At 45.5% G+C, this 72,089-nt stretch overlaps 1 pseudogene; it reads right to left on the bottom strand.

The window, feature by feature from the left end:
* Positions 1 to 16,371: 16,371 nt before the first annotated feature.
* LOC118967229 (sorting nexin-29-like) lies at positions 16,372 to 58,147 on the bottom strand (annotated as a pseudogene).
* Between the last annotated feature and the right edge of the window lie 13,942 nt (positions 58,148 to 72,089).

Below are 72,089 nucleotides of genomic sequence, written 5' to 3'. Positions count from 1 at the left end.
GGCAGAGAAAGACAAGTACCAAATGATTTCACTCATCTGTGGAGTATAAGAGCAAAGCAAAAACTGAAGGAACAAAACAGCAGCAGACTCACAGAACCCAAGAACCCAAGAATGGACTAACAGTTACCAAAGGGAAAACGGTTGGGGAGTGGGGAGAAGGGGATTAAGGGGCATTACGATTAGCAGACATAGTGTAGGAGGGGCACGGGGCAGGCAGTATAGCACAAAGAAGACAAGCAGTGATCTGTAGGATCTTACTATGCTGATGGACAGTGACTGTAATGGGGTATGTAGGGGGGACTTGATAATAGGGGAGAATGTAGCAACCATAACATTGCTCATGTGAAACCTTCATAAAATTGTATATCAATGATATCTTAATAAAAAAAAGTGCTGATTCAAGAAATATTGGTTTAAGAAGAACGCAGAGCTGCAGAAGTAGCAGCTTAAAGATTCAGAAGTCTGCTCTCAGTCCTGGGAGGAACAGTGCTGGTCATGCGAAGAGGTGGGCTGGGGCCAGGTCTGTTTACCTTGGCACGTCCTGCACTCATCGTTTAATTTCAAAAAAGCCCAGGTCAACCCCTTAAGCAGCAACCCAGCGCCTCCACCAAGTGGCTGCACCTGCTTCCTGGACTGGGACAGGCATCTACCAGCTGCTCTCCTTGTCCACCAGTCATCTCCCCACCTGGAAGCCAGAGCGGCCCTTCTAAGACTTGGAAGATCAGACTGTGTCACTCGTCTGCCCAAAGTCTCTGCTTCTTTCCCTTCTCACTGGGAGTAAAAGCTAAAACCACTCCCACCTGCCCCACCCCTGACCTCTCCTGCTTAAGCCACACCCAGCACCCTCCAACCCCAAGGCCTTGGTGCTGACTGTCCCCTCTGCTGAGAACACTCCTCTCCTAACACACTCATGGCTCCCTTGCACACTGCTTCAGGCTTCCACCCAAAGTCCCCTCGTCAGATGGGCCTCTGCAGACAGCAGGTGCAGCAGCCCCTCTGCCACTGTCCATCTGTGCTCTTGTTCCACGTCATTCTACTTCAGAGGACAGAGCTCTGTGTTTCCTGCTACATCCCCAGAGCAGTGGTGTTCTCCTAAAGGAGATTTTGCCCCCCACAGAACACATGGCAATGGCTGGAGATGTTTCTGGTTGTCAAAACTGGGGTGGAGGGGGCTTCTGGCATCTAGTGGGCGGAGGCCAGGGGTGCTGCTAAACGTCCTATAGTACACAGGACAGCCCCCAACAGAGAATAAGCCAGCCCAAAGGTTGTGGTGCTGAGGCTGAGACACCCTGCCCAGAGCCCACCACAGTGCCTGGCACTGTAGGTCCTCAGTATTTGATGAATGAATGCCTGAATGAATAATGAACAGCCAGCATCAATAGAGCACCAGGCTTAGGAACCAGGCCATGAGTTCCCACACATTCCTGTCCAGCACACCCTGTGTGACACGCATGCCCCTTAAACACCGAGCCTCAGCTTCTACTCAGGAAGACAGGTAATCACAGGTCTGCCTCATGGAGCTGTCGTGGAGATCAGATGAGGGGAAGAACCATGACGGGCTCAGCACATGCCTGCCACGCACAGCACATGGCATTTGCATTTCCATTCACTCTGAGGAGATTGACTGTTCACACTGGTGGTCACTGGGCATCGTGCACCCCAGAGAGATCATTTGTGTCCAGGGTCCTCAGCTCAAAGGCTGGATCAGACAAGCCAGGCATGAGGGTATCTGTTTCATGGGGAGCAAACACAGGGCCCAGGCATGCCAGCACCCTGGAGACACAGGCTCACGTGGCATGCTGCTTCCTCCCCCAGGAAAGCCCTGCTGGCCAGCGAGCGCTCCGGGTCACAGGTGCGCAGCAGGGTAGTGTGAGCCTGGAAACAGGACACAGTGGCACCATCAGAACGGGCTTCCTTCTCAAGGCTGGCGGACTTGCCCTGCGCTGGGAGCCCAGGCCAGCAGGATGCTGCAGAAGGAACCCAGAGGCAAGGGAAAGCGGCCACAGAAAGGCCACATCCGCTTCTGTTCCTGGGGCCTCCTCCTGTCCACAGAGTTCTGAATTCTCAGCTAAGTAACTCAGAAAACTCAGCGGTACAGGGGCAAACAGAATGTTCTGTACATGCTTCATGTTTTTCAACTGGAAAACACCATTGGTGGCTCCCACCCCACCTCACTGTTAAAACAGGGCACCAAGCGCTGGACATCAAAACTTGAGACAACCGCCCACAGCAGCGGAAGGAACGCCGCAGCAGGGCCAGCAGGGAAGGAGCCCGAGCACCCGCTGGCGGCTCCAGGGCTGCTCCTCCGCCATCGGCAGGAAGAAAGGCTGCTTCCAGCTCCCAAATCGCAAATTCAAACAAAGAGTTTAATTCAAAAGCAAAAACTCATTTCTTCAAGAGGACGTGAAGGATTGTAAGGTTGGAATGTATACCAATAAATACAACCTCAAGAATGTTCATTAAGTTCCGGTAAAAGAGCACCAATGAGCTGCAGGTGCTGAAAGTGTCCATCTCTGCAGTTACCAGCTTGGGGCCGTTCATTCTGGCACATTCTACAGGCGTTTATCCTTCTGCACCGACAGTGCCCCAAGTCATCATCAGTGCGAGGGTGATGGAACTAAACAGCTCCCAAAGACACACCCCAGAACTAATGCTTTCTGGGATCCAGCACTTTGTTCATTTTTCTCTTAAGTTTCATTCCCTGAGCCATGCAGGACACAAGTGGTAAAAATAAAAATAAAGATAAACAAATAAAAACATGATTCCTGGAATATAGCCCACTGATTCCTTCTCTTATCTCCAGGTGTCCTGCCTTCAGCACTGGGGACGTCTTGGGCTGGATAATCCTCTGTTGGGGGGCTGTTCTGTGCACTGAGGAGGTTTAGCAGCAACCCTGGCCTCCCCCTCTGATAACAGTAGCCCCCACCCCAGCTGGGACAACCAAAACTATCTCCAGACAGTGCCAAGTGTCCCCTGGGGGTTGGAATTACCCCCCGTGGAGATGCACTGTCCTATCTGATCATCACTTCCATTCCTAAAGCCACCAGCCTCACAGGCAGAGTCTGTACACGAATCCCCTCTGCAGGGAAGATTAAGGAGGAAATGCCACATAGAGGGAACTTTAGGGGCCTCTGCAGTGGGCATGGTTTCAGTAAAACAGGAAGTCAGGTATACCTACTGCAGTTCAACAAGGAGGCCAACTCCTGCTTTTGGGATGATTAGCCATCACTGTCCCCTTTGAAGATGTTAATGATCAGAGCACCTACCAGTTATTGATCATTTAATAAGCTGAGCACTCTTTGAATATGTTTATCCCATTTTCCTTATCAAGTTGTAGTTTCCATGATGTATCTTCAGTATCTTTCACATATTACAATCCTTACAATCCTATCAGATGGGTAGTAGTGTTTGCCCCATTTTACAGACGAGAACACTGAGGCATGGGTAGGTTAAATAACTTGCCCAAGTTCCCACGGCTTCTCTATGGAGGGATGTGCATAAGATCACAGCTGGTCTCCCTGGCAGAGCCGAAGAGCAGCAGCAAGCACAGCAACACCACAGCCACCAGGGTTGCTGCAGATACTTGATGCAAGTATCACAAACTGAGCACCCAAGGGTTTCCTTTTTCTGAAAGCTGGAACCCTTTGAAGAGGAGTGATGAAAGCAAAGGACCTTCTCCCAGGAAATCCACATATGAGCACAAATACAATTTTGCACAGAATCGCAAGAGGCTTCTGAAGCTGTGAGTCAATGAATGAGCCTCTAAAAAAGCTCAGGCACAATTCACCTAGGCTCTGTGCTAAGCCCTTCAGATACACCATGAGAATCCTGCAGGCAGGTAATATTTCACCTCATTTCATGGACTGGGAAGCTGAGTTCAGAAAAGGTAAGTCACTTGCCCAAGGTCACAGACCGAACCCCAGTGTTCTTTCCACCCCAAAAGGCTGCCTCTCAACTCAATCCATGCATGGTCATCCACACCAGGGCACTCAAAAAATAAAGGATGCATAAAGTACAGACAGGATTTATACTTCTAATCTCCTAGCAGCGCTGATGAGAGAAACTTGGTGGTGACACTATAAGGGCTGCTGGCCACTAGTAAACCTGAAAGTGACATTTGCTTTTCACAAAGGAAGTCGATTCACCTTTACAAACTCCGTAAGACAGCATCTTTTCCTGGCAGCCCACAGGAGTCTGGGCGCTCACACAAATGCCATCCTGCCTCTTTCCAACCAGCCATGCTTCCTACATAGGCCAACACCTGGCCTAAGGTAGAAAAAGTTGTGGGCCAAATATCACGGTCAGGATGCTTATGGCTGCTAGCTCACCTAGCCAAAGGTCATTCAGGGTCAACTCCACAGCCCACACATTTGCAAAGAGCCAGTCAGCAAGGGGGAAACGAAGACACCTGCCTTTGACAGAACTCTGATGAGATCAACCAGGCAAGACACTAGAAACACCCAGACTTCCCCAACTTGGCTCTTTTCATTAATGTATTTTAACTGAAGGACAGTTGATATACAGTATTATATGTGTAGAGCATAGTGGTTCGACATTTACATATATTGCAAAATGCTCACCAGACAACTTAGCTCTTCAATGGTTGCCAAACAATGTGAGTATCATGACTCCTTTCTCGAAGCACAACGAACCCTTGAGGACAGCCGCCTTGCTTTACAGTGGGGGAAACCAAGGCACACAGAGGTCAGAGGACCCCCTCCATCAGAGCTGGAATCATGTCCTGCCGATGGGTTTCAGCCTAGGCAAGTTCACTATGGATTCAGTGTGACCAAAGAAATGACAGTAGAACGTTCTTGGGGTGAAAGGGTTTATACCCAACTTTATTTCCACGGCGGCAGGTCAATCACTAAAATCTCGCCCACTCAGAGCAAGTCTGCCTGCAGCAAGCCCGTCTCTGCCTCTGGGCCTCTCTGCCCGCACAGCCATCCTCTGGGCCTCTTGGCCCACACAGTCTCCCGCACAGCCATCCTCTGGGCCTCTGTCCTCGGCACTGTCACCACTGCAGCCTCTGCTCTCCTACAGCCATGCGACCATGTCACCCAGACCACTGAGCAGAGCTCTTTATATAGGGCCAATAGCAACATACTGCCCATGTGTGCAGTGAGCTAGCCAACCAGGGCCGGGTGAGAATCCTGGCTACAGGAACTTTCATTTTATCCACAAATCAGAACCAATTTTCCTAATGGCCCATCCAGTGCCCCATCTACCACCCCCAGCTGCCCCCTCCCTGATGGGTGGGGAGAGTGAGGGTCCACGCACTCGCAGTGCCACTCCTGGCACCAGGCTTACCCTGTGGGCCAAGCCAGACAGGCAATGCTCATTAACAGCTGTGCGCCAGCCCTTGGGAACCCGCTTTTAGGTCAGCCCTACAGAACACTTTTTTAATTTCTTGCATTTGTCAGAACTAGAAAAACTGTTAGTTCACTCATTCATTCCTTCATTCCTTCAACTAGGGTTTCTTAAGAAACGATTCTGTGGCAGGCGGGAGTTTAGGCACCGGGATGCGGCAGTGAGCAGGCAGGAAGAGTGCCTGTCCTCAAGGCGCTTACAGCCCAGGGCAGGTACAGAAGATAAACGCAGTCTATCCCGGCCATAGGGGCTTCACAGCCCTGAAGTCCACGGACGTGAGAGGTCCCGGTGGGTGACATGACAAGACTGAGGGGCAGGCCGTTTCAATGGGCCATCGGAAGAAAGTCCTCCAAAGGAGGGCATTTCAACAGACCTGAGTGCTTCCATCTGATGGTGGGGCATCCCAGACACTGGGGGTCTCCAAGGACCATGAGGAGGGGGAGTGGGAGGACGGCCTGACCCAGCACGTCAGAGCCCTTGGGCCTTCCACAGCCTCTCTGGAAGTTCTGTCAACTCTAAAGGCCAAGAGTCCCATTTTGCAAGGATGGTGGGAGGATTAAATGACAATATAGATAAAGCCGATTCACAGTAGCAAAATAAAGGAGGAGATACCCACATTATTCATCTTCTCCAGGCACACCTTGAAGGAAAATCCAGAATTGCCCTAGAAATAGGTACAAACTTTCAGGATGGATGTTATACTGAAGACTGGCAGTGGTCACCTGGAAAGAACCAGCACTAGGGTGGAGAGCTTGAGCCCCTGGAGCTACTGAATGGGCTCAGAACGGAACCACAAAGAGGGTCTCCAGAAATGACATCAGAGAGAGGTGGCCTCGGAGCGATGCCACGGCCTGACACCCAAACACATGAGGACACTGGACCTCTGCATGGATCCTCTCGCTGTCCTCGGCCTGGCCCTCAGCCTCCCTGGCATCGACCTGACCAGGAACCAAGCATGGCGATGCTAATACTCACCACCGTGGAAGCCCCTACACACCTGCTGTGACGCCTGGCTCGGTACCGCGTCTTGTACCTTCACCTGCTGGTAACTTCAGCCCTCAGAACAGCCCTGAGGACCCAGCCCCACGGAGTCTGCGGATGTGGGGGGGGGGGGGATGAAAAAGAACGAGAGAACCCCAGCGAGGAAGTAACAGAGCCGGGGCCGGAGCCCAGGACGGTGGCTCCAGGCCGCCCCTGTGAGTCTGCCTCGCTCTGCTGGGGCCAGTGGCACTCAGCACATCACTGGATCACGGGGGCAGCGCACTGTGCTCAGGGCACCAGCTGGACACTGTCGGCAGCCTGAGGGTGTGGACGCCACATCAGCTCAGACATCCCCACCCTCAGGGGCACAGGGAGGCCTTGGAGAATCTCTGACATGAGGAACGGCCGTCAGGGCAGGGGGACTGAAAAGCCCGCCCTGTCTTTGCAAGACGATGCGGGTAAGCCACATCCCTCCTGCTTAAGCCCCTCCGCGGGCTTCCCACCACTCTTAGGATAAAATCCAAATGGACTGCCTGCTCCAGCATCCGCCTGCCTGGCTGTCCCCTCTCCCCTCCACCCAGCCACACTGCCATGGCCACCAAGCCACCCTGTCCCCTCATCCCGCAGGCCTCCACACAGGATGTCACCTGATGCCTCCTGACAACCACCTTAGACTGGGCCCCCCAAACCCATGCTTCGCCCTGCCTGGCACTTGCTGAGACTCCCAGGGGCAAGTCCATGTGCCTGCTGATGCCCCTGCTGGGTCCTCTCCACTGGCCTGGCAACTCCTCAGGCAGGGTTCTGGCTTCTGGGTCACCAGTGTACAGGCCAGGGTCGGCACAGTGTCTCACGAGGTAAGCACGGGGCCCAAAGAGTTTTGAGTAGAAGAAAGGATCTGGCAAATAGTGAAAGAAAGAATGGGGGAGAAGAGAATAAAAAGAATGAAAGTGTACTTTTCTCTTCATAAAGAAAAGCACTCCCCCAAAATTTGCTGCAAGCGTAGATTGAATATTATGTGTTCTTATAAAGCACTCATCAATAAATAGTCTGGGAGGAAATTTTAGTGCTGGGTGTGTTCAATATGGATTGTGGTGGCAGCTTCATGGGGGTACTTAGCTCCAAACCCATCACGTCACACACATTAAATAGGTGCAGCTTTTTGTATGTCAACCAAACCTCAATCGAGTGTTTATTTTTTTAAAAAAAATAACAGAAGAGAACTCCCCAGAGAACTGTAAATGCCACCCCTCTCTCTTCCACTCTCATGGGTGACCACACACCACACAGCCACAGTTCCTGCCGTCTGAGAGCAGCATCCCTTACAAATGAGGGGGCTACAGAGGCTGACCACTGAAGTCCTTCCTAGGGTAGGACACGTGGGATAGGCTCCATGACTATCAAATAGCACAGGGCAGCACCCATGTCCTCCAAGCACACTGTGGGCCTCACAACGTGGTACCCCACAACATGGCATCACCCCCTGGCAACATGTAAACACTTTCCCTGATCAGTGACCGCAAACCCTGCCACCACTGCCCTGCTATGGCCCTTCTGTCCACACGTTCCTGGCTTACAAGCTTGACCTTCCTGGCTGAACTCAAAGGTGACACTGTTAAGTCTGCTGAGGAGGCTGAGCCAACGCCCTGCAGCCTAGGATGTCCACAGCAGACCCGCAGCTGGCACCTGCCCTTCCCAGTCACATGGCCTCAAGAGGCAAGCAAAGTAGAACCAGACAGGCCATGTTCACAGCAGCAAGGAGATGTGGGCCCTGCATCACTGGTACCCACCAGCTCCTCCCCCAAAGTCACATTTCAGCAGCAGGGAGGCCAGAGTCAAGTTGCCAGATGAGCCTGTAAAAGGCAAACCCCCTTCTTCCCAACCACATTAACACCAGGAAAAAGAGGAGAGAGGCCAGAGGTGGACATGGGGCCACAGCCCCAGGAGTTCGGCTGCATGGCCTTGAGTACTGCACTCAATGATTTTCCCATCTGTGCAATGGGCCATTGGTGCCTGCACCTTGCAGGTCAATGTAAAGCAGGGACGACTCCAGGGAGGAATCAAGCACAGTGCCTGTTGCCTTACCATTTAATGAGTACTAATCACTGTCATAATTATTGCTGACCACCAGGAGCCCCTCCTATGCCATCCCCATGAACCACACTTGTCTACCGGTCTTCAACCTTAGTTACTTTGCTTGACATTAAAGCTTGGTGATCACATGGATGGGAAGAGTCCCCACCAAAGGCAGACATACTGGTTATTCCAAAAGGCCTCACAGCTCTGGGCCTGGGTCGGCCTCCACCACAAAGGCCCACATCACTCCTCTTGCACCCCAACCCCCATCTGTATCTTCTTGGACCCCACACTGGGACCCAAAGGACTATTTAATCTAAAACTTTGTGGAAACATTGTTGCCACAAATTCAGTTTCAAAGAATTCCAATAGTTAAATGAAATTAGAAAATGAAACTGTATTCATTATAAAACTTCCTGTTTGGAGTAAACCAGCTTAAAGAGCAAATGATGACAAGGTGGACAGTTATTCTGTGCCAATTTCAAATCAGTCTGAGAAGGACTTCTAGGTATGTTTAAAGGCACAGGAGGTTAATAACATGGATTTCTTATGTCTCGTTTCACATCAGAAATATATGACTTTATTTTAATACAATTCCAGTATATTAGGCAAATTCTTTTTCTATTTACCCACTTATTACTTTATGCAGGTGTGAAAATGGTAATCTAGGGTGAAACTCCTAAAACCATCTATAATGAGAAACACATCCAAAGTTGTAATCATTGGGTGTTTTTAGTGGGGAGATGGCGGTGATGGAGAAAAGAACACACGTGGGCTAGTTCCTGGCCCATCCCCAGGTTAGGGGTAGTGGGGGACGGGAAGGCCGAGGGTCAGCACACGCCCACTCTGGCTGGCGTGGCTGAGAGGTCAGCAGTTCCAGTGCTCATGGCCCCACCGATCCTCAGTGTCTCAGTCTGTTCAGGCTGCTCAACAAAATACCACAGACTGGGTAGCCTATACACAGCAGAAATGTCTTGCTCACAGTTCTGGAGGCTGGGAGTCTAAGATCAAGGTGCCAGTGTGTTCAGGGGAGAGCCCTCTTCAAGGGCAGGTGTCTCACTGTGTCCTCACGTGGTGGGAGGGGCAAGAGAGCTCTCAAGGGCCTCATTTATAAGGTCACTAATCAAATTTATAGCCTCAAGGCTAAGTACCTCCCAAAGCCCCACCTGCTAATGCCACCACATTGGCATTAGGATTTCAACATATGAATTTTGGGAGGGGACACACACACCCAGACCATAGCTGTCAGACCAAAAGTGCCCCAGAAAATAACTAAACAAGTTTGGTATGCTCATCCTGAAGACCTAGTATCCTCACTCAGGAACTGCTTGCTTTATTAAAAAGATAGTAATAAGTTTTAGGCTCTCAAACCTGGATGCCTACCATTATTAGCACAATGCTGCATGCCCTGCTAATGTAGAAGCATGAGGAACTGTGAAGGCTTTGGAGTCAGAAAACCCAGGTCCATCACCAGCCTCGCCACTTACTCTACCTAGGCACCATACAGGCACATAGTAGGTGCTCCATAAATATTTATTGAATGATATCCTCTTTGAGAGACCTTAGACACATTACCTAACCCCACTAAACCTCTATTTTCTTAAACCAAAACAGAGAATAATATTACCTGTACTTCAGAAGTTACTGGGGGATTAAATAGAAAAAATGTAAATTTAAAAGCTTAGGCATAATACTTGGCACATAGTAAGCTCTGCAAAGCAAATTGTTACTTTTCCTTGGTTATATTTTTACCCAATGTTATTGCCAAAACTGGAGTGATATGTAAACACACTGACTACAGAAAAAGGGTGGAGGTGAGATGGGGGGGTTCTCCCAGCAATAAATCCAGTGCTACCCTCCTCAGACCTGCTGTTTCTAAACACACCAGTTGAGTTCCAGAAGTTTCATTTCAGGGCTTGTCAGGAACTAGTGGTAAGAGCCCACAGAGAAGAGCTAGAAAAGGCAGAGGCCCCCACCCCACCTGGCCGGGTGAGCTCAGTGGGGACAGTAGACTCAGCCGCCCCCAGGATTGTAGGTGGCAGAACAGAGGGGCACACGAAGTGGAGAACTCTTTTCCACCAGCTCTCACGACCAAGGAAATGAAAGGGCAGACAAGAGAGTCCGGGGGACTCCCATGAAGATGAGGGTGCTGTCAGCGCCCCTTTGGGCCTCCTCCCCAAGCCACACAGCCCCAGGAGCAGCAAAGAGCCACCGCACTGGTCCCATCCCGCCTGTGCGCACTCCCTCTGCCCATCAGGCAGAACACCCGAGAGAGGGCAAAAGAGCCCAGAACAGAGGCTATGGGCAAGCACCTCACGGGCCGGGACGGGGGCACGTCAAACAGCATGAAGCGGGCCCACACCCTCCATGGAGGGCACAGCCAGCCAGCCACAGGGCCATCTTCCAGCTCTTAACGTAGGAAAATGCATTCACTAACGCTGTGGCATGCAAAGAAGCTGTAGGGGGTCAGACTCCTGGCACACACCGACTCAGCACCGAAATGTCTGCTCCCAACAAGCCTGTAGGGATGGGCCCAACCTCGGCCCCGAGATCCTCAATGAGGAATGTTACCACAAAGGACCTGTAAACAGTAATCGTGGCCAATATTCTTAGAATGCACTCTTGGCAGGCCCAGCACTTCATTTGTTGTTCACAAAGAATGAAAAAACTCACTGCAGGAACAGAAAACAAGATAACAAAAAACCTTTCTGGTGCCCCCCTCACCCTCTACAAAAAAAAAAAATCTAGTAAATTGTAATAACCCAAGCGATGGGAGAGTACACAGTCATTCCACAGGAGGCCTGGGGAGATGAAGAAAAGGACAACTACGAAATACGGTTACTGGAGCAGAACACAAATAGGCATGTTGATAATAGCTAATATGTATCGACTCTTCACTCTGATCTGAATACTTTGCCAAGCACGTCACAGTTCATCTTCACACCCACCATACAAGATGGGGTTCATCACATCCGCACGCTCAGAGAAGGAAACAGGCCCACAGAGGCTTGAGGCCACTAGCTGGAACGGCTTCCAAGCGTGCCCTCCAGGCTGGGTGAGCAGACTGCCCCCCAAAGCAACAGGCATGATGCAGTGACGGCCACAGACAGCTCTGCACACCCAAACACAAATTACAAACCTACCTGCAGAGACAGAAGCATGGGTGTTTGGGCTGCTGGAAACTGTCTTTACTACTTCACTAAATAAATCCATTTTTCATCACAGGCTTTGTGTTTTCTCCAGCACCAAAGGGCCTTGTGGAAAGAGAGGGCAGTAACATGGGTCTGGCTGCACCACCTTCTCTTGGGCACTAGATAAGGACAAGCACATATGCCCAAAAGGCCAGAACAAATCCCTTTGCCATGTCAGAGACTCTCCCAGAGGGGAAAGCTGCTTGCCAGAGGACTTGTCAGTTACCCCGAATACCAGGGATTTAGTGCACCACTCTAGCTCAACTGCAATGCCAGGGCGGCCACCTGTACCAAGTGTGAAATGAGCCAGGAAGCTGCCAGGGAGCCCTGGGGAGCACAGACTCAGGAGTCTCTTGCCAGACTCTTTCGGGGTTTCTGAGGGTCGAGCATCTCCCTTGGGGTGCTTCACGTGCTGAGACGCAATTCTCAATCAGAAGCTGGGTAGGCGTTGGGACACCATGTCTGAGATGCCCCATGTTATGAACTGAAGCGTGTGTGTCCCCCAAGTTCATGTTGAAGCCCTGACCCCCACCCAATGTGACTACATTTGAAGACAGGGCCTTTAAGGAGGTAATTGAGGTTAAAGGAAGTCCTAAGGGTGGGACACTAATCCAATAGGACTGGTGCCCATTTAAGAACAGGGATGTGTGAGCAGAAAGACCGTCTGCAGCCCAGGAAGGAGGCCTCATCAGAAACCAGCCCTGTCAGCACCTTGACCTTGAACTTCCAGCCCCCACAATGGTGAGAACTAAGTGTCTGTTGCTTAAGTAACCCAGTCTGTGGTATTTTGTTACAGTGGCCCCAGCAAACAAATGCACCCTGGATACCCAGACAGACTTGCTCTTCTCATTTTTCTGTGATGATGCAGGAGATGGTACAGGATGAGGGGAGACACAAGTCAAAACTACCCTCCATTCAAAGCGTCTACGAATCCTGATCTCTCACCTAGAACACAAACAGGGTGGACCACAGTGCTGTCCCAAAGTCTCCCTGAAATTTACCGCCACCCCCACCCTGCACACAACCACCCCCCACAAACCACGTTACTGCAAAGCAGCCAGGTTCACCACGTGCACATAGCGACCCATTTCCTCAGAGGTTCCAGGCGTAAACTCTGGATATACCCCTGCTTGCCAAAGACACCAAGTCATAAAACTGGATTTACATTTTCTGGGAAAGTGTATGAGTACAGCCAAGAAAACCAGTGCAAATCCCTGCCATGAGCATCACTCGAGGGTGTTCAGAGGGATGTCCTTAGTGAAAATGCCCAAGCAGAGCCAGCACCTTCCCCAGTGTCAGGAAACAGCGGAGGGACACAGCCAGGTCATGATCCCTGCAGACCCCCAGGGCAGCTGACAAAGCAAACCACCTAAGATGGGGACCCCATGCTGGGGTGCAGGAAATCCGCATGGAAGTACAATGCTGGCTACCCACCAGAGGGGGAAACGAAGATACCCAAAGCGCACAAGGGTGCCCGTGGACGCAGGTGGGGCCTGCAAAGCATGGTATTCATGGCCACAGGCTCGGGGTCATTGTTTTTATCTCAAGCAAAATTTGCACCAGTGTTCTTAAGGGTCAATACACCTAAGAGCAAATCTCATCACCCTGCATGAAGGTGTGGCCCACACAGAGAGAAGGCACGGCAGAGGCCGAGGGGCAAGGCATCCAGCAGGGACTCGGGACCTCGTTCCTCATCGCCTCTCCAATCCTGTTTCCCCCAGGAAACACTGGGAGTGTATCGCCAGAACACCCTCGACCTTCCCAAGGCTTCTCACTTCCCACTCTCTCTTCTCTAACAAGGAAGCAGGTCTCAGTCAGAAGCTGTGATGGGCAGCAACATCCAGGCCGACTGAATAACACTGTTTCCTTGTCATTGTCTTCATCTCACAGTCACCTGCTATTCATGTCCACTGAAAGTAGCTGTCCATCTACAGTAACCATATAAAGTTCCCTTTCTGAAGAAAGGAATTCAGATTTTTTTAAGTGCACCATTTTTTAAAATTGTAGTAATAGTACAGTGATAGATAACTGAAATTTGAAAACCAGCACCCTCAGGGTTCTCAGCCCATGAGTCCCCCAAAGCAGGTGACCTATAAATATCCGCACAGCAGAATTCACAGCTGGGAAGCACCGTACTGGGCCACACACTCCCACTGTACAAAGTGAGGCCCGTCCTTCCCACCATGCCAGCCTCACAGTGCCCACTCGTTTCCTCATTCATCCTTGAATCACAGGACACTGGTTGTCTCCCAAACTCTACTCTTCCTTCCTTAGCAATGAAAACCCCAATTTTTAGGGGGTTGGGGGGTACACTGCCTCCTTAGCAGTCAGGGGGAGGCCTCAGGACTGGTATTGGCCATATAAGTGGGATGCTGTGTGCACCCTCTAGGAAGGGTCCTTACAGCGTTGAGGACTGAGGGCAGTCCCCAAATTCACCTCTTCTATGCCATGGATCAATTCTTCAGCCTGGTGAAGCCCAGGGGCCACTTCTTGGAAAAATATTTTAAAACACAGAAAATAAAACATATGAGATTACAAAGGGAACTGATTATACTGAAACAGAGTCATCAAAATGTAACAAACAAAAGTGACGTAGTAATATATGGGATTCTTTATCATCACATTAAAAAGCCACTCTATCTTCGAGTAGAAATGACTCTGAGATTCTTTTCATGTCATAGCTGTGACAGGCCCCCTGCTAACACCACTATGGTTTCTAGGGTTTGCTGTTACTTTTATAATTGAAGATAATGCTAAAGTTCAGTCAGAGGCTAGAGAAAAAAGTTATAATTTCTTTCTCAATGCAAATTCAGATCCCTGAATCCTACCTACGGAAATGGAGGAAATCTCTCCTCTTTCCCCCTCCCCCTTCCTGATACCTGGGATGAGAATGGGATGGCTGGAGCTGAAATAGGCACTTTGGACAATGAGGCAAGGTAGGAGGAGTCCTGGTCTCTGATGATCACAGAGCCACGTACCAGCCCCAGCCTGTCTACCTCTGAACAGAGAGATGAATTTCTATCTTGTTAGGCCACAGTAGGTTTATTCTTGCTTATATAAAGCCACTCAAACCTGATCTTAACTGCCGTATCTCTAATACTGTTCCTGAGTGGTGAGGTTGCAAACAGCTTGAACCTGATCCTTAGCAACCTTCAGTCATCTCTAAGAAACAAACCCTGACTTAGAAAAATGGTTCCTCCACCGCTATTAAGGAAACCCACATAGAACAGTTCTTCTGTAGACGACAGCCTTACAGGACACAAACCCCCAAAACCTTGAACCACCACAAGCTCCCCGTCTATCTCAAGGCCCACTCCACCTCTGCAGTGCAGGCATGGGCCCAAGCACCACACGTTAACCACAGCTCAGGAAGCTTAAAACCAAGCACCACACTTCAAGGTGATGACCAGATGTGCAGATATACGACTTCTCTCTGGCAAGTTCACAGTCATGTGGGAGCAAGTGCAAAGGCACCGGCATAATGTGCAGGCCCAAGAGTCCACCCCAGTGTTGACAAATATGGCTCAGAAAGTACTTATTAATTGTCATCGACTCTAGCACTGAGGAAGAAGTTAACAGGCTGCTCAGAGGGCTTCCTTGGTCTGGAGGACTGGCTTCCACACTGGGGAAAGGCAGGCAGAAGGAAGTTACACTCAGCAACTTAAAAATGCCACCTCACCATTCAAAAAGTTGCAGGTGCCAAGTTTACTCAGGTGCCCTGCTACACGGAACAGAGGCCACCCTTTGAAGTTACAAGTCAGTCCTCGCTATTTGCAGATCCCATATTTGCAAATTCACCTACTCAATAAGGTTTATTTGTAACCCAAGATCAAGACTCACAGCAATTCCCTGGTCATTCATGAACATATCCTGGGTGGCAAAAACCTGAGTCACCGAAGCTCATGCTCCCACCTGACATCAAACAAGATGAGTTCTGCCTGCTCTAATGATCACACAGGTAACGTGTCCTTTGGGTGGGCTACCTTAGTGCCATCCTGTGCTTTCTGTTAGTGATTCTGCTCTTGGGACATGGCCCCCAGCATAGTGTCAGGGTGCTGTCTGGTGCTCCTAAGCACAAGAAGACTGTGATATTCACTATGTGGAAAATGTGTATGTTAGGTAACCTTTACTCAAAGCCTAAGTTATAGTGCTGTGGGCCATGAGTTCAATGTCAGTGAATCAACAAAACGTGTTAAATAAGAAGTCTTTAAACAGGAATGGACAAAAACAAAGTTATGCGTTAATCAGTTGACCAAAAGTGTGACCAGATGTTCACAGGGACTAACCCTGTATTTCTCCTAAGGGCGATGATTCGGTCTTCACGGTGACTGCCGCAAACAATGAAGAATGACTGTATATTTACAAAGAAATTCCAACATGGAAAAATAATACTTCACATCTTTCATGAAAATAGTAGGGTCATAATATGGTTCATACACACACACACAACTAGGAAGAAAAGGGCCAGACCATCAATGAAACTGGGGGTTTGAGAATAATATTTCTTCATTTACTGTTGCATTTTTCCAAATGTTCTAAAGTAAACAGCAAAAAGGACTGCAAGGTAAACAGTGACTCCCATCCTGGGGGCTCATTAAAAATGCAAATGTGACATATCCCTGGGACACCAAATTAAAACCATAAAGAGAAAGGAGGAGAAATGTATCAGAGTAACAGGGATTGTGGTGGCATCAGGGAGACCTGAGTGTCCGTCTCAGCCCTGCCACCTAATACACAATGACTTGGGGCAACTCGGTTTCCCTTTCAGAAACTTTTATTTGAAAAAAGAAACAACCCACAGAGTGGTTGCTGCTGTATGCCAGACTAAGCACTTCACAAATATACGGTATCTAAGCAGCTTACATTGTACACAATATTAAAATTGTTCAATATTATCACATATTAAAATCAAGCAAATAATTATAGAGGAGATACCCAGATATGGCCCAAAAGTGTAAAAAGTAAAGTGGTAGGCAAGTCAAGTGTGACCAACACTGCTTCTCAAGCTCTGAGATCCTTGGCAACTTTGTACATTATGTGATATAAGACTACCCCAAACACGAACGGGAAGGAAAGCCTTGACTTTTAATCTCAGCAGGTGCCCCCCTATCCTTAAGAGAAAATAAAATGCAGAACAGTGAATAGAAGAATTCAATTCCGAAGGCAACTTGGTTTCTGAATACTAACATATACAGAGAGTCTGTCTCTGGGAGAACGTGGTCTTCCGGGTCTGTCTGTTCTCCAGGCTTCCAAGGGGGGCATCTGTGCACAGAGGAATCACAGAGAAAAAGTCAAGTTTCTGTTTTCATCTCATTTTTCTCCATGAGACAAGGACACAGAACAGACATTGGCTTATCTGCTAAAGCAGCTGATTTACAAATCTTTCCACATCTGCACACTGGGTTTTAATCTGCTGCCTATTGCATTTTTTCAGCCATAGTCACAGATTTGGCATCTGTGTCACTGAGAGGAGGGCCCATAATCCGACTTAACCTTTTTTTTTTTCTCGATCCACTTGAATTCATGCATGAAGTTCATATTTAGCACAAACCTCAGAGTCAGGAAATAGTAAATCAGCTGATAGACAAACTACTGCTGTAGTGGCTTGATATGGGCACAAGGGGGCAGGCATGTTCTAGCCGCTGACAGTCAGCTCACGTCCAAACTGAGGGACTGTGGCTTTCTAAAAGCCACTTGCCCTGCATTATGTGCCATTAAGTGAGAAAGGATTCATAAGTGAGAAAAGATTTGTGAGGCCATAAATAATCCACAGAAACAAACAGGCAAAAGGGCACTGAAGACTTCCATAAATGTATTAGCTGCTGTTCACATCTCTTTCCAGGAAAAAGTGCAACTTCATGCCCCCTTGGGCTGGACGGTGACATGAAGGCCAGTGTCCTCCGGAACACAGGCTCACTGGAGAAGCTTCTGACTCGCCGACACTACAGAATGAGGCCTGCACCGCGGACAGGGGACGCAGAGCCGGAGACTCGCCTCGTGGCCCTCAGCCCTCACAGCCTCCCCCTCACTCCTGTTTAACGCCTGGTTTCGTCCTGCTCAAGGCTCCCCAGCTCCTACAAGGCTGAACTGAGGGAACCCTAGGAGGAAAGGTTTCTCACCTTTTCTTCTGCCCGGCTGCCTCCATTAAGCTATTCCATCCACTCACTCCTGCCTCTTTTAAATAGTTCCAAAGGACTCTCCGGGGGTGGCAGATGACAGGCCAAGCAAGCCCTCCTCCTGGAGCTCCTCTCCTGGCCTCCTAACGTAGTCTTCGCTTCCGCCCCACCCTCTTTTTCTCTGATTCCAGTACGAAGGTCCCCGAGGCACAGCCCCCATGGCCTCTGCCCCCTTGGCAAACCCAGGGCTTGGCTCCAGTGCTCGCCTCTGTGCAGCTGATGCCACCCAAGCCCTCACCACAGCCGAGGGCCTCAGCCTCAATCCTACTCCCACATCTCTCTGGCAGAAAGCTCCCCTGGGGTACCCTCTGGGGCCTCCCAACTTACCATGACCTACAAAACCATTCCTGTCACCACTCCTGACTTGCGACCTCAGAAGAGTGCCCACACCACCCCGCTGGCCATCACAGAGCTACGTGGTATCCACGACCTCCCAGTTCCACCCAATTATCTCCCACCCTGGCTCACAAGCCATTTCCACGGCTACCCTAGTTGAAGGCTCAGTGCGTTCTTGGGGTCTAGTGCAGAGGTCCCCCCAGTTCCATCTCACCCTCTCTCATCTAACTCACACAAGGCTGCCTGATGCTGCTTCCTGAAGCGAAGACGGGATGCAACACACACAACGGAAACCCATGGCTGCATAAAGACCACCACTGTCAAGCACCACGGACACTACACCCACTTGGCCCAAGTAGGCTGCCCTTGATAATACACAACCATGGCCCAGGACAGCTGAAGCGGGCCTGAGGCACTGGGGCCACAGTGCAGTCGCAGAGACAGACTGCCTCACTCATCCTCAGGGCCCCCTCTGAGGTGGGTGCAACTGTTATCTTAACCTTACAGATGTGCAGTAGGGCCTCGTGGGTTCAAGTGACTTGTCCAAGACCACAGCGCCAATATGCAAGGGTTTGAACCCCTCTCTGCTCCATGGCAGAGCTGAGCCCTTATCATAGTTTCATTCAGCTGATCTGAGATATGTGCTTTTCTATCTACATGTCCCTGGAGTTCCCACCTCCACTCATTGGTGCACATTGTGTCTCCAACTGGACATCACTTTTCCAACTGCCAGATGTCCACTCCCTGCATGCCCCCAACCCTACCTATACCGCATCAATCCCCTCACCCACTCACCCACCCAGCAAAGGCTTCCTGAGCCACCACTGTGGGCCTGACACTGGCCAGGATCGGGGTCACACTGGAATCAAAACAGACATGGTCCTGTCTTCATGGACCTCCAAGACTAGCAGTGGGAAAAGGCATTAGCAAGTAATTATACAAATATACAATTACAAACTAAGGTCAGAGCAGTGGAAAACTGGAAATACACAAGGTTTATGACCAACAAGGCCTGGCCTGTCTGCAAGGAGCCAGAGAAGCCTCTGTGAGACAGCGACCCTAGGGCCACAACCTGAAGGATGGGCAGAGGGGGCAGATGCAGGAGAGGGGGCTGCAGACTCAGTTCCAGAAGCTGCATGCAGGCTAGTGTGGCCAGGGATACCAAGCAAAGGGAAATAAGAAGTGAGGCTGCGGGGTGGTCGGGAGCAGGGGTGGCCACAGTGAGCGTTCCGGGTTTTATCCCAAGTGGGGTGGAACAGTTTATGCAGGGTAATGATGCACTCTGATTCATGTTCTTATAAAACCACTCTGTTTGCTAAAAGAAGAAAGGACAGGGTAGCTGCAGGGTTGAAGCAGAGAGAACTATTGATGGATCTTCCCCTCCTTACATGCAAAACTCCAGGAGGGATACGCCTTTGGGTCCCCAGAGCTGGCATGGTGCTAGTGCATAACAGGATCGCCCAAGGATGGAGTAAAGAAAACTGTGCACCCCAGTGGCCCGTGAGCCCCATCAGTGGGGCAGGAACACAATGAACGCCCTGCAACCACCACCCAATCTAAGAGTCCAAACAGTAAAACTACCCTGGGGGAGCAATCAGCCACTTCAGAGGAGAGCAGGACTATAGCAGCAGCTCCTCCGCCTCAGCCAGCTGACAGACAGATGGGACCCTGGGAATCTGCAGAGACCCACCGCAGGATGAGGAGAAGCCCTGAATGGTAGACCCACCTGGAAGAGAAGGGGGTCAAGGTCACAGACGAACCAAAGCTGGCCTTCAGAAACTGTGTGTTTACTAACCCAACACTAAGCGCAGGCCCTTCCACCGAGAGGCAATCAGGAACCGTCACATGTGCAGTAGGTAGAAATGGGTGCTTGTTCACCTCCTCCTGTTATTCTCAGCTGAGAGAAACTCTGGGGGATCGCCCTCCCTTGCAGCTTCAAAAGGATGCTAGTAAACATGTGTGGCTTCATTGTGAGTAAATGCAGGCCCAGAGGAACTGATGTATCCCTTCCTCCAACCCGCCTGTCAGGTCTCGTGTGATGCTGGAATGGGGTCTCCCTTGTGTGAGGCCCCCGAGCCCTAAAAATACAGCTCTGAAGTACAGACCACTAAACTGCAGAGCCCCCTCCTCTGAGATTCAGACACCCCTTCTCTGCTGCTTTCTCCCTGCCAAGACCTAGCTACCCAAGCCGTCCATCCTTCCCCACCATGTGCTCCCCTCCCACTTTATCCTCCTCTCTCGGTCTTTCTCTAAAAACCCCCACAGACAGTGGTAGTAGAGGCACCAACGTCTTCCAAGATGACGGGAGCGCCTCCTAAGGGACGAGTCCTCTGTGTGCAAAGTCATCAGTAGAGACACGCTATGGCTCCCAGGCCAGGATGGGGGAGAACAGGCTAGTGCTGCTCAAGGAGGAGGGTGTCAGCCAAAGGGACCCTGGTCAGAAACGGAGTAAAAGAAAAGGCATCTGGGAGGGGAGTGCAGGCAGGGCCCAGGGCAGGCAGGCCAGCCCAGCACCACCTGGCACACGTGCCTCCCCTGGAGATGGAGCACCAGGCCAGAAGGGAATCAACCCAACATGCATTCCAATCAGGTAACGGATTCCCCCCACTCGGATTCCAGTGTCTTCATGTGGCCCTAGAACACTGTGCCTTCCCATCTGATGTTCCCACCCAGGCGGGTTTGCCCCTCAGGCAGACACAGGCTTCCAAAACACCTGGCAGCTTTGTCACTGTAGCAAATTAAAAAGCTGGCAGACCAGCTCACACACACCATCTCTGGTGCACACAACCGAGATAAGCTGGGACTGAGAGTCCCATCAACAGTGACAAGATAGGGCCTCTGGGTCTGCGAGGCTGACAGCCAGATGGGACCCTGGGACTCTGCCGGGGGCGCCTTCCTGCTATGATTCTGGAGGCCTGCCAGAAGCCACTTTCCCTGGTGGCAGTGGAGAGCCCAGCGAGGGAGAGAGAGTGCTGGGTTCTGTAAGGCTAACCCCAATGTGAACCACAAATAGCCATGTCCCAGGAGCAGGCAGCCAGCAGACCCCAGGGTCTACTAGTTTGGAAGAATCCAGTTAAGAAATGAAGGAACCACTTGAAACAGAACAGCCCAACAAAAAGCCCCCTAGGTCAGGGGGTGACACAAGGTAATCAGCTGGAAGCCGTGAATAAACTCTGGGAACGTCAGGGGCCCTAAACACACCTCAGGACCACATGCTGTCTGCAGCCTGCCCCCTTCTCAGACTCCCACGGCTTGCACACCGGCACTGAAGGGGCGAGATAACCATCCCCGTCCTCGGCCGTCTGCACCAAGGACGCCACCTGAGTGGAAGGAGGGGCGTGCAGACCCAAGCAGGGCCCACCAGATGGCACCTCTGGGAGAGTCAGCTGAAACCCAGCACCTGCTCGCTGCTATGGAAGGCCGTGGCTGCGGCGATGGTCTGCACCTCAGCGGAGTACAGACAGCCTTGTGAGGGAGTGTGGGGGCTCAGAATGACCTGGCCAGGTGAGGAGCCCCTCCACTCCAAGTTCCCAGCTCCCAAGCCCACGGGTACCCACAAAATACCCTGTCATGTTGCACTGTGCCTCATCTCTTCCCACATTAACCTGGGGAACAGTGACCACAAATCTGGGAGGAAGGGGACACAGTGATAACCACCCCTGCCCCATAGGCTGTGGTCAGGGTGGGTGCGTGCATGTGGGCCACCTTACAGCCCTAGACCTACGTCTAGGGTTTGATGAGTGTTGGCTGTCACTCTCACCACCGACTGCACCTTCCAAAAGAGATGAGCCTATTAGATAACGCCACTCAGCCACCCCTCCCATCAGCCTGTTTCCACCAGGAATACTCACTGCTCTCAGAGGTCTCCCAGCCTAGCTCCCGCAACTGCCAGAGGGGGGCTGACCTGACCCCCACCGCAGACTGCTGCCTCTCCTTGTCCCCGCCCTGCCCCTGCGCTTGAGCTGCATTGAGTGGGTTTCTGTTCCCCACACGGCAGCAAGAACAATAGTCCATCATCCGGTTCAGAATGTCAACATCTTCCTGAGCAGTTGGTGGGCCCCCATCACCGACAGCTTCCTAAAGCCGGCCCTGGGAAGATGAGCAGGGTGCCCACATACAGAGGTATCAGCACCAAGGCCTCACTCAGCCGGTGGTGCTGTGTGACAGTGTGCTGTGCAGTGTGACGTCCCAGTCCACAGTGACAGGCACCATACAGGCTATGCTCACACGCACCCCTGTGGGCGAGCCGGGCTCATCCACATCCTCACCACCACTCCCCACCCCAAACCTCGCTGCCCCTGTGACCTTCTCTAGCTAAAGAAAACAGTAAGGAACCACATAAAGCATACTCAATCCCATGGAATGGGAAAGAAATGCTTACCCAATCCAAAGGCAGGTTTCAAGCAAGCTAAGCCCTGATCCCCTAGACCTATGCTGCAGAGAGTGCCAAGACCTTCACAGCTATGGGTTCTGTGACCTCCCTTCTCCTAAGAAGGAAAAACAATGGTCATCATTTGCAGTCATCTTGTACATGAATGACCAAGATCAACAAATCACTGGAGAGAAAAAAAAATAGGATTGGGCCTCCTGGGTGACTCACTCACAAGAGCATCTAACAACACCCAGGTTCAGCAGGAAGAGAAGCCAGATCCTCTGTCACCTCTAATCTCAACCAGCCTCCCCCTCCCACTCCTACCTGCACAGGTAACCCAGACACTCCTGAGGCTCTTGGAGCCAAGGCTTATATGGGAGGAAATGAGTAAGCAGGAAACACCCACCTGCAGGGCCTAGGAGCCCACTGCGCTGACCGGAAAGAGGACATCAATGTCGCCATGGAGCACCTGCAGCAGAGCCCAGGTGTGCATCTCAGAGAGGCAGGTGGGCCCATCCAGTGGCCTAAGATGAAAGAAGACAGCTGTGTGACAGGGCGGACAGCCCCTGAGGGCTCAGATCACCATGAGCATCTGCCGGCCTCCCACAAGTTGCCTCCTGGGAACTAACCAGGCCGTGACCGGGCTGAAAACAGAAGGAGACATGGGCTGGGAATAAAAGTGTATCATCAGGATTAAAGATGGCGGCATGAGAGGTGAGACAGAGGCTTCTCCTAAAACCGCATATAATATGAAAACATAATTAATACAACTGATCCTGACAAAGAACAGGAAAGGACTGCGCCAGCATGCACACACCTGGAGAAAACAGCAGACATCACAGAACAGGGTAACGTACCAAGGCTGAGGCCCGGCGGGACCCGAGCCCCTCCCCAACCCCAGCTCACGGCCGGAAGAGAAATGGAGCACGGAGTGGGTGGAAGCCAGGGACTGCTGAATACCTAGCTCTGGAGACCTGATCTGGGAGCACAAACCTACATTTCAAGGTGCTTTCATGATACTCTCATAACTAGGGTATTGGAAAACTAAGACAGGCAGAATTCCTGGAGAGACTGAGATTCCAGTCACTGGTGGAAAGCAGGGATCCATATCCAGCCGCTCTGGGACAAAAGAAAGCTGGGCAGTCTGAGAGACTTCCTAACAAGGAAGCCCTAAGAAGAAGGCTGCTAAAGGGGCAAGGATTGCACAGAGCTTACTGCTCAGGAGAAAGGACAGGTAGACAAAATTGTCTGGGTGCACTCTGCCCAGAAGGCTGGGAGCTTTCACAATTTCCATGTACTCCAGCTCCCTGGCTGGCTACACAGCTCCAAGGACGCCCTCTGTGATAGGCAGCCTATTGTGCTTTCTCCCGGCCAGCCCCATCTGGGTGGCAAACCGGCAAACCCTACCCTGGCGTTAGGCCAGCTAGAGGGAAGCTCTATCTACAGCAACTACAAATGGAAAGCATAGAGGCTTATACCTGTGTGCTCAGCCCACTGGTTCTGGCAGTGGAGAGAGGCATAGTGGCCGGGAAGCAGAAAACAGCTCTTTCCTCCCCCAAGGCAACAACACCGCTCCTGCAACCCCCAACATTGCCCCAGAAGCTGAGCAGCTCAAGAGAGTAGAGCTTCTGGACATTAGAGGGCACCATATACAAATAAGAAATGCTAAAGGAACCTGTTCAGAGTAAAATTAATATAACCCCTGAGAAAGATAACATAGACCTCATAAATCTTCCTGAAAGGGAGTTCAAAATAAAAAACATTAACATGCTAATGGAGGTACGGAAAGATATTCAGGAACTCGGGAATTAATTCTGGTCAGATATCCAATCGTTGAAGAGCACAATGAAAGTTATTAAAAGCAGATAGGATATGGTGGAGGAGACAATAAATGAAAAAGAAACTAGAGAAGAGAATACAAAGAACCTGAGGCACAGAAAGAAAAAAGAATCTCTAAGAATGAAAGAACATTGAGAGAACTGTGTGAGCAAACCAAATGGAACAATATTCGCATTATAGGGGTACCAGAACAAGAAGAGAGAAAGGGATAGAAAGTGTCTTTGAGGAGGTAGTTGCTGAAAACTTCCCCAATCTGGGGAAGGAGATAGTCTCTCAGGACATTGGGATCTACAGATCTCCCAACACAAGGGACCCAAGGAAGACAACACCAAGACACATAGTAATTAAAATGGCAAACATCAAGGATAAGGACAATTAAAAGCAGCCGGAGAGAGAGAAATAAGATCACATACAAAGGAAAGCCCAACAGGCTAACATCAGACTTCTCAGCAGAAACCTTATAGGCCAGAAGGGAGTGGCATGATGCATTTAATGCAATGAAGCAGAAGGGCCTGGAACCAAGATTACTTTATCCAGCAAGATTATCATTTAAATTTGAAGGAGGGATTAAACAATTTCCAGATAAGCAAAAGCTGAGAGAATTTACCTCCAACAAACAATCTCTACAGTCTATTTTGGAGGGCCTGCTATAGCTGGAAATGTTCCTAAGGTTTAATAGCTGTCACCAGAGGTAATAAATGACAGTAAAGAAAGTAGAACACCTAATTACTAAGCAAATGCAAAATTAAATTAACTATCCCTAAAGTCAATCAAGGGATAGACAAAGATACCTAATATATAAAGAATGGACGAGGAAGAAAAAGGAGGAGGGGAAATAAAAAAAGAACCCTTAAATGTGTTTGTAATAACATACTAAGTGAGTTAAGTTAGACTCTTCGATAGTAAGGAAGTTAACCTTGAACCTCTGGTAACCACAAATCTAAAGCCTGCAATGTCAGTAAGTACATACCTATCAATAATCACCCAAAATGTAAATGGCTTGAATGCACCAATCAAAAGACATAGAGTCACTGACTGGACAAAAAAACAAGACCCTACTATATGCTGCCTACAAGAGACTCACTTTAAACCCAAAGACATACACAGACTAAAAGTGAAGGAATGGAAAAAGATATTTCATGCAACTAATAGAGAGAAAAAAGCAGGAGTTGCAGTACTTGTATCAGATAAAATAGACTTCAAAACAAAGAAAGTCACAAGAGACAAAGAAGGACATTACATAATGATGAAGGGGTCAATCCAACAAGAAGATATAACCATTATAAATATCTATGCTCCCAACACAGGAGCATCTACATATGTGAAACAAATACTAACTGAATTAAAAGGGGAAATAGAATGCAATGCATTCATTCTAGGAGACTTCAACACTCCACTCACTTTGAAGGACACATCAACCAGACAGAAGATAAGTAAGGGGACAGAGGCACTAAACACACATTAGAACAGACAGACCTCACAGAAATCTACAGAACTCAACACCCAAAAGGAGCTGAATACACATTCTTCTCAAGTGCACATGGAACATTTCCAAAAATAGATCATATGCTAGGACACAAAAAGAGCCTCAGTAAATTCAAAAAGATGGAAATTGTACCAACCAGTTTCTCAGACCACAAAGGTATGAAACTAGAAATAAATTACGCAAAGAAAATTTTAAAATCCCACAAACACATGAAGGCTTCAGAACATGCTCCTAAATAATCAATGGATCAATGACCAAATAAAAACAGAGATCAAGCACTATATGGAGACAAATGATGACAATAATTCAACACCACAAAATCTGTGGGATGCAGCCAAGGCCGTGCTAAGAGGAAAGGATATTGCAATACAGACCTACCTCAAGAAAGAAGAACAATGCCATATAAGCAGTCTAAACTCACAATTAATGAAACTAGAAAAAGAAGAACAAACAAGGCCCAAAGTCAGTAGAAGAAGGGATATAATAAAGAATAGAAAAGAAATAAATAAAATCAAGAAGAATAAAACAATAGAAAGAATCAATGAAAGCAAGAGCTGGTTCTTTGAGAAAATAAACAAAATAGATACATACATAGCCAGACTGATCAAGAAAAAAAGAGAGTCTACACACATAAACAGAATCAGAAATAAGAAAGGAAAAATCATTACAGATACCACAGAAATACAAAGAATTATTAGAGAATACTATGAAAAATTATATGCTACCAAACTGGATAACCTAGAAGAAATGGACAACTTTCTAGAAAAATACAACCTTCCAAGGCTAACTGAAGAAGAAACAGAAAATCTGAACAGACCAATTACCAGCAACAAAATTGAACTGGTAATCAAAAAGCTTCCTAAGAAGAAAACTCCAGAACCAGATGGCTTCACCGCTGAATTTTATCAAACATTTAGTGAAGACCCAATACCCATTCTTCTTAAAGTTTTCCAGAAAACAGAAGAGGAGGGAATACTTCCAAACTCATTCTATGAGGGCAGCATCACTCTAATACCAAAACCAGGCAAAGACACCACAAAAAAAGAAAATTACAGACCAATATCATTGATGAACATAGATGCAAAAATACCCAACAAAATATTAGAAAACTGAATTCAAAAATACATCAAAAAGATCATCCATCAGGATCAAGTAGAATTTATTCCAGGGATGCAACGATGGTACAACATTCAAAAATCCATCAACATCATCCATCACATCAACAAAAATGAGGACAAAAACCACATGATCATCTCCATAGATGCTGAAAAAGGATTCAACAAAATTCAACATCCATTCATGATAAAAACTCTCAACAAAATGGGTATAGAGGGCAAGTACCTCAAAATAATAAAGGCCACATATGACAAACCCACAGTCAACATTATACTTAACAGCAAGAAGCTGAAAGCTTTTCCTTTAAGATCAGGAACAAGACAAGGATGCCCACTTTCCCCACTTCTATTCAGCATAGCACTGGAGGTCCTAGCTATGGCAACCAGACAACACAAAGAAATTAAAGGCATCCAGATTGGCAAGGAAGATGTTAAACTGTACCTGTTTGCAGATGACATGATTCTGTACATAAAAATCCCTAAAGAATCCACTCCAAAAACTACTAGATCTAATATCTGAATTCAGCAAAGTTGCAGGATACAGAATTAATACACAGAAATCTGTGGCATTACTATACACAACAATGAACTAGCAGAGTGAGAAATCAGGAAAACAATTCCATTCACAACTGCACCAAAAAGAATAAAATACCTAGGAATAAACCTAACCAAGTAAGTGAAAGACCTATACTCTGAAAACTACAAGACAATCATGAGAAATATTAAAGAGGGTGCCAATAAATGGAAACACATCCCATGCTCATGGATAGGAAGAATTAACATTGTCAAAATGGACATCCTGCCTAAAGCAATCTATAGATTCAATGCAATTCCTATCAAAATACCAACAGCATTTTTTGACAAATTAGAGAAAATCACATTCTAAAATTCATATGGAACCACAAAACACCTCGAAGAGCCAAAGCAATCCTGAGAAGGAAGAATAAAGCAGGGGGAATTATGCTCTCCAGCTACAAGCTCTACTACAAAGCCATGGTAATCAAGACAATTTGGTACTGGCACAAGAACAGACCAATAGACCAATGGAACAGACTAGAGAGCCCTGATATAAACCCAACCATATATGGTCAATTAATACATGATAAAAGAGCCATGGACATACAATGGGGAAATGACATCCTCTTCAACAGCTGGTGTTGGCAAAACTGGACAGCTACATGCAAGAGAATGAAACTGGATTATTGTTTAACCCCATACACAAAAGTAAACTCAAAATGTATTAAAGACTTGAACGTAAGTCATGAAACCATAAAACTCTTAGAAGACAACATAGGCAAACATCTCCTGAATATATGCATGAGCAACTTCTTCCTGAACACATCTCCTCGAGAAAGGGAAACAAAAGCAAAAATGAACTCATGGGACTATATCAAACTAGAAAGGTTTTGTACAGCCAAGAGCATCATCAACAGAACAAAAAGGCATCCTACAGTATGGGAGAATATATTTGTAAATGACATATCTGACAAGAGGTTAACCCCCAAAATATATAAAGAACTTACATGCCTCAACACCCAAAAAACAAATAACACAATTAACAAATGGGCAGAGGAAATGAAGAGACAGTTTCCAAGGAAGAAATTCAGGTGGCCAACAGACACATGAAAAGATGCTCCACATCACTAATCATCAGGGAAATGCAAATTAAAACCACAATGAGCTATCACCTCACACCAGTAAGGACGGCCAGCATCAAAAAGACTAAGAAAAACAAATGCTGGTGAGGATGCTGAGAAAGGGGAACCCTCCTACACTGCTGTTGGGAATGTAAACTAGTTCATCCATTGTGGAAAGCAATATGGAGGTTCCTCAAAAGACTCAAAATAGAAATACCATTTGACCCAGGAATCCCAATGTTTATTGCAGCATTTTTTACAATAGCCAAGATACGGAAGCAACCTAAGTGTCCATCAGTAGATGAATGGATAAAGAAGATGTGATACATATACACAATGGAATACTATTTAGCCATAAGAAAGAAACAAATCCTACCATTTGCAACAACACGATGGAGCTGGAGGGCACTATGCTCAGTGAAATAAGCCAGGCGAGAAACACAAATGCCAAATGATTTCCCTCATTTGTGGAGTGTAACAATGAAGCAAAACTGAAGGAACAAAATGACAGCAGACTCAGAGACTCCGAGAATGAACTAGTGGTTACCAAAGGGGAGGAGTGTGGGAGGGTGGGTGGGGAGGGAGGGAGAAGGGGATTGAGGGGTATTATGTTTAGTACACATGGTGTGGGGGGTCAGGGGGAAAACAGTGTAGCACAGAGAAGGCACATAGTGGATCTGTGACATCTTGCTGCACTGATGGACAGTGACTGCATTGGGATATGGGTGGGAACTTGATAATTCGGGTAAGTGTAGTAACCACATTGTTTTTTCATGTGAAACCTTGATAGGCGTGTATATCAATCATACCTTAATAAAAAAAATTTTTTTTAAAGAAGTGTATTGTCCATATCCAAGACCTCTTGCATTCATCCTTTCTACCAGTGTTTATAAGCACCTGCTCTGTGCCAGTTAGCGTGCTCACATCTATTTTGTGCTGGCAAAAGAGCCAGCAAGCCTTGTTCATCCCGCCCTTGGGTTGCTGACAGGCTGGTGGGGGACACTGACATGAATCAAATAATCCTGTGAGTAGGTATAAAATGGCAGCTCAGGCTCATGGAGCTGGTCAGGAAGGTGGCAGAAGGTTCCCTGAAGAAGGGAGGTCAGAGTCTGGGAGCTGAAGGAAGCAGGAGATCTACCTGAGTGAAGAGAAGGGGTGAGAGGGATGGAGGGGGGTGCACAACACATGCTAAGTGCTGGAGAAGGAGGAAGCACAGTGCATTCCAGGTCCTGAAGTGATGGCAGCCATGTGACCTCGGGCTTCACCTCACTGGTTCTCAAACCCTCCTGAGTAAGAGGACAGAATCAGACTAGATCATACCTGGGTCCCTTCCAAGAAAGGGGGTCAGTTGAAATATTAACCAGATTCATATGATCTGTTATAGTGTCAAAGCACAAAACCAACCCATACAGTCTTTGCAATGCCAGGTGAATTAGGGCAGGGATTTGCCCAGCACAGCATTTGCCTCTGAGACATTAGGAAACATTAATAAATACCAGGATGGATTTGTGTCATGCTTTAAAGTTAATAAAATCACTCTGTAACTCAGTTGTAAGACCAAAGCAGATCTTAATCATACCTACTTAATAGAGAAGGAAGGCAGGCAAAGAGGGAGGGGAGGAGAAACAGGGAGGGAAGAAGCAGGGAAAAGAGGACAAAAATCCAAAGAGATTGTGTGATTTGTCCAAGCTCATCACCTTGGACAGAACCAAGGGTTGCAGGAGTCCAGCCCAGGTCTTCCAGACCCACTGCCCAGCATGTGACGTGAAGTACATGGTTTTTCTTTTGTTAAGAGCAGGGGTCAACAAAATGTTTCTGCAAAGGTCCAGACAGTCAATATTTCGGGCCTTGTGGCTATAAGTATTCTTCATTGTTGTTGTTGTTTTTTAACAACCCTTTAAAAAACATATAACAGCCACGCTCAGCTTCCAGGTGGATTTGGCCTGCAGGCGAATGCACCTCTCACTCCAAGGCCTGTCAAATACAGTCTCCTTTCCATCTCTCCAGCTTTTGGTTATACATTTGACACTAAGCAAGAAACAAGGGGAAATAATCCTAACAGAATTTTTGCAAAGCTTATCATCTAATCCTGCAGGTAGCACACACAATGAGACCCTCAGACAGTAAACTGGATGCCTTCCCACCTGTGCGCCCGGTGGCAGAACAAAACTTGCACCAGGTTCTGAGGTGATCTTGGCTGTGTCTCTATAAAATCTACAAAGAACTGCCCTCCCAGGGCTCTGATAAAGCAGCTGGTGACCAAGGGGACTCCTGGACACCCAGAGGCAGTCGCTCCTCAGGAAGCAGGAAAACTACCCACCATTTCCTGGCCATTGCCCAGGCTCCAAGCTAGTGGACTTTACTGCTTATTTCTAAGAAGAAATCTTGCCACTTTCCAGCAACATGTGCAGAGTGCAAGGTGAAGCCACACCCCACCTGCTGAGGTTTGGACTCCATGTAAAAGTGGCCAAGAGCCACTACCTCAAAATGAGTTAAATTGAAGTGATTCCTAAGGCATGGACCAATCCAGAATGTGGTGCCACAGTTGGCTTAAAAACATAATGGGTATTGCTTATTTTTGGGTAAGACTTATTTTAAAACCTATGAAAAACCAACAAGAAGAGAAAAAATACATTTCCAAAGCCACATCACCCAAAACACAATTAATGGGTTAGATACTACTTCCTTAGTGTCATTTTCCTTTCTTCCCAAATAAACTTTTCTTTACAAGGTCGTAATGAAACTAAATACAGGATTTTACATTTTGCTTTTATCATTCAACATTAATGAGTGAGTTTGTATTCATACTACCCAGATATTCAAATGTCATTGAAGATGTATAAGATCCTATGCATTAGGATATTAAGTTAAACGTTTACACCACCAAACATTCTGCTGTGAACTGTTGCTCTGTGGCTGCTCGTGTAGGTAGATCCCCGTGTTCTGCCTCTCTAAACAAAGACTGTGTATGTGGATGCAGAACCTTTCTCCTGAGATGTCCACAGGGTAGATTCCCAGCAGTGGAATTGCTAAATCAAGTGCAATGAACGTTTTTAAGGCTCCTGACACTATGTCCACCTCTTCCCCCAGAGGGCCGTCGACATGATTCTCTCTGAAGACACTCTGTGCACCCGCCCTGCCTCATTGCTCTTTCCACAGCTGATGCCCACTGTGCACCTGGAAGACACCGAGACTGAGACCCACTGAGCACAAGCTTTGCCCCCAGGGTTCTCCTTCTATACAGCTCTCATTTTAAATCTTGGCAAATATGACAGGCAAAATATAGTGTCTGATCTCATGTTGCATTTGCTGAATTGCTAGTGAGGTACAACGTTTTTCCATATGTTTGTAATTCTTTCTGAATTACGTTCTCACCCCACTTCCCTATTGGTGTCACAGGGCATATAGGAAGTGACAGAAAACCCCTTTCCCTGATAAAGGTATTATCCTTTCAAGAGAAAAACAAAAAGCAAAACCAACGCCTGTAAATACCAAGGCAGAGGGACAAGATTTTTCCTCAGTTATTGAAGGAAAGGTTTGCTGACCAGCAAACAATGGTGCAAATGCAACTTTTGGCCAACAGTGCATCTTAAAGACAATCAGAAAGGTGACTTTGTCAGAGGCTATGGCAATCCACAATGTGCTCCTAGTGGCCTGGCCACTCTCCCCACAGATCTGGCTGTGCTGTTAATCTGGCCCTTCTAGGCTCCTAGACCTCTCCTGTGAACGTTAGCTTGAAATCAAAGGGAAGTATTACTCAGTAGGCCATCTCATCCTTCCTCTGTTTTTCCCCAAGATGCTCAGTGGAATGTTCAATCAAAATCCCCTCTTTATGACAGGGAGAAGCTGTCTATAATCCAGGGGAGGCCCAGTGGTCTTGGAGGGCACAGGCCCCTGTAAAGGTCCCTCTACCCTGTTTTGTGTTTCACCCATCACAATGACAACAGTACCTTTGCTCACAAGCTGGCCTCCCCTTCAGGCTCCCTTCAGTGGCACCAGTCAATAAGGAAGAGAAATGACTGCATCCAAGACAAAAAAAAAAACAAAAAAAACCCACAGAGTAAATCAACTCAGAGATTCACTCACCTATAGAGACACAGAATGCAAAGCGCATTTCCTAAAAGACCCAGATTAAGAACAAAATGTAACAGTGATGGTTAATTTTATGTGTCAAGTTGGGAAGGCCACAGTACCCAGGCATTTGATTAAAAGTTATTCTAGATATTTCTGTGAAGGCATTTTTTAGATGGGATTAACATTTTAAATCAGTAGATTGTGAGTAAAGCAGATCACCCTCCATAATTTGGGTGGGCCTCACCCCAGCAGTTGAAGGTCTCAATAGAAAAAGCCTGAGATCCCTCAAAGGAGAAGAAACCCTGCCATCGGACTGCTCTTGGACTCAAACTGCAACTCCTCCCTAGGCTCCAGCCTGCCAGCCTAACCTGCAGACTTTGATTTGTCAAGCTTCAACAATCACCTGAGACAATTCCTTAAAATAAGTGTCTCTAGATAGAGAGAGGGAGGCAGGTACATACATGTATACAGCAGTTCCCTGCTTTTACAGAGGGATCATTCCAAGATTCCCACTGGATGCCTAAAACTGCAGGGAATGGAACACTACCCAAGCCATATTTTCTTCCTAGACATATATGGCTATGACAAAGTTTAATTTATAAATCAGGCATGGTAAAAAATCACTAATTTTAGTAATAAAATAGCAAAATTATAACAATGTAGTGTAAAAAAATTTGACTGTGGGAGGCGGAGCCAGGATGGCGGCGTGAGTAGAGCAGTGGAAATCTCCCCAAAACACACAGAGCTATGAAAATATAACAAAGAAAAATCTTCCTAAAATAGAGACCACAGGACACAGGACAACATCCAGACCACATCCACACCTGCAAGAACCCAGCGACTTGCGAAGGGGGAGAGGAAGGCCACAAACCAACAAGAAGGGAAGCTCTTCCAGCGGTCACTCATACGAGGTCTGCAAACTATCTCTATAACCATGAAAAGGCAAAACTACAGGCAGACAAAGATCACAGAGACAACACCTGAGAAGGAGACAGACCTAACCAGTCCTCCTGAAAAAGAATTCAAAATAAAAATCATGAACATGCTGACAGAGATGCAGAGAAAAATGCAAGAGCAATGGGATGAGATGCAGAGAAAAATGCAAGAGCAGTGGGATGAAGTCTGGAAGGAGATGACAGATGTCAGGAAGGAGATCACAGAAGTGAAACAATCCCTGGAAGGATTTATAAGCAGAATGGATAAGATGCAAGAGGCCATTGAAGGAATAGAAGCCAGAGAACAGGAACATATAGAAGCTGACATAGAGAGAGATAAAAGGATCTCCAGGAATGAAACAACACTAAGAGAACTATGTGACCAAGCCAAAAGGAATAATATTTGTATTATAGGGATACCAGAAGAAGAAGAAAGAGGAAAAGGGATAGAAAGTCTCTTTGAAGAAATAATTGCTGAAAATTTCTCCAAACTGGGGAAGGAAATAATCGAACAGACCATGGAATTACAGAGAACCCCCAACAGAAAGGATCCAAGGAGGACAACACCAAGACACATAGTAATTAAAATGGCAAGGATCAAGGACAAGGAAAGAGTTTTAAAGGCAGCTAGAGAGAAAAAGGTCACCTATAAAGGAAAACCCATCAGGCTAACATCAGACTTCTCGACAGAAACCCTACAGGCCAGAAGAGAATGGCATGATATACTTAATGCAATGAAACAGAAAGGCCTTGAACCAAGGATACTGTATCCAGCACGACTATCATTTAAATATGATGGTGGGATTAAACAATTCCCAGAGAAGCAAAAGCTGAGGGAATTTGCTTCCCACAAACCACCTCTAGAGGGCATACTACAGGGACTGCTCTAGATGGGAGCACCCCTAAAAAGAGCACAGAACAAAACACACAACATATGAAGAATGGAGGAGGAGGAATAAGAAGGGAGAGAAGAAAAGAATCTCCAGACAGTGTATATAACAGCTCAATAAGCAAGCTAAGTTAGGCAGTAAGATACTAAAGAAGCTAACCTTGAACCTTTGGTAACCACGAATCTAAAGCCTGCAATGGCAATAAGTACATATCTCTCAATAGTCACCCTAAATGTAAATGGACTTAATGCACCAATCAAAAGACATAGAGTAATCGAATGGATAAAAAAGGAAGACCCATCTATATGCTGCTTACAAGAAACTCACCTTAAACCCAAAGATAAGCATAGACTAAAAGTCAAGGGATGGAAAAACATATTTCAGGCAAACAAGAGTGAGAAGAAAGCAGGGGTTGCAGTACTAATATCAGACAAAATAGACTTCAAAACAAAGAAAGTAACAAGAGATAAAGAGGGATACTACATAATGATAAAGGGCTCAGTCCAACAAGAGGATATAACCATTCTAAATATATATGCACCCAATACAGGAGCACGAGCATATGTGAAGCAAATACTAACAGAACTAAAGACGGAAATAGACTGCAATGCATTCATTGTAGGAGACTTCAACACACCACTCACCCCAACGGATAGATCCACTGGGCAGAAAATAAGTAAGGACACACAGGCACTGAACAACACACTAGAACAGATGGACCTAATAGACATCTATAGAACTCTACATCCAAAAGCAACAGGATATACATTCTTCTCAAGTGCACATGGAACATTCTCCAGAATAACCACATACTAGCTCACAAAAAGAGCCTCAGTAAATTCCAAAATATTGAAATTCTACCAACCAATTTTTCAGACCACAAAGGTATAAAAGTAGAAATAAATTCTACAAAGAAAACAAAAAGGCTCACAAACACATGGAGGCTTAACAACATGCTACTAAATAATCAATGGATCAATGAACAAATCAAAATAGAGATCAAGGAATATATAGAAACAAATGACAACAACAACACTAAGCCCCAACTTCTGTGGGACGCAGCGAAAGCAGTCTTAAGAGGAAAGTATATAGCAATCCAGGCACACTTGAAGAAGGAAGAACAATCCCAAATGAATAGTCTAACATCACAATTATCAAAACTGGAAAAAGAAGAACAAATGAGGCCTAAAGTCAGCAGAAGGAGGGACATAATAAAGATCAGAGAAGAAATAAACAAAATTGAAAAGAATAAAACAATAGCAAAAATCAACGAAACAAAGAGCTGGTTCTTCGAGAAAATAAACAAAACAGATAAGCCTCTAGCACAACTTATTAAGAGAAAAAGAAAATCAACACAAATCAACATAATCAGAAATGAGAATGGAAAAATCACGACAGACTCCACAGAAATACAAAGAATTATTAAAGACTTCTATGAAAACCTATATGCCAAAAAGCTGGAAAACCTAGAAGAAATGGACAACTTCCTAGAAAAATACAACCTCCCAAGACTGACCAAGGAAGAAACACAAAAGTTAAACAAACCAATTATGAGCAAAGAAATTGAAACGGTAATCAAAAAACTACCCAAGAACAAAACCCCGGGGCCGGACGGATTTACCTCGGAATTTTATCAGACACACAGAGAAGACATAATACCCATTCTCCTTAAAGTGTTCCACAAAATAGAAGAAGAGGGAATACTCCCAAACTCATTCTATGAAGCCAACATCACCCTAATACCAAAACCAGGAAAAGACCCCACCAAAAAAGAAAATTACAGACCAATATCCCTGATGAATGTAGATGCAAAAATACTCAATAAAATATTAGCAAACAGAATTCAACAGTATATCAAAAGGATCATACACCATGACCAAGTGGGGTTCATCCCAGGGATGCAAGGATGGTACAACATTCGAAAATCCATCAACATCATCCACCACATCAACAAAAAGAAAGACAAAAACCACATGATCATCTCCATAGATGCTGAAAAAGCATTTGACAAAATTCAACATCCATTCATGATAAAAACTCTCAGCAAAATGGGAATAGAGGGCAAGTACCTCAACATAATAAAGGCCATATATGATAAACCCACAGCCAGCATTATACTGAACAGCGAGAAGCTGAAAGCATTTCCTCTGAGATCGGGAACCAGACAGGGATGCCCACTCTCCCCACTGTTATTTAACATAGTACTGGAGGTCCTAGCCACGGCAATCAGACAAAACAAAGAAATACAAGGAATCCAGATTGGTAAATAAGAAGTTAAACTGTCACTATTTGCAGATGATATGATACTGTACATAAAAAACCCTAAAGACTCCACTCCAAAACTACTAGAACTGATATCGGAATACAGCAAAGTTGCAGGATACAAAATTAACACACAGAAATCTGTAGCTTTCCCATACACTAACAATGAATCAATAGAAAGAGAAATCAGGAAAACAATTCCATTCACCATTGCATCAAAAAGAATAAAATACCTAGGAATAAACCTAACCAAAGAAGTGAAAGACTTATACTCTGAAAACTACAAGTCACTCTTAAGAGAAATTAAAGGGGACACTAATAAATGGAAACTCATCCCATGCTCATGGCTAGGAAGAATTAATATCGTCAAAATGGCCATCCTGCCCAAAGCAATATACAAATTTGATGCAATCCCTCTCAAATTACCAGCAACATTCTTCAATGAATTGGAACAAATAATTCAAAAATTCATATGGAAACACCAAAGACCCCGAATAGCCAAAGCAATCCTGAAAAAGAAGAATAAAGTAGGGGGGATCTCACTCCCCAACTTCAAGCTCTACTACAAAGCCATAGTAATCAAGAAGATGTGGTACATATACACAATGGAATACTACACAGCCATAAGAAGTGGAAAAATCCAACCATTTGCAGCAACATGGATGGAGCTGGAGAGTATTATGCTCAGTGAAATAAGCCAAGCGGAGAAAGAGAAATACCAAATGATTTCACTCATCTGAGGAGTATAGGAACAAAGGAAAAACTGAAGGAACAAAACAGCAGCAGAATTACAGAACCCAAAAATGGACTAACAGGTACCAAAGGGAAAGGAACTGGGGAGGATGGGTGGGCAGGGAGGGATAAGGGGGGGGAAGAAAAAGGGGGGTATTAAGATTAGCATGCATGGGGGGGAGGGAGAAAGGGGAGGGTGGGCTGCACAACACAGAGAGGACAAGTAGTGACTCTACCACATTTTGCTAAGCTGATGGACAGTAACCGTAATGTGGTTGTTAGGGGGGACCTGATATAGGGGAGAGCATAGTAAACATAGTATTCTTCATGTAAGTGTAGATTAAAAATTAAAAAAAAAAAAAGAAAGAAAGAAAAGGGGGATTACTCCTTAACAGGATAAAACTATTGGTAAATCAAAGATCAACGCATGCTTTAAATATCCTTAATGTTGATTACTTAAAGGGTGTCAGATGATCAGCTATGGAGGTACTCTTTTCTGATAATATTCCTTTCTCTTAATTAAAAAAAAAAAAAAAAAAAAGCAGTTACTGTGTGCTGACCTCCAATGAGTTCTGCACAGTGGTATAGAGGGCATGTCAAAGTGTGGGCAAAGGGTCTGTTTGTTTCTATGCAGAAGATCAAGGCCTAGCTTGGATACCCAGAAAATGAACTAAGAAACGATATGAGGAGGAGCTTCCGGCATCAGCACTCTCTGGAGGACTTGTGCCAGGGATGATCATCAAAAAGCCTCCACAGGGATCTGGACGATGCTGCACGTGTGGCTGCATCCAGCCCACCATCTCCTGGACTTGCCATAGGAATGAGGAGGGAGATTCTAGGCTGGCATGTGCATACAGTGAGACAACGAATTTGACCGGATCTGTACTGTTGGAACTCAACCAGGAGTTGGGAGGGGTGCAAGTTGTAGCACTCCAAAATCTCATGACTATAGACTATCTACAGTTAAAAGAACATATGGGATGTGAACAGATCCCAGAAATGGGCTGCTTTAATTTGATTTTTCTCAGAATGTTCAAGTACAATTGGACAATATCCATCATATCATAGATAAATTTTCACAAATGCCTAGGGTGCCTAAATGGTTTTCTTGGCTTCACTGGAGATGGATGGTAATTATAGATTTGCTTTGTTTATGTCACCATATTCCTATTATGTTAATATGTGTGTGCAAATTAGTTAGTAGTTTAAAACCTATACATACTTAAGGTACTCTACAAGAAGATATGTCAAAGAAATAATCAATCCTCCCATGTTTCCTTCCATATGCTACAACTATAGCTTTTCTTCTTCATTCCTAATTACAACCCTTAAATAGAATTCGTGCCTCATATCAAATTTACCGAGTACCATAATTCCTCCAGGTGGTAAAGATACCTTGAGACAAGTGCTGGGCATAGAAGCCACAGGGCATAAATCTGCAAAGAAGTAAAAAGCTAACCTTTGCAAACAATATGGCTTCTCTCTCACTTACCAACTTTACATTTCCCTGTATGGCCCCAGAAGATGACTGGTTAGCCAGAGACGGGTAAGATTCCTCAAGGCAGGAACAACCTAAGACAGGCACAGTCGCAGGGGGGCCATCAGGTGAGAATTTGGGGATCAACAGATGTGAGGCTCAGAACCTCACCACCCCCTGCTTTGAGAGAAATCTTCTGCATCCGTGGATGTCTTGCTGCCCTTGTCTAGCCTGGATTAATACTTAGTCCATAGGCACACACCTGATCATCTGATCATCTACATTTGCCCTCTTACAGCACTAAACTATGTTTTCTACCTTTATCTTGCATCTACCTACCACTTCAGCATTTTATTAAAAATAAAAATAATAATAATAATAGAGGGAGAAATGTGGAATCAACATATAAATCAAGTACAAAAATCAAACAAATATTCATATTTGACCTGATTGTTTATAGGTCATAATGTGTGATCAAAACCGAAAGTTTCTGTGATGAATGCCCTTGTACTGTTCACCATGTAAGAATTTATTCACTATGTAAGAATTCATTCACCATGTAAGAACTTGTTCTTTATGCTTCAGAAGATTGGAGACTGACGAGAATTAGGTTTGAGATGGATTAATGAATGTACATTGAACATTGAGCCCCCTATACTGAATTTTATTGTTGTTAACAACCATTTGATCAATAAATATGAGAGATGCCCTCTCAAAAAAAAAAAATTGACTGTGGTCTCTCCTTTTCTCAAAACATCTTATTGTACTGTACTCACCCTTCTGATGATAATGTGAGATAATAAGATGCCTATGTGATGAAATGAGGTGACATAGGCACTGTGACGTAGTGTCAGGCTACTACTGACCTGATAAAATGTCAAGAAGAGGATCACCTGCTTCGGGACTGTCATTGGCTGTGGGAAACTGAAACCATGTATAAGGGGACGTACTGCACCTGTGTAGACATACACACATATCCTGCTGGATCCGTTTCCCTGAGAACCTGACTAACACAGCAGGTGACAAGACCTGGATCCCAGGTATAGAGCATTCATACCCCAGGAGCTCAAGCACTGCTTTGGGACACTGCCCTAACAAACACTTCAGGAGTAGGAAAAAAACTTGTGCATGAAAAGACTCATTTCCAAATGGCTGATAAAAAAGCAAAAATCAAAACAAAAAAGCCAACAATTTAAACACTCAACAACGGGGGAACCTTTAGAAAGTCATGACATACTGATCTGACTGAATGTCAACCAATCGATATTCACAATTATGTAAAATCACGGAAAATATTTGACAGTATAACCTTTGGAGCACAACATAACCTACCCTTAATCCCAGCTTCTGGAATTGCTCTAACCAATCTGAGCTCTCTACAGAATCCTGTCCTTTCATCCATCAAGTGGAAGTGACTCCCACTAACGTCCCAGGGCAGTTCTAATAATTACGATAAAGTTAGCAAGTAGCTTGCCACGCCTGGCATATCACGGATGATCAATAATGCAGGTATCCATGTGAATGAGGACATTAAGTAAAAATGAAAAACAAAAGCAGGCATAGTCTCATGAGAAGGAAAAAAAATCATACTAAAATATGAAGATGAAAAGCTGAGGGCTGGAGACATTCTGGCCCCCTTGACCATTCCAGGGGTCTCAGCATCTTCACTTCACACTCTGGAAGTCGGCCATGATTAGGGTGGCACTGTTCACTGTAAAGCCCACCTGAAGAGGTAACTAGCTTATCTGGCATAAAGATAAAACCAAGCACAGGAAATCTCACAAGAGCAGCATAACAGCAGCTGAACTGTGTCACCTTCCTCAACATGCCAGGCCCAGTGCCAAAGGCCCCACACACAGGAAGTAGCCCATCAACTTGACAACTCCACAAAGCAGGTGCTGTTTCCCTCCCAGGTCTCCAATGAGGCCGGAAGCTCAGCGGGTGGAGTAACTTAGCCCACTCTGGCCAGCCTAAGCCATGCAGCAGGTAAATGAGAACCCAGCTTGTCTTGATTCCAAGATCCAAGCTCTTAACTATGCTTTCCTGCTTTGTGCCTTCCTGTGCATCCAGCCCCTCCTGCAGGTATAAACCTACTGCATGCCCAGTGCTAAAGCAGCAGCACAGTGAATGAGCGCTGTTCACACCCTTATAGATAAACAGAGAAGTCACCAGCCCACAACTATTCTCTAGTATAACCCAGCCTTTCTCCTGAGCTCCCCTGGGTAGTGGAAAGTTAGAGATGTGAGGAAAACCCAAACAACGGAAACAAACGATGTATGTATAAAGCAAGAATTTCAAGGCATGCTTCTTGGCACCAACTTTGGGGTAGGTACCTTCAAATACACTACCCTTCCCCAGATCTCAGGAGAAGAGCAAGTGCACACTCCTTCATCCTAAATGGAGATCTGAAAAATGAATGGTGCCCTAAACACAAAAAAACTTGCGGCCTTATTTCACCCAATAGTGCAGAAAGAGAAAACAATGCGTTAATGAATGTACCACCCCCTCTGCTAAAGTGCCAGTGCAACGTACTTCTCAGGGGACTCTGAGTGGCCCGTACACATCGTCCTCGTTTTCATCCATGTCCTCGTCATCGATGCTTTTCACATCGAGCTTCTGGTACCCAAACTCCACATTCAGAGACAGAGAATCAATTTTCCATGAGTTGCTGCTCTGACTTCCGTTGGAATTTGGCCCCAAGGGGCTTTCAAAGGCTGACATGATATTGACCGAGGAGAGGTCAGAGTTTTCCTCCAAGCTCTCCCCTGCCCCAGGAATCTTTTTGAAAACCTTCCCAGAGTTCTGCTCATCTTCCTCGTCATCAAATGAGATGATGTTGGTCACCTTCTTTTTCTTATTCCGCTCCTTTTTATATCTGGCATCTGGCAAAAGAAAGGATAAAACATAAGAAAATGTAGGCAAGATAAAGACAGGATCAAACCATTTTTGCCTCTAGACTGTGGAAAGTCCTCTATTATTCTACTGAAAAAATAAATTTAAGGTAAATTCATATTTTTTTGTAATCTTTGAGATGGAATAAAATGGATGTTCTGATTCAAACAAATACGATTTAAATAAAATACATTAAAATTGTTCCTTCTAAGCAATACTTCTAAGAACTTTGATTCAAAGGATGCTACCATTACAGAAATGATTTTCATTGTTCACTTTGGAAAATACTCTCATGGCTGGCAGATGTGACCAAGAAAACCAGTTTGGGGGTGGAAATCAATTCTTCAATGGCTACAATTCCTCCTACTTCTACCCAAGCCCCTGACAATGGGACCTTTCTGTTCCTCCCTCACAGATGCTGTCTATTTCTCTACCCCCTTGAATGTGAGCTGGCTTAGTGTTCTACTTTTACCAACAGAACGAGGCAGACATAATGCAGCGTGACAGTTCTACAGCCTAGGCATCGAGATGTGTTGCACCCTCTTGGAATGCTGCCCTGCAACTACCATGGAAGGAAGCTAGCCTAGTTTATTGAGGATGAGAGGCCATATACAGCCACCCCAGCCAACAGTGAACACTAATTCCAGACACTTGAGTGGGGCCATCACAGACCTTCCAGCTTGGCCACCAGCTCAATGCAGCCCCAGAAGTGAGCCAAGTGAAACCAACAGAAGAACCATCCTGCCAACTCATTAAAAAATATTGAATTGTGGTTGTTTTAAGCCACTATCTTCTGGAGCTCTTTGTTACACAGCAAAGGCTAACTAAAACTGAAATCAAGATTGCTGTGGTAACCAGAACTTAGATGAGCCAGTTTGTTCACCCATGTTAATCATCAAATATGGGTGTGAGATACTGTGAGCTGATTCAAAAGACTCCATTCCATCTATACCAAGGTGTGATGGGGTGATGCTCCCCAAGTATCACACCCTGAGGCAATGTCCCCAAACAAAGCAGAGTCCCAAGAATAGATGGAAAGAACACATCTTTGGGTATACAAGTTTCAGGGTCTCTGCTATGCAAAGTCCACAACAGTCCTCAGTCTTAGGTCATTTTCATGGGGTCTCTGCTGGAGAAGAAGGCAAGATAGATAAAGCCAGTATGTACCAAACACTCCATGAGATTCTGCATTTTCACTATCAATAATTCCAGAGAGATGACCATGATTACTGCCTCGTTCAAGGGACTTGAGAATACTAGGACTAAGAACTTAACCTCAAATTTCCAATTTTGCTGCAACAACATTCTGGGTGTCCCCGAAGGCTCATGGGTATTATAAACTTCTCTCAAAATTAATCTTAGTGGAATCAACTTTCTCTTGCCTCCTGGTGGCCTAGAGTCAAAGCTGCTCAACTGCTCCCTTCCCTGTAGCCTCCATTGAAATGTCATCCCTTAACAGCATGCATTTCCCATAGCTCCCTACGCTTGGCTTCCATCCCATTTGCCAGAAGGATAACAAATTATTTGTATAATTTGTCATTAAATGTCTACCCCCACCCATCCCAAAGGAGACTGTAGGCTAAACGCTAGTAATCGTCTTACTCAGCATGCAATAAATGAACAACAAAAGAATGGATGGGGATAAATGAAGAGCAGCCTCACCTGGCTTCATGTGACTACCACACCCCGACCTTTACTTTGTTCATTTGAGCTGTTTGCTCTCCTACCTTATCATCACCACATTTCAAGAAGGCTCTCAGGTCCCTTCCAAACAAATTAAAGGCAAGACGAATAAACACAAACATGACCTGGACAGACAGGTGTATCGGATTTCATTCCCCTCAGCACTTTCAGATGCGAGTCGTGCCCACCTCGCCCCAGTCTCTCATCATTTCACCCAACCCCCTCTGCTCTGCCTCACACACCCCTTCTCCCTTACCGGCAGTGACATGCTTGGACACGACAAGCAGAGGGTCAGTCTCCTGCTCAGGTCTGATGAGGCTAGAGACTGCAGAGGAGGCCATGATCTCCCTAAAAAGGTTGCTCCCTCCTTGCGTGGATTCCTTCAGCAAGGAGGTCACATTCTGCGTTGACTCTTTTAGGAGGTCTGAGACAGTAGGAGCAAACTTACTCTGACCATTTAAGTCCTTGTTGTCAATGTTATTTGCAAAGCGTATAGAGTTCAAACCTGCCAGGAAAAGGGGAAAGTCTGGAGTGTCTGCTGTTGAAAACCCAGTTGTGACCCCAACATGATAAACAAGCTGCAGTTGGTACAGTACACGCTGATCTTAAATTTTAATAAAGACCTCCTGCAAAACTGGGGTCAGAAGACACTAGCCACCACAGATGTTGAATCTTTCCAAATTCTCTCCCTTTCTGTCAGGAAGACAAGTGCAAATAAGTCAACCAAGGGGAGGATAAGTCATAAGTTTGGGGGTCAGACTGCCTTGGGTGAATCCCAGCATGGCCACTTACTGGCTATGAGACCTTGGTCAAGCCATTTATAACCTCCCTGAGCTTTTGTTTCCCTACCTGTGAAATGGAGACAACAATATCTCTTTCACAGGGTAACTATTAAGGATCATCACCCACAAAAACACTCGGGTCAGAGGCAATCAAAAACTGTGTGCCAATATCATTATTACTATCATTATTATTACTTTACATAAAAACTTTTACTGGTATCCCATAGCCCACAGAAGGAATCATGGTCACCCCCCGACTTTTCCTCTTCAATGGACAAAACTAACATAACTTTCTATGTTTGGTACTTGGCAAAAATTATAAGGAGAACAAAAAAAGAGGAGGCAACAAAGGATTTGGAAAAAAGAAGCAGGTTACCCACTTGTATCGGGTTCATCCTTTGATAAGCAATTTAACAATTCTCCAGCTGACATCAGTCCAGGGCTTCCACATTGGCAAATTACGTACATGACTCCATAGCACACAGTGTCATTACAGGGACTGCTATGCTACCGGATCCCCACCTTCCCTGCACACAGGAGGAAAGTAAAGGCAACAAAAGTGATGGGTGTGCACCAGCCAGTAAGGGGTAGAACCAGGCTTCAAAGGCAGGTCTCCCACCTCCAATTCCCCAGATCTTTATATTACACTTGCAAAGCCACAGCCCAAACTCCCTCAATCCCATGCTTTCCCTGCCAGACTATCAAATTCTAGAGAAATGGACTCAATGCTCAGTACGCTAAAGAAAGGACAGTGGCAAGTGACTCCTGAAGTTGGTCAGGGATGGGGAAAACCACAGCATCCCTTGGAGTTATAAATTCACTCCCAGGCAGCCTCTGCTCACCAAGCCTCACAGGGCCCATCACCCCTGGCCTTGGCCAGGCTTACCAGCTGCCATGGTAGGAAGCATGCTAGACCTTTGTTCATTCATCACAAAAGACCAATCTTCACAAAAAGTGCTGAGAATTGAAAGAGAAAGGGAAAAAGTTCTGAATAGTGGTTCTCTGCATCCATTACCCAGACAATTCCATTAGGTGGCTCCCTGGAAAATCCATGCCTGGTCACCCCAGAGTGGATATATGAGGTGGCTGCTGGACTGAAGCTTCCTGTATAAACAAGGGTTGAACACATATCCTACGACTTCCTCACTGGTCCCCTGAGATCTCTAGGGTCCCCTGAGCTTCAGAGTGCTGAAATAGGCATGAGAAGTAAACATGATAGTTCTGAAGCAGCAAAGGAGGAGGGGACAAACAGAGGGGTGACTTGAACTCAAACAGTGTCTCCATGAGATGGAAAGACCCCTGACTGGGCTAACACAAGGAGAGACAATTTCAGAACGAAATTAGAGTTCCATGGCTCCATCAGCCAGGGCACCAGTATGTAACATCTGCTTAGGCTGCAGACCCAAAAGTCCAAGTCATCCCTCAGAAGGCCTGTGAAGCTAAAAAGAGCCCCAAAAATCCTAATGGCAGTGTGTATGTGTGAGGTGGGTGATGGTGCTCAGAGAGGCCTGCAGGGTCTGTCCAAGGTCATCTGGCAATAAATGGTACAGCCAGGGCTCAAAAGCAGGTCTTCCAGTGCAATTCCCCAGCTCTCTTTCCAACCCCCTGCTAAGTAATATCAAGCAAATATCCTCAACCCCTGACTCCCTTCCCTGCCAGACCCAAGAACTCTAAGTTAATGGAGTGAAAGCTCAGTTTCACTAAAGCACAGTCAGTCATGAGTGACCTACAACTCAGCAGCAACTGGACACATTAGCTGCTCTAGTGACTTAATACAACTAACAAAAAGAGAACAGAGATGCATCACTTTCAATAGTCACTCAGCAGAATATCAGTGGAAGCCCAAACTACACTTTGCAACCATACCTCTGATTTCCAAAACTGTGATTCTTTAAAAATCTGAGCCAGTTTTCATGCATGTCAATTAATCTGGTTTTCCCACACTGAGTTGGGTAAGTGGCTAGTGATTCAGGTAAGATCAAGTGTGATCCTAACAGCTGAATCCACTTCAATTGTTCATAGTTAAAGGCTGCCTTGACAGTGAGTGTGCAACTTAGAACTACTTGCAAACGATCTGCTGGGAAGAGTTTCACGAAAATTTATTGTTAAGAAATGTGAGTATGTTCTCCATAACTAAAGCTGGTTGATGCTTACACACAGACGTTCACAGCCTCCCGCCTCAGACCCCAAGCAGCACACAAGTACAGCCAGTGCCAGTCATCCTGGCGCCCATCCGTCCCATTTCAGACGCACAATCTGGGCATGCAACTGGACAAGGAGCCACAGGCAACATCCGCGGAAGAACTTCAAGGGTATTTGTAAGAGATTTAGCGTACCTTTCCAGAATGCCTAATGAGTGACTGGTATCATTACTGGATGACCACAAGCAGCAGAAGAAACACAAGAGGAGACTTGAGCAGGAAACACACAGCAAGATATGACATCACAGGAATGCACCATGGCACTAATGAAGCACCAGATTACTTAATTATATGAAACTTCAAAGTTGAGGATCTGGGCACTGCTGATGTGGAAGTTAGTCAAGGGACCAGGACAGGATCGATTTCTGTCCCTCTGGTGACACAAAATGACATGTCTTGTCCACCATTCTCAGAAGGAAAATAACAGAGACAGGGACAAAGACAGAGATATCATAAGCATCATGAATACAGGAAAAAGGAGAATAGTCAGGCATTTCTGACGGGAATGTGGCCGGCCGCACTATGGCTGATGCATATTCAGTGCTTCAGCCACATCACTGGGGACAGCCATACTCCCCAAAGCTGAGCGTGCCTTTTGCCATGTGACTTGCTGCCAATGAAATGTGAGTGAAAGTGAAGTAACCCTGCAGGCAAAAGCTTAAAAAGTCAGTGCTTTGTTCAACCACATCCCCTATTCCTGCCTTGGCAATTGTGAAAGCATTTACAGAAACTGAGCCTGCAGTCAGCCTGGGTCCTGAGATGAGAAACCCCTATGCAGCCATGACAGACTTGCAGCAGGGAGAGGAAATACATGTGGCTATCTCAGCCACTGGGAGTTTCGTGATGTTTGTTATGGCAGCATGGCCTGCCCTATACTAAGTGACAGAGTGAACTTTTTGTTTATGAGCAAGAAAAAAAGAAAACATAATAGAATTCATTCTTCTTAAATGACAAATGACTTCTCTCCCCAACATATAACTTCTATATTTTTTTCAGTCAGTTTGGGATGGAGTAACTTCAAAAATCCAAAAGTTGTAAAGAACCCAGCACACATGGAAAGACCAAATATGAAACTGAGTCCTAAATACCCCACATCTAAAGAGAAAGAAGCTCTGAATCTGAAAGAAGCCCAAACTAAAAGCTCACTGCGTCCTAAGACAGCCAGCTTCTGCACACCTGTGGCTTTACCAGTAACAGCATCAAGCGCGCTCGCTACACACGGGAGCCATGCTGAACCCTTTACAGGCAGTTCTAGTTACTCTCCCACCAAATGCCTCATAGCACAGCTGAACGACTGGGGGCTCTTGAAGGGGAACCTACTTGCCCCACAGGGAGGGACTAGGATGCAAACCTAGGCAGGATGACTGCAGGTTGCATGACTCTAACCCTTTGGCAACACGCCCTCCCAGCCCCGCATCGGGTACCTGAGCCTGCCGCGATCAGCCAGGAGCATGTGCAGGTAGCGCTCCACCGAGTGTTCGTTGAGGGCGCAGTGCAGCCAGGCCCAGCCACGGCCCACGTGGGAGGTGATGTGGTGCAGGGAGCAGAAGCGCTGCAACTCGTGCTTGTTGAGGACCTCCTTCACGTAGAACCAGAACACCGGCTCTGCACAGAGAGTGGACAGGCCGTGGCTCACCACCAGGGATGGGCAATGCACTGGGGTAATGGTCTCTGGGCAGTTTTGAGGATTTTTTTTTTTTTTTAGTTTTGAGGATTTTAAGAGTTACTTCCTTAATACAGAAAAGGAAGACACCAGAGAGTATGCCAAACATAACAATGACCCCCCAATCTACCATCTAGTGATGACCACTGTCCCTAGAAAATGAAAATACATTGTCAAGTATTCCTTCCACTCTTTTCTCCTGTACTTTTCTGTTTTATACAAAACTGACATCTGCAATAGGCTGAATCATGGCCCCCAAATATAATCACATCCTAATCCCTGGAACCTGTGAATGTTAACTTACATAGCAAAAGAGACTTTGTGGAGGTGATTAAATTAAGGGTCTTGAGAAGGGGGGGTTATCCTGGGTAGTCTCTGTGGACCCACTGTAATCTCCAGTCTTTGAAAGAGGGAGGCAGAGGGGGATCTGAGGTATAAGAGGACAAGGCAACATGGCCGAGGAAGCCAAGAGTGGGATGATGGGGCCACAGCCAAGGAATCCCAGAAGCCACCAGAAGTCAGAAGAGGCAAGAAGAGATTCTGCTCTAGGGCTTCCAGAAAGAAGCAGCCCTGCCATCATTGTTGTAAGTTTAGCCTAGCGTGACTGACTGTGGACTTCAGCCCTCCCTAACTGTAAGAAAATTAGTTCATGTGGCTTTAGGCCTCGAAGCATGTGGTTTGTTAGAGCAGTCATCAGAATTTCATATGCCATCACAGCGAGTGTGTGTGTGTGTGATGTACATATATATATATATACTCATACATATATATAGTTTTGGATCCTGGTTTATTTCTTATCTAGGTCATAAACATTTTTCCTGTAATATTCAAAGACCTTTGAAAACATGATTTTTGATGGTTTTCCAGTTAAATATAATTTATTTCTCTACTGCTGGGAACATGATATATTGCCAGTTTTCACTATATACTGCTTTGAACATCTGTATATAACTAATTGTTCTCATTCCTAGCTCCCCAGGAGAGACTGCCATAGATTGGAGAATAGGAACAGACTTAAGGCTTTAGGGAAAGCTAAGTAAGTTTGTCTTTATCCACAAAACAGTCATTGTATCTTCTCACATCCCACCTGTTGATTCACACACATTTCTTAGTCATAATTCTTGTGCATATCTAATTTTGTGATCAATTTTCTTTACTTAACATTGGCTCATCAACACTTTTTCATGCTATTTTTCATGTTATTTTTCATAATAATAACACCAAAAGCAACAGCCACTATATTTATTGAGCATTTACTACATACCAACCATTGCACTGAACACTTTGTACCTGACCCCAGTTCTCACAACCCCCAAGGCTGTCTCCATCTCAGAGGCAAAGTCCGAGGCCTAGACAAGTGAGGTGACTTGTGCAGTGATGCACAGTCAGCAAGTGGCCCAGCAGAAGAGGAGGCTGGAGACAGCTGACTGCAAACCGCTCCCTCACGCTGCCTTCTCACACACAAGGGAAGGAAGGCTCTGCTTCCTTTGAAAGTATCGTGTTCACAACTGCTTACTACCCCCAGAGAGAATATGCTGAGTCTCTGCTGCCAGATGGGGATTCTAATCCAGGAGCTAAACAGGCTCATAGGCCCCTCTGAAAATACGACAAGATCTTTGGTCTCCCTTCCAGAAGGGGGCAAATACACACATCTCCTCAGACCAAACACCAGCTCCACAAAAGCTCATGCTGGTATTTCAGTTCGGTTACATCAGCAGAGACTGCATTCTTCCTAGGAGCCATGAGCTGGGCAAGGGTGTGGGCTGCCAAGGAGGGACAAGAAGGACCCGTGCCTAACAAGCATCCCATCTAGCAGACAGGATAACAGGTGGGGGAGGTCAGGCAAGGAATGACCCTGGGCAGGCCACTCAACCATGCTAAGCTTCAATTCCTCCTCCTTAAAATAAGCCCCCAAGTAAAGAAACACCTGGGTTTGGGGGTCCATGGAGAACAGGAGGTAAAGTACTGAGCACAAGGCCCAGCCCATGATGACCAACCACCACATGTTTAATAATTACTTTCTTATACGAGAGCATTTGTGTCATTTCCTCATTTCCCATTTCTGTTAACAGCATCTAAATGTATACGCATATGAGCATACACACCTGTGGGTCAACTCAACCTCTAGGATCATTTCAAATAAACACCTCAAGAGGGACTGGAAACACCACCAACAGGGCAGTTCACACAGGACTGCCATCTCTGTCAGTCCCCAAATGACACACTAATCCCCTCCCCAAACCCATAAGGTCAGCACACACCATACAAGAGTGTTACTGCCTTGGTTCCACTGGAAGCCTCTCTCAGAAACCAGGGCGGGGGACCTGGGTTATTCAGTTAACTTGTTCTGAAACACATCAACCAGTGTGTAAATCCATCTGTAACTCCGTCACAACTCAAATCAAATGACTCCCACCTGCATCCTGCATTTCCTGAGGACTGCAGTTACCTCCCTCTGATCTTGAATACACATGAAACATGAACGGTGTGTTTTCACCTTTCAATTTTGCAAATTGCTTACTGCTACAGAATCCTTCTAAAGCTTGCCAGAGTGATGCTGCTGATGATAAGGATTATCCCAGTAGGGCTCCACTTCCACTGCCAGAATTAATGTGGCCTATTTAAAGTGCAGCTCACCTGCCACTTAACACTTGCAGTGTCCATACTTTAATTTGGAAATATATACCAGTCTCTCACTGCTTTGAAACAAGAGGCTAATTCCAAAAGTGGGCAAGGGCTTCTTCTTCTCTGGACTCCTGAAAGCCATCTGCCAACAAGAACAAGAGCCAGGAAGGGAGTGTTGAAGCGAGCTATCTGGGGGCACTTGTTAATAGAGGGTGACCGATAGACAGCACAGGGCCTTTGGTAAGGTTCCTAACAGGCTCAACTTTAATCGATGTCAATAATGCAAGAATTCATACTTTGGAAGCCAAAAAGGACAAAAACTCTGGCTCAAAGATCAGTTCAGGCATTGTGTGACCTTGGGCAACTAATTTTGCCCTTCATTTTCCTCATCTGTAAAATGCTGCCTGGTATAAAGGGAAAAACAGGAAAATAGAGCTTACATGGAAAGTGCTTAGTGCCAAGGACCCCAGTAGGCAAGCAGCATCCTGCCGGTCTTCAGGAACCAAAGAGGAACCATGCTCCTTGGGAAATTGCCTTCAGCACTATCAATCTCTCCTTCCCACGGGGGTGGGCAGGCAGGCAACTCAGGCTGGGCAATGACCTGGCCACAGCAGGGTGTGCGCCATGCCTGGCCTCCCTCATACCCACCCTCATCCTGGCCCTTGTTTGATATTTTGTGCATCATGATTTTTCTGTATTAGTTTTGATTTTTTTAATACTGCATGAAAATATTATTCATCTTGATAGCTGAGTTTTTGGTGCTCCCATCAATTTTGAGGCTAAAGTGAGTATCTCACTGGCCTCATCTTAGTCCCAGCCCAGGACTACTTGGTCTTCTGTGCAACCTCTACCTGAACCACTAGGACACAGGCCTTGTCTCCTTCAAGAATGGAAGTCAGCAAGCAATGAACAGAGGGCCACTTTTGGCCCACCACCTGTTTTGTTAGTAAAGTTTTTTTGGAACACAGTCACAGCCATCTGTTTACATACTGTCTTTGGCTGCTTCTCTGTTAAGAAGGTAGAGCTGGGAAGTTACTACGGAGATCCTACCCCACAAAGCCTAAAATCCTATCTGATCCTTAAGGAAAAAGTTTTCTGACCACTATTTTAGAAATAGGAGCTCTAATAATCATAATCATATAGAGTGAGCCTACCTGGGAAAGATGCCAACCCAGACAGAAGGGGGACTGAGAGAGATGTGGAGGATGCTGAGCCCCTCGATCCAACTCAACCCCTAGTTTTCTTACTTGAGTCAACATGTGCCCCTTTTTGCTGAAGTCTAAATGGCTTGCTGTCACTTGCAACCAGAAGAACCCTAATGCAGTAAGATAGGGTGTGTTTTTCAATCATTCACAAGCATTTATAGAGGACCGATAACATGCCAGGCACTGGGCAATGCCTGCATGCACTGAAGAGGCAGATGCATCCCTGAAGAATAAACGAAAAAAGCTCTGCTCAACAAGAAACAGAAAACCCAAATACAAGGAGCTACACTCCTAAAAAACAAAGAAGGTTTATTCTTCTCATCTACTTAGTCTGGAAGTAGAAAGCTGTTTCAAATGCTCTGTCATGGGCAGAACCCCAATCCCCTGACCTGCACCTCACTGTCTCAGAGAACCATCACCCACTCTGGCATCACATTCACAGTTGGAGCAGAAAGAAAGAGGACAAGATAAAGCCAGCATTATCACCCCTTTTCTCCACAAGGCTAAGTAATCCTGAAAAACCACAGGGAGCAGAGAAAGAATGTCAAGACTAGTTGAACCACTCATGATCCAGTACCTCGAGAAGAGCATCCCACAACCCCAAGCAAAATCAGGATTCTACTAAGCCAAAGAAGAAAAGGGGAGTGCCTTGAAGTCGGAAATGAACAGAATCAGCCCGACATGGTACCAGCCATTCCAGGAGCAGACAGAAAACCAGATGCTTCCATATTCCAGCCTGAGACCTGGGTGGGCACAGTCACTCCCAAATCCCAGCTGCATTCCAATCTGGACAAGCCTGACTATAGGGCATGAACGGCTTAGCAAAGCAGTTTCCAACAGGCGCTGTAGCTGGGAACTGTGCCATCCCCCAACCAGCAACAAGACTGCCTCCTGGACAGGAACACAGAACTCGGGTGTAAATATGAACCATACACCACGAAGACTTGTACAAAGTATGTACACTTTTTTTCTCTCTCTTTTAAATTGTGGTAAAACACACATAATAAAATTTACCACTTTAGAACAAAACAGCAGCAGAAGCACAGAACCCAAGAATGGACTAACAGTTACCAAAGGGAAAGGGACTGGGGAGGATGGGTGGGGAGGGATAAGGGTGGGAAAAAAAGAAAGGGGGCATTACGATTAGCATGTATAGTGTGGGGGGCGGGCACGGGGAGGGCTGTGCAACAGAGAAGACAAGTAGTGATTTTACAGCATCTTACTATGTTGATGGACAGTAACTGTGAATGGGGATGTGCGGGGGACTTGGTGAAGGGGGGAGCCTAGTAAACATAATGTCCTTCATGTATATCAAAATAAAAAAAATAAAATAAATTTACCACTTTAACCATATTTAAGTGTACACAGTACAATGTACACGAAGTACATTCCCAATGTTGGGCAACTGTCACCACATCCACCTCCAGAGCTTTTCCATCATCCATAGTCATTAACAAAAATGCCCCCATTCTCCCCTCCCCAAGCCCCTAGTAACCTCTAGTCTACTTTCTCCAGGATCTATTCTGGGCACTTCATGAAGGGAATCACACAGTAGGTGACCTTTTGTATCTGGCTACTTTCACTTAGTATAACGTTTTTAAGGTTCATCCATGTTAGAGGCATCCAGACCCTAACATGCTGGGACAGTTCTGTGCTCCTTACTAAAAAGCCTCTGGCCCCAGCCCACAGCCACTCCAGCTGTCCAGAACCCTCCCCAGAACCCTGCAGATGTCCCCAGAATCTAGTGACTCACAGCTTAACAGCCTGCCCAAGGGGCTGGCACTCTGGCTGCTGGCTCCCTCCCTAAGGCAAGCAGTGGCCTACCAGCTGTTAAATGTTTATATCACCAGCCCAGACAGAACCCAGCATTTTCTTTGCACTTTCCACAAACATACCTCCCAAGATCTCTCTCACCAGAACTAGCTGATTTGCAAGTTCATGAATACAACAGAGAACTACAAAGGCAGAACTGAAACCCTACAGAGATGGGTGAGGAAGTGAACTTCCCCTCACAAACAAAAGGATGGGCCCAGGGTTCTCCTGTCACATGCAGCTTCCTCCAAAATTAATTTTCTACAGAAATGAAGTTGTACCCAAAGTGACTCAATGAACCAAATATAAATTCTGCTTTGAGTTAAATGCAATCAACCATTTTCAAATAGCCCCACCGAGGATCATGGAGGTTGGTTTCTCTAATTTCAGTTGGAGGTGTATATATTAAGAACACCTGCTTTCAACTGACTGTGAAGCTGTACAGACAGCAGACGGTGGGGTTTGGCTTCCTGGGAAAACCAGCAGCACCTCCTGAAGTCTGGGTCCTCGAGTCATCATTTTTAATTTAGACTTTTGGTGGCAAGGCATCTTTCAATACAGTGAAGCTACAGGGACATGTGAGAATGGACGCAGTCCTTGGCCATAGAGAGAGAGAGACAGTCAAGGAAACAAAACAGGTAGTGAGTGTGACATGTCTGTTTGCTGAAAGACAGACTCAGAACTACAGGGGGGACACTGATGAGAGGGCACAGTCCAGCTGACCTGGGTGGGGTGCTCTTGAATTACTTTTTGAGAGAAATCTGCAACTGCAAGAAAGAATCGATCAAAACCACTTCACACCCATTTGAATGGTTATTATCCAAAATAATAATAATATTAACACATGTTGGCAAGGATGTGGAGAAATTGGAGCTCTTCTGCACTGCTGGTAGGAATGCAAAATGAAACAGCCGGTGTGGAAACCAGCTTCTCAGTCTGGTATTTTGCTGTAGACGCCCAGAGAGACTAAGACAGCCAGTAGCTTTATTAGTCTTCCTTCTCTCTCCAGCAAATGCAAAATGACTCATTTTTCCACACTACAACCTATATTGACTATTAGGGCTTCCAATGGCTACAAAATGCACCAATTCCAAGCCAAACCTAGGCACAGCTCTCAGCCACTTTCAATTCACTTTTAATTAATTTTAAAATTAATGTTTGCTTCTGCAACATATTTCTACGTTTAGATATGTAACCGCACTAGAGGAAGTAAGTATTTAATAATATGGATAATGGCTGAACCACTGTGTTGTGCATTTGAAACCAACATAAGATTGTATATTAGCGATATTTCAATAAAAAAAAATTAACCTTTGCACTTTTCCTCAAGAATGAATCACTTCCTCTGTAGCATGCTCAAGTAATGCTGGTAATAAGACACCTCAGGAATCAGGAAATACAGTCCTGTGATCATCAACAGAACAAAAAGGCATCCTACAGTATGGGAGAATATATTTGTAAATGACATCTGACAAGGGGTTAACATCCAAAATATATAAAGAACTCACACACCTCAACACCCAAAAAGCAAATAACCCAATTAAAAAATGGGCAGAGGATATGAAGAGACAGTTCTCCAAAGAAGAAATTCAGATGGCCAACAGACACATGAAAAGATGCTCCACATCACTAATCATCAGGGAAATGCAAATTAAAACCACAGTGAGATATCACCTCACACCAGTAAGGATGGCCAGCATCAAAAAGACTACTAAAAACAACAAATGCTGGCGAGGATGTGGAGAAAGGGGAACCCTCCTTCACTGTGGTGGAATGTAAGCTAGTTCAACCATTGTGGAAAGCAATATGGAGGCTCCTCAAAAAACTCAAAATAGAAATTCCATTTGACCTGGGAATCCCTCTCCTTGGAATTTACCAAAAGAATATAACTTCTCAGATTCAAAAAGCCTTATGCACCCCTATGTTTATTGCAGCACTTTTTACAATAACCAAGATATGGAAGCAACTTAAGTGTCCATCACTAGATGAACGGATAAAGAAGATGTAGTACATATACACAATGGAACACTATTCAACCATAAGAAAGAAACAAATCCTACCATTTGCAACAACATGGATGGAGCTGGAGGATATTATAGTCCGTGAAATAAGCCAAGCAGAGAAAGACAAGTGCCAAATGATTTCCCTCATTTGTGGAGTATAACAATGAAGCAAAACTGAAGGAACAAAATGGCAGCAGACTCAAAGACTCGACTCCAAGAATGAACTAGTGGTTACCAAAGGGGAGGAGTGTGGGAGGGCAGGTGGGGAGAGAGGGAGAAGGGGATTCAGGAGTATTATGTTTAGTACACATGGTGTTGGGGATCATGGGCAAAACAGTGCAGCACAGAGAAGGCACATAGTGGATCTGTGGCAACTTGCTGCACTGATGGACAGTGACTGCATTGGGGTAACGGTGGGGACTTGATAATATGGGTAAATGTAGTAACCACATTGTTTTTTCATGTGAAACCTTCATAAGAGTGTGTATCCATAATACCTTAATAAAAAATAAAATAAATAAATAAAAAAGAAATACAGTCCTGTGCACATTGAATAATGCCCTTCCTTCCAAACAAAATGTATTCACTGAACAGACTTTTATTGGAGAACTTAGCTATTTCCAGTTACTATGCTAGGGGCTGGACATCAAGAGGAAGCAAATCAGACACAGTGCCCTGCATTCCCAAAGCTTTCCATCTAGTGGAGCATATAGACAACAGACAACTGAATATGGTGGGACACTATGATTAAGTGGGATCCCCTATCCTTTGTTCTCTAAGACAGGGGATGGCAATCTTTTTCATTAAGAGCCAAAGAATAAATAAAATGAAGTAAATAATCATTTTTTACTTTATGGACCAGATCTTCTCAGTCACAATTCTGCCTAAAAGCAGCACAGACAGTAAGTAGATGAATGCTTGTGGCTGTGTTCCAATAAAATTTCATTAGAAAAATGGTAGCAGGACATAGTTTGATGACCTCTGCTCTGAGTGATCATAACTTACTTGATATTTGCTGCATAATTTACTCATTAATTCAAATTGGGAGATCAAGATCTTTCAGGGAACCATCTTTCTGGAAATAATATGCCATTATGAATAGGAGTAGGAGATTCTGCATCACAACCATGTAGACCTGAGTAGAAATCCCAGCTCTGCCACATATTAGCCCTGGAACATTGAGGAAGTTATTGCCTTTTTTTAGCCTTCTCTTCATCTGTAAAATGAGGGAACTCTCATTCACTACTCATTTCAGGAATCAAAAACAGAATAACGAACACAAAGGGCCTAACAAATCCCCTGGGTCACAGGAGCTGCTGTTTGAATCACTAACAAACGCTAAGAAAATCAGGCCTGTGGTCAGCCAATTAATCAAAGAGGGCATAAAATACCCAGGTCTCCATGGTGGAAAGCAGTATGGAGGTCCTTCAAAATGCTTAAAATAGAAATACCATTCAACCCAGGAATTTCACTTCTAGGAACTTACCCTAAGAGTGCAGCAGCCCAGTTTGAAAAAGATAGATGCACCCCTATGTTTATTGCAGCACTATTCACAATAGCCAAGAAATGGAAGCAACCTAAGTGTCCATCCGTAGATGAATGTATAAAGAAGATGTGGTACATATACACAATGGAATATTATTCAGCCATAAGAAGACAAATCCTACCATTTGCAACAACATGGATGGAGCTGGAGGGTATTATGCTCAGTGAAATAAGCCAGACGGAGAGAGACATCAGCTCAAATGACTTCACAAAGCATTCCCAGCAACTGCCTGTGTATCTCCTACCTTTGCCAGAACATCTGCATCTCCTCCCAGTCAAAATTATAAGCTTATGCAATTATGTTGGCCTTTCCTGGGTCATGAAGGTCAAGAGCAATTTTTAGGACTTTTACTACAGATGCATTTTCCTGCTTCAAACAAATTCTGCATGGGCATCAATTTAATACCTATATAACTTTCCATTCTACTGATGCACTCCATTTTCTAACCATTTCCCAATCGTTGGGCATATACATTTCTGAGTATTCATCATTACGAATTACCCTGAAAATAACTTAAGGCAGAAAGATATTTCAAGTAATTTCCTCAGACTAATATTACTAGACAGAGAATTAGGGGAAGCTGGAAATGCTGCCAACAATAGTCACTTCATGGGTGGTCTGCACATCACCCAGATTTACTCACTGCACCACTTAGCTAAGGAGGCAGTTATAGAAGCTGTTCTTCTCTGGCTACCTTTTTGGTCTTAACACTAAATGGTTTTAGAAGTAACATATTACCTGCTGTTGGAATCCAAGGCAATCTCCTTTCTCCCTCCAAAGCGCATCTGGCACTGCATGGAAAAAGAAGCCACTGAGATCAGCTGCTGGGATGGGACACTCAAATGTCACAAGGCCCTCAGGGTCACAGAGGACAAAGGGCCAGAAACTCTTGGTGCTGAGTGAAGGCTCCCCATGCCCTGGGTGTCAGCCCAGGATGTAAGACAGTGAACACCCCAGTCTTCCAGCTGCCACTTAAAGGAAGCCTTTATTTCCCACTTGCATGGAAGGGAGCCTTGTGGGAAAATTCTAAGAGGAAAACAAAACCACACAGCCTTCTACAGATTATCTAGGAATAATCTGCAGGAAGCGTCCTCTACCTGTCAGCAGCTGACTGTCTAGAACACTGCTCCTAATAGGCAATAATTAAATCTTTGAAATCTGTGATGATGGGTCCCTCTTGACAAGGCCCCAAAGTTGTTATGACTGGCTATAAAATTATGACAGCATCAATCAAACTTCAAACAAGTCATCTGGTAGTGGGGCACAATTTGCCCAGGATGGGTACAAACAAAAGCAAACTATTCTTTTTTAAAATTGTGACAAAATAAAGATAACATAAAATTTACCATTTTTACCATTTTTAGTTACACAATCCAATTCACAATGTTGTGCAACCACTGCCCCTATCCACTACTCCCTGATAAAGGTATAGAATCTCCACTGGGAGTAGCAGGCTTGCAAGATTCCAGAACTTATTATTATTTTCTTATATGCAAATTATATCTCAAAGCTGATTTTTTTTTAAGGCATATATACAACACTTTCACAATCCTAATTCAACCAAAGTAATAACAATAGTAGCTCTGGACTATTTACTTTTATTTATTTATGTTTAACTGCTACACTTAAAGTGGTTCAACTTGCCTATTCAGCTTCTTCTTAGATTTTCCATCTCTGGAGAAAAGAAACTACTAATGTGATCTCCATATACACTGTGAACCAGGTACCAGCCAGGCCCTTTTCATACTTTAGCAAATGCAATTCCCTTAACAGCCCTATGGAGATCACTGACCTGGTTTCAGGGAAGAGAGATGCTCAGAGAGGCTAACTGGGCTGCCCCAGCACACACAGTGGTGAAGAGATGAAGGTGGCATTCAACCCCAGCTATATCTAAGCCTGTGTCCTTCTGGCACACCAGGACAACTCAAGGCTTAGGCAGATGCTAAATTCTCTGGGCTCGCTTCAATACTTAACACACACCTCTGTTCAAGTATTTCTCTCCTTATATTGGTGGGTACATGCATACAGTTGTGAGTTGCCCCTTCCAAAAATGTGAGCAACCAAGAATTTCCAAGGTTGCATGGCAGTTCTGCTGCTTATTAACTATAACACTTTGAGCAAGTCATTGGACCTTCCTGAGCTTCAGCTTCTTCATCTGTAAGATGCAAATAACTGCAGAAACTATCTCAGAGGGTGGCTGGAAGGATTAACTGTACAGCCCTTAGCAGAGCCTAGGATATGACGAATGTGCAATAAACAATGCATGTTTGTATAAGCACAACATTACAGGTCTATTTATTTATATGTGCCAGAGGGATTACACAATTAATGATTCTCATGAGTTCAGATGGCGAGTGCACAAAATGTTTTCTTGAGATTTTTAGTTGTGGAAATGAATAAATAATTCTTAGGAGAGAACCATCTTCTCATTGGTATCCCATCAGTAGCCTGATCTTCATATCAATGTGTTTTGGGTGGGTAATTTTTATATAGTAAACAGAGTGTTTATATATAAAACAGAGTGTTTTATATAGAATACAAAGTTCTATGGGTCAAATGCTTCGGGAACACTGCCCCAAGTGGGGCATAATTGTGAATCTTAAATAAATAGCTACCAGGTTCTAAAAAGAAGCGATGCATGTCTGGTACATTCAGGCAAGAAAACTGATGCCAGCCTTGTGTCAAAGCTCACTTCCATGCCCACGAAAAGCCAGGCTTCACAAAAAGCTTCAGCCAATCAGAGCAGACCCCACGCTGGAGGAGCCATATGATCCTGGCCATGGCCTCACTCCTCCTCGTCCCTCTTCTCACGCTCAAGGGGCCTTAACTCTAACCACAACCTCAGCACCTGTAAGAGTTGCGCTAAAACACAACTGCTTGGAAATAAAACTTTAAAGCCCTCTTCAGTGCCCTTCTCAAAGGAATGTCACTGCAGACAGGATCCTCCAAAGGACTTTAGAAAGTCAGGACACAGAGGTTCCTCTGTCCCTACTTCCAATTGCCTTCCCTGCCATATCATTTCCTGGGGAAAGCTATTAGCCTCACTGCTCCCAGATCCAAAGTGGGAGTGAGTGTGTGTATACAGAAGCACAGAAGTGACTTCTAAATTAACTATGTGCCACTATCGCTGGACCTCAAAGCCAAATGTGCACTTCATCTTCTTACCTGATTCACTGCATCCAGCAGTCGCTCCAGCAGAAATTGTCTTTTCACGTCATTGTTCTGTGATCCTAAAATGCAACAAGACTTGATTAGCTCTGTTTGACATTAGCTTCCTGTAAAGACTTTCTGCCACATAGTATATTGCTCTCCCCAAAAAGCAACAGCCTCCCTCGGAAAAAAAGCCAGTGACAAGACCAGGTTATCAATAATGTACGTCATTACGATGAATCTGAGCCTGTTACCGCTACACAGGAAAGCAGCTGACTCTTCCCCAGACTCGAATGTGCCTGAAATGGTCTAACTCAGAGTTTCGCAACCTTGGTGCTACTGACATTCCAGCCAGATAATTTTCTGAGGTAGAGGCCCCTGTGAAGTGCAGGAAGTGGAGCAGCCTCCCTGGCCTCTAACCACTATTTGCCATCAGCACACGTGCACATCCTCTAGTTGTGGGAATAGAAATGTCTCCAGATACTGCCAAATGTCCTCTAGGAGACACAACTGCCCCCAGAAGAGAACCAATAGGCTGACTTAAAACGCAGGCTTCCTAGTACGGCCGGCAGCCTGGCTGACGTCAGCATCATCTCCAGCATGTTTGCCCACGCCACCTTCCCCAACACAAGCTGAAAGCCCCAATTACTCCTCTTCTCAGCCTCTCTGCTCAGACTGACCTTAAGGAGTTCTGGCTAATGAGAAGTAAGCAGAAGTACTTAATGAAACTGGGAGGGTTCCAGGAAAATTATACCAGCCTGATAAAAGAACAGATGTTACCGTGTTCATTCCTCTTCCATCCTTCATGCCTTAATCATAAACACACTGGGTGGAGTGGAGGCAGCATCTTGTTCCAGCAAGCAACAGGCCTGGAGGTCCCGGCCAAGAGAATCAAAGACACCAGCCCTGCTGTCATTTCGCTGCTGAGCCAAAGCTAGAAATCTCCTACCTTTCACACAACAAAAAAGTCCCATTTGTTCAAACCACTGTATATTGGGCTGTTATTTACAGCCAAAAGCATTTCCAACTGATAACATGTGTTTTAGGGTTCCTGGACCCAATATTAACATGAGGGGCAGGCAGGCAAGAGGGAGGTGTTCCCATACACACACCTCACTACCAAGCAATTCTCAGACACCAGCCAGGGTGGGTGTCTGAGACTTCAACTCAACTCTGACACTATCTACCCGGAGACAGTATCAGGTTCCACAGGCTGAAGGCTCAGTCCCACAAAGCCTGCAAGCCATGCCCCACTTCAGACACCAGTCCCAAGCCCCAGGCTGCTACCAATGCAGGTTCCAACGACCTCCTCCTTGGGTTTGAGTAATTTGCTAGAGTGGCTCACAGATGATATGGAAACACTCACATTTACCAGTTTACTGAAGGATGTGATAAAGGAGACAAACCAACAGCCAGAAAAAGAGAATACACAGGGTGAGGTTGCAAACAAAGGAGCTTCATCCTCATGGAGCTTGCGGCCCAGCTCAGAAGGGTTCTGGTTCCCCAAGCGGGGAAGCTCTCAGGAAAAGAACCAAAAGCTGTCCTCCTGTGTTTTTATGAAGGCTTCATTACATAAGCGTGACTGACTAAGTCATTGGCCACTGGCTGACTCTCCTCGCCCTGCAGGTCCCGGGGTGGGCCTGAGAGTTCCAACCCTCTAATCTCATGGTTGGTCCTCCTGGCAACCAGCCCCCCACCTCTGGTGCTTTCCCAAAGCCCTTAGGTGGGGTGACAAGTTACCTTCATTAATAACCAGAAACCCACTTCACCTTTATAGCTCTGAACCATTTTCAAGAACTGTGGATGAAGACCAAATATAGCTGAGAAATATATTCTGGCCATCTGAATGATCATGGGTCATTAATCATACCACAGAACGGCATACACCAAACTTCCATTTAAGAGGGCCTAGGGCAAGGTCACTTCAAAACACCAAGCAAACCACTGTCTGAGCCCATCTGAGGCTCCACAAGAGGCCCAGGACTCCAATCAACAGCGACATATTATGATGCACCAGACAGAGAATACAATTTGAAGAGATTCAAATTCAGAGTTACAAGAGCACATGCTCCTTACCACAAGCCTTGTTTTGCCACCAAGCCACTGCTCTCTCGGGCAATTCAACATGGGCTTCACCTGGAAGTACCACCAGGGCATCAGCTCAGAGATGGTCAGTGACTCACTCATTCAAGTCATGCCAAGGCCACTGGGTTGGTAACAACTGTGACTGTGCATTGAGCACTGCCTGCATGCCAGACACTAAGCTGAGTAAGGCACACACACTGCAATCTGCGATTTCCACACACACCGTATAAGCCAGGTATTAGGATCCCCAAACTGCACATGGAAACTGAAGCTCAGACCTCTTTGTAAATGCAAGCAATAGTGTGCATTGACCCATTCAGTATTTACTTCACTTCTACCATGTGTCATGCAACATTCAAAGTGCTGGGGACATAGTAGTTAAATGATATAAAAGAGCCATCTTCTCATGGAAAGAAGATTCTATTAGGAAGAAACAAACAGTACCTAAGTAAACTAATAAATGAGATGATATTAAAGTCCTGTCTCTAAATAAAAGCCTCTGCCATGCTCTCCTACCTTGACTGTTCGCGAAGTTATTTCTTCAGCTCCGTGAACAAGAACCCTGACATCATTTTTGGGGGTTCGTCCAGGATAACTTCGGAGGTGAGTATCGGCATCCAAGCCTGCCTTTTCTCTCACTGTCCTCATAGAAGGAAGCCGTCTGTGGCACCCAGCATCGGGCGCTCGTCAACCACTTAAATGGGACTAGCCTGGCTGCCGATCTCAAAGTCTCAAGTGACAGGTTCCCCTGCGTCTCCCTCAGTGGATCCCCCGTCTCCCTTGGGAGCCAGGAATGTCACCTGAGTGGAGGCCAGGATTCCCCTTCAGAGGCCTCTCCCTGGATGCGAGGGACTGGATGCACTACAGCGGCTTCTCAAAGGCCCACATGTCTAGAATCAAACCCTGACTGCCTGACTGGGTATCTATGAGGAGTGTCTCTCTCTGTCTCTGTCTCTGTCTCCGACTTCCAGCCTGCTTCTTCAGGCCATCCTGGCCTCTGGGTGAGGCAGAGGTGCTCTTTACTTTCTTTACATGCTCTGTGTGTGCTTCTAACTTCATCAATTTCACAGAACCCAATTCTCACCACTGCAGCGTAGGAGATCTATGCTTCACTCTTATTCTTGACTAAATGCTGTACTTTTTAGCTCATAAAAATGTGTCTGGGCACCTGTTAGCCACTTCAAGGATGATTAGCATCAGCTACCATTCTTAAGTATCAAGTGAAAAGTTTCCCGGTGTCTGCCGCTCCTTGATCTCCCACCTCTGGGCAGGAAAGGAAGAAAAATAGTCAAAAGTCCTATGAACTACTACTAATATAAAACTAGTTTTCTAAATCCTTTTATTTGAAATCTATTCTACTTATTGGGTTCATCATTATCCTCAAAAATTGGGAGGTTTTTTCCAAAATATATAAAGAGCTCACACACCACAACAAACAAAAAGCAAATAAGCCAATTAAAAAATGGGCAGAGGAGCTGAATAGACCCTTCTCCAAAGAAGAAATTCCGATGGTCAACAGACACATGAAAAGATGCTTCACATCACTAATCATCAGAGAAATGCAAATTAAAACCACAATGAGCTATCACCTCACACCAGTAAGGATCACCACCATCCAAAAGACAGACAACAACAAATGTTGGCAAGGTTGTGGAGATAGGGGAACCCTCCTACACTGCTGGTGGGAGTGTAAATTAGTTCAGCCATGTGGAAAGCAATATGGAGGTTCCTCAAAAAACTCAAAATAGAAATACCAGTTGACCCAGGAATTCCACTCCTAGGAAGTTACCCTAAGAATGCAGCAGCCCAGTTTGAAAAAGGCATATGCACCCCTATGTTTATCGCCACACTATTTACAATAGCCAAGAAATGGAAGCAACCTAAGTGTCCATCAGTAGATGAATGGATAAAGAAGATGTGGTACATATATACAATGGAATATTCAGCCATAAGAGGAAAACAAATCCTACCATTTGCAACAACATGGATGGAGCTAGAGGGTATTATGCTCTGTGAAATAAGCCAGGCGGAGAAAGACAAGTATCAAATGATTTCACTCATCTGTGGAGTATAAGAACAAAGAAAAAACTGAAGGAACAAAACAACAGCAGACTCACAGAACCTAAGAATGGACAAACAGTTACCAAAGGGGAAGGGACTGGGGAGGATGGGTGTGAAGGGAGGGACAAGGGGGAAAAGGAGCATTATGATTAGCACACATAATGTGGGGGGGAGCATGGGGGTGGGGGCTGTACAATACAGAGAAGACAAGAAGTGATTCTATAGCCTCTTACTACGCTGATGGACAGTGACTGTAATGGGGTATGTGAGGGGGGACTTGGTGATGGGGGGGGAGTCTAGTAAGCATACTGTTCCTCATGTAATTGTAGATTAATGATACCAAAATAAAATTTTTTTTAAAAATTGGGAGGTTTTTTAAACTGGACTCCCTTAGATGAAAATTTATCTTCTGCAATACAGCCTGGATTTAAATAACTGGTGCTAGAATTGTAATTGCATTTCATTTCCAGCCCCCTGGACACACACAGTCCCTATCAGTACAGAGCCTTCATCAGCCCTGTTCATCTGCGGCCATCTAAACCTTAACCCAGTTATATAAACTGCTCACCCTTAGAGTGTATTCTTGAAAACTGAGATGCTTTTAATAAAAGAAGCTAAAAAGAAAGAAGGCAATTGGATATTAGTAACTCAAATCTTTGCATCAGTTTATCAGTGTATATGTTTTTATGAAAAGTATTGCTAACTGTAGTCATTACATCTCAATCTGTATGTTTGTGTGTCTCGGTGTGTAAATGAAAGATTTTTCTACCTCCAGATGGTGTTAATAAAAATTGATTTAAAGACAAGTGCTTCTGATAATTGGGCATTCTAAAACTTCCAGAAAATTCGAATAAAAAAATATTAAGTATTAATGCTAATTTAAGTTGAACTGAAATAGACGTTTTTTCTCTTAACAGTTTAGTCTACCTGATCCCTCCAGAATTTAAAAACTCTCAGTGAATATTTTTATATTTTATAGCAGCATGTTTATTTGCATAAGCTCAGTAAGAATCTGCTTTCCTTGTAACAAGACCAATTAAAAACACTGGTTATATTACCAAGGCTTTGACGGGAATGTCATACCTGAGAGACACGTGTGTAAACTCAGATATGAACAGACAGCTTTAAAGAACTAAGATTGACTTTATAGAGCCAACAAAGCCCATTAGAAGAACTGGCCTGGTTGGTACCTTGCTTACAAGGTTCCCAGCAGTCTTACCAGGTGAGTAAAGAAGTCACTTTCTGGGAAGCGCAAGAACCTCAAAATGTCTTGGAGACCTCAAGAAGAGAGGAATTCACCCAAATCTACAGGTACTGCAAGCAAAATCTGATAGCCAGTGTGGCTTGGCTTTCTGACCTTGAGAGGCCTTTAAAAGTCCAATCTGAAATTCCTCACAAAAAGTTCCAGCAAAGCACATTTAAAAGAGTCTATGTAATCAATTGCTCTTCTTACTGCACTTACACAAATAATCAAGCCAAGTATTAATTATTTTCTTAAACTGGTTACTTCTAATAAAAATGAGGGTGATTTTAGAGAAAAGAGTTCTTTCAATAATGCAGCCTTATCTATATTGAATCCTAATATCAGTCATTGAGACATAGACTAGATCCAGAATTCTAGTTTCCCCAAGATATCTGACTCTGATTATCAATTAGAGTTTTACTATTTCTAATCCTCATATTCAGCCATACATTCTTTAATCTCCTTGTCAAGTCTGTTCTTCCAGAATGGAAAATCCAACTCCAGATATTGCTACTGAACCTAAAACACAATTTCTTCTATCTTGCCTAGAAGCCATAAAACTATAAATGGTGATGGAAATAGAACCCAGGATGGAAGTGCCCATTTGCCAAGGCCCTCTTGACCGACCACTGATGGAGACCTAGCTGCACTCCTAACTGCACCCCTTCTCTGCATGAAGCAGCCAGAGAGGTCATCGCCCCCCTTCCCCTAGCAGCAGCTAGGGTCTCCATCTGTAGGGGGGGGGGAATGAGACAGGGACCATGGGCTTAGACAGAGTAGGGTGAGGGCCTCTGGAAAAAAACAAAGCAAGACAATCCATTGTGATATTTGCTTTGGCCTACTGAGGAGGGGGGCCAGCTTATTTTTCTAACTTTACCCAAGTGCTGCTTTTCTTCTTCCGGCCCTAAACAAATGATTTGTTGCAACTTGGCAATGTAGCAAGCAAGCCCATAACTACTGCAAGCCCAAAACAACATAGTAAAAACAGGAAGGATTCCATCTTAAAACCCAATTAGTTAAAAAGTAAGACAATAACTCAGCCCACCTTGGGAGCAAAGCAGGCAATCTTGAGTGATATGCTCCCAGACCAGGAAGCTGCTATCCTGGGAGGAAATCAGAGCAGTAAAATTCTTGTAAATAACCACGAAGACAGATAAGAAACTTAGTGTTTCTTCAAAAGTATTTGCGACCACTTAGCAGGTGTACATTCCTAGCCCTTTGTCTCTCAACTGCCTATAAAACCCCTAGACAAGGCACCACCACCCCCCGGCTCTCTTGTCACTCCTGGCTTGAGCCAGGAGCTCTGTCTTTTCGCTTTCTCTCGAAATAAAAGCCTCTGCCTTCTCTCTCATAAAACAAACAACCAAATGAGATGAGACGGGGAGGAGGCAAGAAATCCCCATTAGCCAGGACAGTAGGACAGTTGTGGAAGGACTCTCTGCACAGATACATCTGAGCTGAGCCCTTTCTAAGGAGAAGGAGCAACCATGGAAAGATTTGGTAGACCAGCATTCCAGGCAGAGCAGCCAGCCAGGAGAGGCCTGGAAGCAAGAACAAGCTTGGCTTCTGGTCCTGTAGGACCAGAAGAAAGTCTGCTGTAATAAGCAAAAAACAAAAAAAGAGGAAGTAAAGAGCAGACAAGCAGGCAGGGGCCAGTCACAAAGAGCCTCGTGGACCATGACAACAGGTTTAGGTTTTGTTCTAATTTGAATACTAATCAGCAAAACTAGGATCCTGACTCCAGACTACACCCCTCAAAAGCCTGCCAAGACCACTACATAGGGTGCCTGCCTCACTCCAGGTCTGGAGAGAAATGGTCAGTAGACAGTCTACAGACACACAGTAATACAACTGACTTCCCAAATGTTGCCCTTGTCATTTTTTCCTGGAAGAGATCCTGAGAATGGATAGCCTCACATCATTCCCACCAGACAAGAGGCCATCTTGAAACATCATTAAGGATGATGGGAGACACCATCTGCCCAAGGCCCTCAAACATCTATCTTGATGCCTGTGCCTATCAATAAATCCTGTTCTTTGCTCAGCAAAAGGTCTAATTTCTACTCTTCTCTAACACAAAAACAGAGAAATCAGGCTTTCTTTCTTCCTTTTTCCAAGTACTGCACCCAACAACTCCACCTGACTTTGGCCAATGCCAAATGGAAACTTGATAAGGTTTTCCCTCCTGAAATGCCTTTGCTATTTTCTGATCATAAATGTAATTCATGTGACTGAATTACCATATGACCTACCAATTCCACTTTTGAGCATATATGCAAAAGAATTGAAAGCAGTGTTTCAAAGAGATATTTATACACCCATGTTCATAGCAGCATTATTCACGGTAACTAAAATGTGGAAGCAACCCAGTGTCCATCAAGACATGATTATATAAGCAAAAGAGGTATAGCCATGCAATGGAATATTACTCAGCCTTAAAAAAGAAGGCATTCTGATCCATGATGAACCTTGAGGACATTACGCTAAGGGAAATAAACTAGGCACAAAAAGACAAATACCATTATCATTCCACCCTACATGAGGGTCTTAGAATAGTCAAACTCATAGAAACAAAAAGTATAATCATGGCTGCCAGGGGCCGGATGTAGGAGAGAATGGGGACTTAGTGTTTAATAGGGACAGAGTTTCAATTTTACAAGACAGTAAGACTTATGGAGATGGATGGGGGTGCTGGCTGTACAACAATTTGAATGTACTTAATAGCACTGAATGTGTATTTAAAAATGGTTAAGATGGGAAATTTTACATTATGGATATTTTACCACAATAAGAAAAAGTAATTCATGTGAAAAAACACAATAACAAATCAGGAAAAAAACATACAAAGAAAATTAAAATCTCCATCTTCTCAGTACTGACAAATTTTAGAGCAATAATTCTCAAGCCTTCATGTGCACACAAATCTCCTGGGGTCTTGCTAAAAGGCAGGTTCTGATCCAGATGGCCTGGGTGGGGCTTGGATTCTGTATTTCTCACCGGCACCCAAGAGATACTCACACTACTGGTTCCTGACCTACACTTGATTGGCAAGGATTTAGCACCGACTTTTCCTAACATACACAGTGATTCTAGATCTTTCCTATGGTATCTTGCTCCACTGCTTTTTCTAGATGAGATGTCGGCAGCCTTCTCTGCCTTACCTTACAAAGCCTCTCCTCATGGTGGGACGAAAAGCATGTCTTCTACAGAGGAACAGGCTGAGGTTGTTCAGGCCTCAGCCTCCATGCACCCTCCCTGGCTGCAATCACTCTGCAAGCTGGAAGTGCACCCAACTGAGAGACAATCCTGACCTCGGAAGGAACACCTGAGGCCATCCCAGCCCTTAAAGGGGATTAAGAGGACGGGGTCTCATAGGGTGGAGGAAGCACGGGTGGCCTTGGGAGCATTTATCAACTACAGGAGACAGCCAGGAAGCTCAGGGCTGTGAGGAGCTCTAGTGGGAAGTCACAAGGCATCATGAGTTCTCATTCCCGCTGGGCTGCTTGCTGGCCATGTGACTGGGACAGTCACTTCCCTTCTCCGGGCACTGCTTGCTACATGAGATCATGCCCTCTTGGCTCTGCAGTCTGCAAACATGGGGCCTCTGTGGAGGCAGACAGGCAGAGCAATCAAGGCTCCGGGTCTTTCTTGCCTTCTCCCAGTGACAAAGAGGAGAATACAGCACCCCTGCCAGAGCCAAGAAGAATCCTCTAGTCTCAAGCACTGCAGCCACCTAGGAGGAGCAGGGAGCCGATGCCTCCCCCCACCCGAGCCTCAACTGTGGGCTAAGCCAGTAAGTGACTGCCATTAACCCTTGGCAAAGAAGGAGAGGTGGCTCCACTCACGAGACTACTCAGGCTCAGAGAGGAAAAGACCTCCACCCAAGGCTATTTCCATGGGAAGTGAGGTGCTTGAGGTGGGATTAAAGTTCAAGTCCACTGGCTCTTGGCTCAGCCCAGCACTCTCAACCCTGGTAACAAACCTGCAGTCCCAGCCCAGAAGTGACTTCTCTGTGAAGCCCCAGCCTTCCCACATCCTTCCTTCTCCTCACAGGGCAGTCCTCGACCCACACTACTGACCAGCTGCACCAGTGGTGCTACTGAAGTACAGTTGATATACAACATTATATTGGCTTCAGGTGTAAGAACAGGCTTCTTTTTATTTCTTGTTAGATCACCACCAAAAATGAAAATAGAAAATAGAAAGGCACCCGGGGGATACCCACAGAGGTCTACAAACCTGTCAAAGAAATGCAAGGCTGATTTCCCTACTCTAACTCAGAAATCACCTGACTTGCAAAAATTAATCACCTGGCTCCAGTGTTGTCTTTAATGTTTCAAAACCTCAGGATCCTATGTTAATTTTTACCACAACCCTCTAGCCTTCGGTGACCTCCTGGGGGGACATCAGGGATTGAGAACAGGGTTCGAATCTTACACCTCCAGCAAGTTACTTAACATCTGTGCACCAACTAGTCTATTAAAAGAGTGAATGTATGCCGTGCACCCAGAATAGTACCTAGTCCATACTAAGCACTTTACACGTGTTACTACTTTATACAGATTACCCTTGCTGGCAACTCCATATCCCAGAGGTGTGAGACTTCCAGCTCCAAGGAATTTCAACTGGCTAGCTTCTCTCCAAAGCTTGGGCAAAGCAATCCACTGAAGACCTCTGTGTTCACTGCCCTGGGTGGATAAAAGTGATGGCATCTGGGGAGGGGAAAATGGGCAAGATGCACCAGGTGCTCAACATATATTACTTCTCTAATCTTGGCAACAACCCTGGAGGTCAAGGTAAACAGAGATCAGGTCAGTTGATGAAGTCCGCACACACACTTAAAGAGTGGTATTTCCCTGCCTCGGTACACAGTGGCAGAAGTGAAGTCAGGCCGGGTTTTTCTCTGGTCTAAGGCTAATCCTTGCAAGGCACTGTGCAGTTCTAAGGGAGAAAAGAAAAGGAAAGCCAAGTTTCTTGGGTGCCACTGCACGCCAGGAATTCTGCCCAAGGTCACACAGCAAGCAGGCACGGACTGAGGCTGAGACTTTGAGCTGCCTGACTCGGAAGCATTGTTTCCTCCACACCACGCTGCCACTCACTGGGGCCCAGGGGACACTTACTGAAAAAGCGGGAACTTGAGCTGTGCTTTAAAACTGGAAAGGACTAGAATAGGATCCACATAGACAGAATGTAACTGCTTAATGAATATAGGATTTCCTTTTGGGATAATGAAATGTTTGGAGAACTCGATAGAGATGATGGTTGCATGACATTATGAATACACTAAGTGCCACTGAATTGTACACTTTAAAATGGCTAATTCTTGTATATTTGTTAAATTTATAATTTAACTATTGTACACTGTTTTAACTGTGTTAAAAACACAAATCGTTTTCTGTTCTGTGAATTTCACCTCAATAAACAAATATTTTAAAGGGGAAGGTCTGCAGCAGGTAGCTATTGGCCCAGAGCACATTCCAAGCCAACGGCACAACTACACTAGGATTCCTCTAAGGGTGGGCAAGCCTGCTCCTGATGCACCCAGGCCCCACCCGAGTCACAGGAGAAAAGCTAGCCCATGCTCCTTCTCTTTCATATTTCCGATTCACTGAGGGGCGGGTCTGACTCACGCTAGGTGGTCCTGAACCTCTGCAAGGGTCAGGCTCCTAACAGGCCAACAGGCACACTCAAATAAGGAGAGTTCCGACTTTCCTGATAAGGGCTCTACCACGGAGTGGGTGTAGATAAGCCATTCCCAACCGGGGTGACTTTGCCTCCCAGAGGACATTTGGCAACGTCTGGAGACATTTTGGTACTACTGGGAGGGTACTATTGGCATCTAGTGGGTAGAGATCAGGGGTGCTGATAAACACCCTACAGTGTACAGGGTAGGCCCCCAACAAAGAAGTATCTAGCCCTAAAGGTCAACAGTGCCTCAGTTGAGAAATTCTGCTCCAGAGTAAGTATGACTATCCCATTTCACAGATGATGAGACTGAGGCTTCAAGATGCTAATGCAAACCTCCACCTGTGCTCTGAATCCCATCTCCTCTCACCTGCTCAAGGACATACTCCAGTGACTGTCCCTCTCCTTCCCACATCATCAATTTTGTCTTCTCATGTAGCAATTCCTACAGCATATAAAGATGTTGTAATATCTCCCCCATATTTAATAAAAACCATGCCTTTGCCC

The sequence above is a fragment of the Manis javanica genome, chromosome 10 (assembly GCF_040802235.1).
Source record: "Manis javanica isolate MJ-LG chromosome 10, MJ_LKY, whole genome shotgun sequence".
In the NCBI taxonomy this organism is placed as follows: domain Eukaryota; kingdom Metazoa; phylum Chordata; class Mammalia; order Pholidota; family Manidae; genus Manis; species Manis javanica.
This window is presented reverse-complemented; position numbering and strand designations above follow the sequence as displayed.